Source organism: Salarias fasciatus, chromosome 15 (genome assembly GCF_902148845.1).
Source record: "Salarias fasciatus chromosome 15, fSalaFa1.1, whole genome shotgun sequence".
Taxonomy (NCBI): domain Eukaryota; kingdom Metazoa; phylum Chordata; class Actinopteri; order Blenniiformes; family Blenniidae; genus Salarias; species Salarias fasciatus.
Window position 1 is genome coordinate 12,446,667 of NC_043759.1, and position 58,505 is coordinate 12,505,171.

General features: G+C 42.1%; 4 protein-coding genes across 8 annotated transcripts in view; 2 read left to right on the plus strand and 2 right to left on the minus strand.

The window, feature by feature from the left end:
- The window catches only part of dtnba (dystrobrevin, beta a), a 30,319-nt gene extending 21,342 nt beyond the window's left edge, over positions 1-8,977 (minus strand). For 2 of the 5 annotated variants that reach the window (XM_030110091.1, XM_030110087.1), the window contains exons 1-2: positions 8,678-8,976; positions 1,220-1,272 (exon numbers count right to left, since the gene is read on the minus strand). The gene's annotated coding sequence lies outside the window, so the exon portion shown is untranslated. Of the gene's footprint in view, positions 1-1,219; positions 1,273-5,375; positions 5,462-8,677 lie in introns of those variants that run through there. The other 3 variants (XM_030110090.1, XM_030110088.1, XM_030110089.1) reach the window with 3 other exon arrangements.
- A 2,393-nt stretch (positions 8,978-11,370) lies between these two features.
- On the plus strand, positions 11,371-13,392 carry LOC115402297 (toll-like receptor 5). The gene is made up of 2 exons (XM_030110809.1): positions 11,371-11,432; positions 11,518-13,392. The coding sequence occupies exons 1-2, from the start codon at positions 11,388-11,390 to the stop codon at positions 13,390-13,392; spliced, it is 1,920 nt and encodes a 639-aa protein (XP_029966669.1). The 5' UTR covers positions 11,371-11,387.
- Positions 13,393-20,352: 6,960 nt separating this feature from the next.
- Positions 20,353-37,678, minus strand: kif3ca (kinesin family member 3Ca). Its single transcript, XM_030110078.1, has 8 exons — positions 36,052-37,678; positions 24,903-25,004; positions 24,667-24,789; positions 23,097-23,215; positions 22,881-22,997; positions 22,610-22,718; positions 21,431-21,579; positions 20,353-21,028 (listed from the first exon to the last, which is right to left on the minus strand). The coding sequence occupies exons 1-8, from the start codon at positions 37,447-37,449 to the stop codon at positions 20,938-20,940; spliced, it is 2,208 nt and encodes a 735-aa protein (XP_029965938.1). The 5' UTR covers positions 37,450-37,678; the 3' UTR covers positions 20,353-20,937.
- Positions 37,679-42,723: 5,045 nt separating this feature from the next.
- On the plus strand, positions 42,724-57,707 carry rab10 (RAB10, member RAS oncogene family). The gene is made up of 6 exons (XM_030109549.1): positions 42,724-43,439; positions 50,776-50,836; positions 53,498-53,636; positions 55,241-55,330; positions 56,300-56,401; positions 56,495-57,707. The coding sequence occupies exons 1-6, from the start codon at positions 43,313-43,315 to the stop codon at positions 56,579-56,581; spliced, it is 606 nt and encodes a 201-aa protein (XP_029965409.1). The 5' UTR covers positions 42,724-43,312; the 3' UTR covers positions 56,582-57,707.
- The last annotated feature ends 798 nt before the right edge of the window (positions 57,708-58,505 follow it).

Sequence of the window (58,505 nt, forward strand, 5' to 3'; positions counted from 1 at the left end):
AAACTCAAGTTTTTAAAAACCCACATCACAAGCAGCCAACTACGTTTGAGAGCAGGGGGCATCCTGGGAGGGTTGCTTATCCATCACAGAACTAACAATCACACAAACACATGAGTAATTAAGAATCTCTTTTTTAAGACTGTGGAAGGAAACTGTGAATACCTGAATGAATCCACACCCGAGAAAACATACATGAGCCACACAAAAGGGTCCGATAGTCCAAATTTTAATTTGTGTTGTTACACCACTTGTCACTTTTTATATCTGCACTGCTTGCGCATATTGCACTGCTGCAGAATTGGCATGTAATCAACTATTGTCAGGAAGACAACACACTCAACATCTTTTTTTTCCTCTTGTACATCAAATCTGAAGCAACGTTCAAATCATTCCTTCTTGTCCAGCAGCTGTGAACCTTACAGAAATGTTCTTTCCATGTTGGAATGAAGTCTTACAAGCAAACAATGGACACGCATCAATGATGTGAAGATTACACAAGTTAATTAGAAAGTGAGGAAAGTTAAGTGGGAACAAAGTTGCGCTATGTGATACTTTGTGATAACATCAAAGCATTCCTTTGTTACAAGTGAAGCAGAAACTTTATAAAGATAAACCAAACAAAAGCTCATTTTCAGGAGGATCATTGAGAAACCTCCACCTCTTACAGGTAACTGTTGTGAAAACATGAAGTCATCACAATGTTTGCTGAGGTAAAACTAATGATCTTCACTCTGCCGCACACAGTCAATCAGCCGCGGTGCTGAGAAAACAAATGCGAAAAGAAAACACACAATGGATTGTTGCTGAAGAGCTCAAACTTGTTTGCAAAATAAAGACAGGAGATTACAGCAAATACCCGCGTTACTGAACTGTAAGCAGAGAACATGCAGTGGAGAGAGCGAAGTTTGTGGAGAGGCACTGTTTTTCCAGCTGACTGAACGTGCGCTGTTCTCTCCCTGCAGTTGTGTGGGTGGCGATGCACACTCGTGCTTGCACCATGGTGTTTGATTGTGGCTGGCATTTGCTGAGCTTCACGGAAACAAACAACACTCACTCATCTGAATACACACTCTCTGGACCGGAGGGCACGCACACACTCGCGCTTCAAATGAACTCTGGCTTAAGGTGGGGTCTGGGAAAGGTAGCTGAATGCTGCACTTTTATTGATACTCATATAGGCGGTGTGTGAGTGTGTGTTTGTGTGTGTGCGGCATCATACCTCTCAGTATCTGGGGGGGTCACACAGCACAGAGGAGCTTCAATAAAGGGCGTCTAGCAGAGAGACATGAAAAGAGGAGAGAGGCTGTTTGAAAAGATGATCCAGCCAACAAACAATACTGTTAAAGGTTTTTGTTTTTTTGTTTTTTTGTGGAGGCCTGCTAAGATCACATGAAATACATAAAAACACAACCTGCAGGTTACATACTGCTACATCTATGTACACTATTTAGAGCAGCACGTGCTCAACATGCAAAATCTGCTCTGAAAGCCTCCACGGCACAATCTGAGCTTGAAATGGGAACATTTTCACTATGAAGCAACAACTATACAACTAAACATTAAACACAAAAAAAAATGCATATTCTTCAAAGTTTTGTTAGTTCATACACTACTTGTCATTATAAAACTGCAAATCCAAGACGGTCAAAAGTAGCTTCAGAAATGTACATATTTCTACCACAACTCAGTAAAAGTAAGAAAATAAACATTGCCTGCACCTTATTCAATGACCTTCAGACCATTGTGAAGCACTGCTGGTCATACTGGACGTATGTGTGTATTATATATTACAGCTTTTACTGCAAATGCAAGAGAACATGCAATCATTTATCAACCAAACTAATGATGCTTTTCTTATGACTACACTTGGTGAAAACTAATCACTTTTCCCAACTTGACACCACGGATTAATAATATGCATATTATTGCATATGAAAGTTTTGTTCATCACAAGAATTTAACATGCGCACTGTGAACCAGAATTTAAGCAATTTCTATTTAGTTTGGTACTAAATAAAGAAGTGAGAATGAAGTTTCCCACCTGATACTGTTAGACACTTCGATATAGCATGTATTTTCACATATATTTCCTTTTTTTTTTTTTAATTTATGCTCTGTCGAGCTTGTTTCTACACAGGCACGTGCCTTCCGAGTCCGCCCCTTCATTTATTGATTCCTACAGGTCCGTCTAATGGCCGTGTGAGCTCCAGACGTCGCTCAGTTGTGAGTCACGTAAGGCAGCCTACAGGAAAAATTAGCAGGATTCTACTTCCCAATATAGCTCCTTCCACTGTGCAAATCTATTTTAAAATAACCGTAACAGAGCCTCACTGCCAAGAACGATTTAATTTCTGAGCTGACAAAAACTACCATAATGGGTGGCAAATAATAGTGAAACGTTGAGTCTAATTAATGCTTCTTGCTGACAGGAAAGTTCATGAAAGTGTTTTGTTTTTGTTCTTTTTTTTGTGGATGTGAGATCAGTGCGGACCACACACCCACTGCACCTGTTCATTGTCAGCCACACACACTGAACCGAGTGTCTGATCAGAGCAGCGGTGACACACATGCAAGCCCAACACCTGATCGAGACAAATGGTCCTGAAAACAAACACACATCATCTTCAGACAAACATCACACACACACAGAAACATACACTCCCTCTCTCCCTCTCTCTCTCTCATACACACCTGCCTGAAACTTAACAACACACACCGGCTACAGGTCTGAATCCGCAGCTAAAGATGCTCCTGGACTGGACTCACCTCCGCTGTGAGGGTGAATCCGCCGACTAAAACTGGTTGAGCTTGACAGAAGAAGCAGCAGGACGACACAGATACAGAAACAGGCGTCAGGCAGGCGAAGGGGGCACTAAAGAGGGGTAAGAGGGTGTTTACCACCCCTCGAACACCACACACGCACACCATACATGCCACATGACCACATTACTGGTTGCAGCTGTTCGCTATTCTCACTGACTGCCCTGACAGGACCTGAACTGTGTGTGTGTGTGTGAGTGTGAGTGTGTGTGTGTGTGTGTGTGTGTGTGTGTGTGTGTGTGTGTGTGTGTGTGTGTGTGTGTTACATGATAAATTTACAGTAGTGTGTGGTGAGTGTTGCAACTTTAGACACTGACGTAGCTGAAATACACACAAGCTCCATTTATCCTTCCAAAGTCCCTTTACTGTAACACCCAAACAGGTGAGGCTAAAAACCCCTCTGAGGGCACTGCAGTAATTCTCTAAATGCACTTTAAAACCTCTCAGGAGACTGTGGGGCATTATTCATGACGGTAAAACAACATTTTTCATTAAAAAAAAAAAAAAAATTTCATGAAATATTCAGAGAGCTTATCTGGGAAATTGCAATTAGCTCTTAAAAATGTGTCACATTAGTCATAATTGTTTGCTCGAAAGATGGTCTAAAAAAGTGGACCTGGGATTTGATGGCCGCTTGTTCGATTCCTACAGCCGACATGTCACTGCTGTGATTGCGGTGGTCCCCTGAGCACCGCCCCCTCACCTCACCTGCTCCCCGAAGGCCGTCATGGCAGCTCACCACTTTCAGTCTCTAGTACGGGGAAATTTGGGGAAGTAAGGAATCCTCCTCTGGGATCAATGAAGTATTTATATTCCTCTTGCTTCTTTGTTTCAGTTCTATTCAAATGACCTTCTTACATGGGACCTAATCATGGAGAAAAAAAAAAATGTTTCTCTAGAAAATGCTGTGTTAATGAGAGCATGTAGTGCATCAGGACAGGAATTCTGCTTGTGTTTCACTACATTATTGGAACTAATTTCAAATAGATTCCCTCCACTCTGTTGAGTTTAACACAATCTGCTGCAATGTAATATTTTTTTAAGAATAATGCTTGCAGTCACGTTGATGGATTAACGCTAGAAAAATGTTAGACATCTAGAAAAATTACAAGCACTCAAAAACATTACATTAGTTTCCTTTGTTTTACTTTGTTTTTTTTATTTGAGGTATTTATTATTATGCAGCTACAATATTGTATGAGTATAACTGCACAAGTAAAAGAGACAATGTTTCATATGACTGAAATTGTATCTTCAAAATGAGGAAAAACAGGTAAAGATGTTTAATCAAACCAAGATATAAACATACAAAAACATTTAAAAATATTTTGTATGAAAACTGAAACAAAAGTAAAATGTAGGATTGACTCATTTCATGAGAAAAATACAAACTGGACTCCCATTTTTTGGTTATGCTATAAAAACATAAAAAAAAAAAAAAGAAATTCAGCTGCACCAAATACAAGCAGGTCAGATTGAAAGCAAATCTGCCTCCTGCCTCTCTTTGGCTGCTGACCTTCGATCCCTGCACTACAGAGACACCCCGCCTGACCCGGCACAACCCCAGAGTTCTCACCAAGCAGGTAAAAACAGAAGCATATCTGATTACACATTTAAAGATGGACCATTTGGAGGCCACAACTGCGCCTACAAAACCCATGAAACTTAAAACACGCATTAAAAGCGTGAGTCTTTAGCAAAAATATGCACTACCCATGCAAAAAAAAAAAAAAAAAAAAAAGCTGACACAGTGTCTACCAGGCATGCTGCACAGGCGCAGTGTAATAATTTTACAGAGCAGTAAATCTTTTCTTGTCAAATTTAAACCACTTTGATGCTGCATGGCGCCTCAGAAGCCCGAAACCTTGAAGCTCTGCTCCTCAGACTGACCTCCATGGATCATATTTCATTTTCTCTCTCGTACCTGGAGCAGCACGTCCACACTTGCATTGACTCCCCTGCACTGCACCACACCGCTGAATGTATTCATGACACATGAATACACTGCATGCCTCCTGATGTCGGAGTTACACTCAAGTCACCGTACACGTGAACAATAAGAAGGTGCAATCTGTGAGGGAAGTCAAGCCCAGAAATACAGACCGAAATCTGAAATGTAATCTGTCTTATTGGTTGGCACGCCTACAAAGCTGCAGGGTGGTCCAACAGTGAGAGAAAAAGAAACACCAAGAGGAAGAAGAAGACATGAAGACAAGGCAAACAATCAGGGAAAAAAAGCACATATCAGGTCTGCAAAAAGAGCTGATATTTACGACCCCCGGCCGTCCATCAGTCAGTACTGTCTGATTTTATGCTGAGAAGAAAAAAATGACCAGAACTGCTCAAATGTAAACTAAATCTAAAATTAAAAGTAACCACTGCCAACCTGTTTCAGATATAACAATTAAAAAGTAAAGATGTCTGTATTCTTACTTCCTGCATTAAAAATAAATGAATACAAAAACCCATCCAGAACAAGTAGTGAAATAACAATCAAGTACACATGTGTAAAAACACTACCTAGGTAAAGAAACAAAGTATATTTTACTTCTTACCTTGAGTCAGAATAAGAAGAAACAAGTGAAGTGGAGATGTAGAAGAAGCGCACGGAAGCAAGCCAAGATGGTAAAGTCAGTCGGAAGGCAAGAGAAAAGAAAAGCAAGAAGAAACAGGAAGTGAAATTTGTGTCAGATACTGTGATGACACCAGAATGCAGCGTTGTGTTCACGCGACTGAAAGGCAAAAGCTCCAGTTTTCAGTGTTTCCACAACTCGAAATTGTGAGAGAAAAGAAGACATAGAATCTCCACACATACATATGTGATCAATAGCAAGTAAATGCAAGAAATACAGAGAGGAATGCGTCACAATTTTAGAAGAATCTTGAATTTAAAACATTTAAAAAGTGTTAGTTGAGGGTAAATTTTTGAAAGAATAATGTCTAATGAAGCTTCAGCTTTATGCAGCAGTGATGGTCTGACAGAGGATGAAGTATTTATATAATGAACACAATTGAAAAAGAAAGAAACAAACAAAACTGAGAAGTTGGTGTCGAGTGAACCTCTGTAAAGCAGCAACTGATCAGATAGTTTCGCTTTGACACACTTCCACTGATCAACAGGCAGGACCAAATCATTGTCAGATGGATGGAAGGGGGAATAATCTTTGTGTGTGTGTTTTCATCAAAAGTGCTTTCAGTTTCTAATATCAAATCGTTTTAAAGAGTTTCCCATCATGCAGCTGAACTGCACAGCAGAACAGAGAGACACTGACTGGCAAACATACTGAGGTGTCAATGACCTGAGACTCACCTTTCCAGGAATTCACAACAAGCTCTTGCACAAATTTACTCTCAAGCAACAGGCAGAAACTGGTGATTCCATGCTGAAAACAAGCCTGTCATTACACCGCGTTTGAGCGAATCGTGCGTGAACTCAGACGCATCGAATGCACCAAAACAGTAAGAGTTCAGAGAGCTGCGGACCCCTCGAGTGTCAGATCCAACCGCTCCTGCATGCAAAATGAGCAACGCTTGGATTTCACTGTAATTCAATTCCTGAGAAATTATATAAACCAGAGATGGGTAATCACAGGTTTCACCCTCATTGCTATTATCCTCCCCACCCACAGTGGAGGCAGATCAACACCGCTGTAAATCAACAGCAACTCAGATCTTTCCACGAGGAGACAAACTTGAGGCCAAACGCTACAAAGGAGGAGCTGAAAGAGACCCTCTGTGAACAGGCCAGGTGAAATACGGAGCATGTTAAAACTACGACATCCTGTAAATATGGTTATCATCTGCAGGCTAATGAATGCCAGGAAAAGTGGGCTGGCTCGTATCCTTTTTCATTTTGTCCTGTTGGAGGTGTAAACAAAACACCCACTGCTCAATTAAACTGCAAAACACACACCTACAAGTCAAAAAGGTGGCCTCAGGGGGCCGTTTGTTCCCCAGTTTGAAAGTCACCTCTCTTTTTGTTCCCCTTTTCTTTAAAGTTAAGCTGTCTGGAGGTCTTTTTTGGATCTACATCTTTAATTTTGACATTTTATGTTTCGATTACAGCTGATACTAACAATTAATGGGTAATAAATTGTGTTTGTTAATATCTTGTGGTATTATGAATAGTAAATGGCACTTTTGCCTCACAGCAAGAATACAGTAGCTTGATCCTGGGTTCGGGAGAAGGTTGTGGGTCCAAATCCAGGAAATTCTGTCTGGAAAATTATGTTTTCATGTCCGACTCCTTCTGCACTTTTGTCTTGGCACAAGTTTCACGGATGCCTTTCCTCACACAACCCAGGGGCCCTGCTCAGGAACCTACGGTGGCAAACTGTCTGCAGAGGGAATTAAACCAGTGAGCTTCTGGTTACAAGCTCACTTTACAAACAGTGAGGCCTCCCACTGCCCTGCTTTAGCATCACGATAATGAGTGGCTAATTCATTTTTTCCTCTCAGATGATTAGCGAGTCAGGAAGCATCACCTTATCAACTTTATCTAAAGCTTGATAAACATAGTTGTGAAGTGACATGACCAGAGCCGTCCTGCATCTATCCATCCATCTTCAGGATCAGCTTTATCCAGACTAAGGGTCAGGAGGTCGGACGGGTACATTTTTCATTCTCTAAAATGGTGATAGTGGAGAATAAAACTACCAGTTATTCTATTAAAAACACATTTATTGAACTAGTGTTATTTAATATCACTGCACTATTTATATGAAAAAATATAAAATAACCATGAGTGAAAAAAAACATAAGCGTAACAGTTTATGACAGTTGCTGATTGTATTTTAAGGCTTAATGATGTTTCAGCAGGAGCAGTTTTTATGCTTTTTATTGCCTGTGCCTCCTTCCAACAGTCATTAACAATGACATCTCGTAATATGAAGAACATTAGGAAGCCTGGCATTCAACCAAAAAATATTATTAAGAAATAAGCGCCCATGATCCTTGGTGGGAATGAGTTTGAACCCCCTCCTCCTCCTCCTCCTCCTCCTCCTCCTCTAGGGCCTGGAAATAGGTGCAGTCATTTTCCCCTGGGCCCATCTCAGATAACATCTTTTGACAGGCTGTGGTGTGATAAATCAGTTATTGTGAGCCCTCGTGTCAAATGAAATGAGTTATTAGGCTATCATTTAAAGGCTATAATGATTTATTGAAAGATTTCCTTTAGCTCAGGATTGATACAGCAACTCCAACAAGAGCATCCTCAACTCCAACACTGTTACTAAACATCTGTTTCCATTCAGCCGGTTTCATTGTAATTGGGCATAATACACTTTATACGAGCCGCCACGCTTTAATCACGTCCTTGATGTGAGCCGAATTTTATAATGGACATTTAGAGTTGCAGTGAAGTGAAAAGTTGTACCACATGAAGCCTGTGCGCTTGGCGAAACGCCCAGTACCGTAAAAATTGCCAGATTTTTGAATGGAGTCCGGTTCCTCCCACAGCGGCGGATACCAATAGCAGTTTTGATTTTGAAAAGTGGGCTTGACCTAAACCTGCTGCCTCACACAGGACAGCCAGAGAGACACACGCCGTTGTAGAAACACACAAAGGGCGAAGCATTTCAGCATATTTCACTGGGAACTTTCGGTTTTGGGGTAGTTTCGGAATGCTGGGTCCAGGGTTCTGTTACAGTTCTGCCTACTTCTGGGAAGCTGAGTGACATCTGAGCGGCCATGTTGCAGAAAAGTTTAACTCCCTGTTCACCTTGTTCCCCTGAATGAAAGCGCTTCTCGAACCTCCCGGGAACAAACTTCTCCAACTATTCACATTAAAACCCCACCCGGAACGCGACCCTCATCCGTATTAGTCGGAGTTCGGAGAGTTTCGGCGGGCTGGACTCACCGGGACTGTTCTCGGCAGGTATTCGTGTCCAAAATATCGACATCAACACAGAAACGTGTGGCTCCGGCTTCAGCTGAAACTCCAGGTTTATCTCCTCCTCGGATTAAAATAACACAGTCCCCCCCTCCCCTCCCGTCGGGTCTGTCTGTTTATTTCCGTAACAGAGGCATGTTCCTCAGCCTTCGGACCCGCCGCCGTCCTCCGGGCTCCTGCCGCTCCTGGGATGAACTCTTTCTGAAAGAAAGTCACTCCTCTCCGGGTCCGTCCAGCCCCCCTCCTCCCCTCACACTCCCAGACCAGACCTCCTCGCTCGGCACAGCACGGCCGCTGTCTCTCACACTGCAGAAAATAACTTATTCCGCACAGAAGACAATGCAAAAACCAGAATAGGTCCTTCAATGAAGGAGATAACAGTTCCCGCTGAGAGCACGGGCGGACCCACCTGTTGAGGGGCCCCGGGGCAAAGCGCTGCTGCTGGGCACCTTCTCAGACTCACTTGAAGAGGCGTCTTTCTTGTATTTTTGTTCCACAAACGTTTTATGTGTGAGAAGATTTGAGAACTGACCTAAATAAATGGAAGAAAAAAAAAGTATATTGAATCATTGTGAAATAAACTCCGAATTAAAAAAAAGAAAAATGGATTTGTAAACAGGTAATGTGCTGAAAATGAAAGTCATCAGTATGAAATTATATCAAGAGGTATAATTAAACGGAACTATAGTTTACATTTAGAGCTATAGAGTTATAATTTTATTTCAGAACTGGTACGAATAACGGTTATTCATTGTTAGTATTGTTAGTATTAGAGAAACTGGAACATGATTGGATCACTGTCAGACAACTTCCTTCTTTGTCTCTGTTTTGCATTTAACCTTTATTCTCCAGAAGTTGTGAAATTCACCAGTGCAGCGTGATTACACTGCACACACACACACACACACACACACACACACACACACACACACACACACACACACACACACACACACACAGATAAGATTCACCCTTTTTCACTTGTTTTGCCATGAAATAATAAATTCTTCGGATAGTTTTGGGTAAACACAAAAACAGATTTATTTATTTCACTCAATACTACAATTATTCAAATCAAAACAAGATGAAATCTGTATTCTTGCCTGTTTTGTACGTCGCTTTGGACAAAAGGGTATGCTAAATGAAATTGTAGAATTGTAGAATTGTAGGAGCAAATCAAAGTCCAAAGGGAAAGACCCTAATTTAGAAAAGTAAAAAAAAAAAGTACACCTTGAAAAAGAACAAGTGCTATCTATCTATCCAAATGAAACAAAAACAATTGCAATTGCTGAATTTTTTTGGGGGAAAAACATCCAGTTGAACAACTTTTATTCAGCTGAACAAACAAAGTTCAACTGAAAACCTTTAGCAACAGGATTGTAAGCATGCAGAGGTACTTCCCTTCCTCATGCAAATGTGGACTGTACACTGAAAAAAAAAAAAGGAAATCCCTCTGAATGTTATGTTCACCACAGTGGCCTCATGAACTGTCAACAGCCAGTGACGCAAACACTAGTAGATAAAGAGGATGGTCCCGGGAAGCTCTTCAGAGATTCAGATTTGCAGTTTGAGTGGTCTGGATCCATTATTTCATCTATAAAAGAAGATTTCATGTGGATTTCTTCAATCAGCCTGAAGATGTGGCTGGTTCACCTTCAACTTGTTGCCGTCTGTGTGGTCCTACAGGTGTGTGAATAAATAATCTATGAGTTTTCAATGTATTCATCTAATGGAATGTGATTTGATAAACGATAAGAAGAGGGGGTTTTTCATGCGATGAACAAAAGTTTATTTTCATTTTTCATCCTTATTGTTATAGTTATTTCAATCAATTGAAGGTCTTAAATTTCTTGACCCAGCTGTACTTGTATTTTTTTCAAAGTGAGGTTCATTTGTATAGAGGTGAAATGCCAAAGCTTTTATATTTCACTTCTTATTTTTACAAAAATATTCCAAGTAGACCTCAGCACTGGAGTACATTTTAAAGCTGTTTCTCTTCTTTTGAAATTTCATAATCATAACATGAAAACGCTCATAGATGAACTGTAACAAACAACTGCTTGATAAGTAAATAGTCATCATTGCTGCATTACTTTTCTCAATAGCACATTAGTTACTGATTACTGATTTGTTTTTTTAAGCAATGTTTGGCCTTGGAGCCCAAAGAGAGAGCAAGCTTTTCAGTTTCTATGTAATTTAACAGGTTATTCAAGTGGGGACAAGGTCACAAAAAAGCACAGACTGGGACAAAGTATAACCGACATTGTCTTGTTTTCCACCTTTCTCTTGTTTTATTTGGTTTTTTAATTTATTTTTTGTTTTTGCCTGCTCTGATAGACAGTTTTGCTATAGTTTTCAACCTGTTTCAGATTATTAACACCAGTCTCTGTGACAGCAAGTCATCATTAGGGCGAATCGTGGCATGTCATTGTTGCCGACAGTGACTAAATAACGTGGTTACATCATATAGCCATTGGTTTGGACCAATATTGGCCCTCTTGGAGGCTGTTGCCTCTCTTGCATACCCTGTTGCAACATCTCTGAATGCATTGCCGATTTCTTCTTTTCTCACTAGCCCATCATCAGCATCTGCATTATCTGAAGCTGTCGTTTCGGTTTATAATCCAGTCCTGCCGAGAGCAAGATGAAATGAGCATGAACTTATGTAGTCATCTGAATGTCATTCAGTATAAACGTGACGCCTTTAATTTATAAACTAGAGGTAAGAAATTAATCAAGTAATGAATGGATGTACCTTAACCTGCAGTTGAACTGATTATCTGCACGGTTTATTTTTCCACATGCAGATCCCTGGCTGTTTCCCATCTTGTCTCATAACGGGCCCCGTGGCCAGCTGTGCGAGCAAGAAGCTCCGCTCAGTCCCTCCTCTCCCCCGTAACATCACCCACCTGTACCTGGAGATGAACTACATCAGCGAGATCAACTCCACCTCCCTGACAGGCCTGGAGGAGCTGCAGGAGTTGGACCTGGGGAGACAGCGGGTGCCGCTCGTGATCAGGAACGAGGCCTTCAGCGGACAAAGACGTCTGAAGAGGTTGATACTCGGCTTCAACGTTGGCCTTCAGCTGGAGCCGCTGGCTTTTGAGGGCCTGTCTGGTCTGTGCGACCTCCACCTGGATTACTGCTCACTCAATGACTCCATACTGAGTGGCCCTTATCTGGAGCCTCTGTCGGCTTTAGAGACTCTCGACCTGTTTGGAAACCAGATTATGAAACTACAGCCATCGCTGTTCTTTGCTAACATGACTGAGTTGAAGGTCTTGAACCTCAAGCTGAACAAAATTGGTAAAATATGTGAGTCAGATCTTATTGGCTTCCGGGGTAAACGCTTCACAGTTCTGAACATGAACTCAGTCCGACTCAAAAAAATGTCAAATTATAGCTTTGACTGGCAAAAATGTGGCAATCCTTTCAGAGGGATGTCTTTTGAGACGCTTGACTTGTCCTACACTGGACTAAGCGTTGGTCAAATACAGCACTTCTTCACCGCCATCAAGGGAACGAACATCACCCACCTTAAACTCTCCGGACACATCGGCAAAGGGTTTTCATTTAATAATCTCCCTGATCCGGACCACAGAACCTTTGAGGGTCTGAAGAGCAGTTCTGTCTTCTCTTTGGACCTGTCTCAAAACAGGATATTTGCTTTGCAGCAAGGGGTTTTCAGTCCTCTGAGAGATGCCGTAACCATTGATGTTTCCCAAAACAGGCTGAATCAGATCCACAGAGGTGCCTTCAACGGTCTTCACGGTCATTTGAAAATGCTCAACCTGTCACACAACCTGCTTGGGGAAGTCTATTCTCACACATTTGTTTCTCTAGCAAACCTGCGCGTGTTAGATCTGTCTCACAATCACATTGGCGTTTTGGGTTTTGGCTCATTCAGTGGACTCTCTCACCTGGAGGCGTTAAATCTGGCCGGGAACTCTCTGAGAGATTTAGGCTTCCCTGCAACCCTGCCGAGTTTAAACTATATCACGCTGAACGACAATAAACTGACATCCGTGAGAACATTTGCTTGGTTTGCAGTAAACATTGTGCATCTGGATATTCGAGGCAACAGGCTAACAAACCTGGAGGATGTTTACAGCTTGGTGACGCAAATGAAACCTCTCCAGCGTCTCCTCTATGGGGGAAACTCGATCAGGTGGTGCACACCCGGCGGGCAAGTCGGACTGAACAAGCTTGAACTTCTGGACCTTCACAGCAGCTCTCTGCAGACTGTCTGGGCACTGGGCACATGTCTGGATCTTTTCGACAACCTTGGGAATGTTACCAAGATGAACTTGAGCTCGAATGGCCTGCGGTCTCTTCCTCAGGGAGTTTTTAAAGGTCTGACCTCCTTGGTAGAGCTGGACCTCTCATCCAACACGCTGACCCACCTCCAGTCTGACGTGTTCCCCCAAAGCGTGAAAGTTCTCCACCTCGCCAGCAACTTCATAGCCTCTCCTGACCCCGCGTCCTTCGGCTCGCTGCGCTTCCTCGACCTCGGAATGAATCGCTTCCACTGTGACTCCAACCTGAGGAGCTTCCTGACGTGGCTGAACAGGACCGAGGTGACACTCTCAAGTCCGGCTCAGGAGCTCAGGTGTGAGTTTCCCCTCCGTTTTCAGAACGTACCTCTGTTAGACTATCAGGCTTCCTGGCTGAGAAAAGAATAGACAAAAAAATGTTTGAAACACTGAAGTACACTGCATATACACATGCTTTACAATATGTTTTATGTGGTCAGGGTATTATTCTATTATTCTATTTTTTTTTTATTAATAATCATTGTGTCGTATTGTTGCTGTTCTTAGACCTCCCACGAATAAGAAAACTTTGTTCTCATAATGACAAATGGGTAAATAAAAGAAAAAGTTTGATAAGCTAAGTGAATTAATGAATGTTTATTATATTTGAATATAAAACTATGAAATCATAGTAAGTTAATGAGCACTGATGAGCATCTGTACAGACAATATCTACCTCTTATCAGGACTTTGTAATACTGCAGATGGATACGTTTCTTTTTCAGCTGAATTTATGCTTCATGACTCATGAGCTGTTACTCCTGCTTTGTTTTTCAGATGTTAATACTGCCCAGCTACATATATTCATCAGTCTGACTTGAATTTGAACTAAATGTCAGACAATAGTAAAGTAAATCATCATGCAATAATCATGACTTTCAAATGAGTCCTCACGCTCACCCTGATAGTAGCTCTTATGTAGAACTTGACGGGTCATTTGTCTTTGTTGATTAGTTTTATCATGTTTTACAGATGATCTTTATAAGTGTTCCTTCAAACCTGACAAGAATCAAGAGTCAATCTAGAATCAATCCTGAGCTACTGTTGTCATGTCCTGAGACATGTTTTAAAAGATGAATGGGGAAAGTGGGGCTGTAACTCCATCCTGCCACCAGCAGGTAGCGCTCTACAGCAATCCATAGGTTCATTTACCTGAGTAGAGCACTGCATTTAACACAGAGCAGGTGCATGAGGTTAAGACAATAGATTGCACACTGACTATGGGTAGATTTATGGTGGGAAAAATCTTCTGGAAACTTCCGGAGTATATTTCTAGACTTTCATCAAGAGCACCAGTCTTTCTCCCCTCAGGTGAATAACGCTGGAAGAAGAATAGCTTTGAGTCCTACACACTGAAGGAAACAAAAGATTTGTCCTTGGAGACATGCCAGCACATGTGCATTCCTTAATACTCGATACCTGTACCTGAATCCGGTCAAAGACTGAGAAGAGGAAAGCTGCCGCACATTTAAAAGTGTGATTTTTTCCCCAAATAGCGTTTCTTTTTCACATTTCCGAAAAAACAAAAATTGTGGTGAGAGAAACAGGAAATGTTAGGTGAAGAATCTGAGTGGTAACACACACACACACACACACACACACACACACACACACACACACACACACACACACACACACACAAAATGAAAGTCACTAATTAACATATTTTTTGCGTGTGGGAAGATACTGGAGAATCCTGAGAAACACTTCCACGCGTGCTCACAACATGCTGGACCACAAGCAAGATAGTCTCACTGAGAAGCAACTACACCACAGAGCAGTCAAAAAAGGAAAAAGTAAAAGTAAAAAAGAAATCTAAAAATTGATCATAGGCCTCCTCTAAAACCAAGAAAATTAACTTTTCCAGAAGAAGAAAGACAGAAGAAACTCTTCTAAGTGTTTGTTTAAGCTGCTCGGTGAGAAGATTTCACTTTGAATAGTCTTCATCCCAGGGTCCCAGGGTCATGACCTTTCCTCATCTGGACGTGCAGACCAGGACAGCAGCCGAGGTGCCGGACTGAACACACCAGACACCCCGGTTCACCACTGCTCTCCTTGGTGTGTGACGAGCATTTGCTATGTTTCAGAGAAGAATTTTAGTGACCTGGCATAGGTTTAACCTATGTAATCCATCTCAGCAACTCATTAGAATCTGTTGATTTTAATACACACACTTGTTCATTTACTTCCTTTGAGAATGGTGAAAATCAGGAATGTCCACAATCCAGCACTTTAACTGCATGATGATGAACTTTATTAATGCTTTGGGGAGGCCACAGGCAAGCAGCTATTATTGAGCAGAATAATATATGATGCATTGCTTGAGCAAATCAAACATATATGAATAAATTGTTGTTGATTCCAACTAAAGCATCTGGACTTTGAGATAAAACTGTTTCCTAACCTGGTTTTGCAGCAAGGTTTGTGCAACTTGGCAACTTAAAGAGAGATTTGATGACTACCATCCCTCAAAATTCAGGACATCTTCTAAATCATAAGTGGAGAATATCAAAAAATACTAACATGAGAGAAAATGGAATAGAATAAATCTGGAGAAGAAATAAAAGATGATGAAAAAAAGTCAAAAAATGATAAAGAGGAAGGAAAAAGAAATGATCGTAAAAATGGAGAAAACCAAAAATGAAAATCCAAATGAGTGAAATGGAAAAAGAATAACAACATCCAGGATTGCAAATAAAATCAAAGTCAATATCCACATGAAACCCAAATCCCCAATGTCAAAGTTGAAAATTATTACCACTATTATCAGAAAAACAGAACAATCCAATTGAAAAGAAAAAAAAGGTAAAATTCTCGTTGTCTCTCAATCTTCTTGTGAAGACTGCTGGTAGCTCGATGCTCCATGCCGGGGTTCCTTGTTTGCAAATTCATCCTGGGAGCTGGGGATTACTGGGAGTGAAACAGGAAGGTTTTGCTGGGAGCAGAGCAGGGAGGTTTCTGAGCTGCTCCTCCATCCACTCTGTTTTAGGGATACTGGTAGGTACTCCTTCTTCTACCTCCAAAAGACCCTTGACTGATAGATAGTGTTCAAACAAGCACCTTCCATCCAATGCTAGATGTGTGAGAATAACCTACATCCAGCAACGATGATACTTTTTAGCAATAATAATAATAATTTTGATTACTAGGTTTCTCTAGATGCAATCACCCATGTTTAATGAAAGCATCCACTCTGATAATGTTTCAAGGAGCATCACAGACAAAAAAGAAAAAAACAAATGTTTTTACCCCCTGTGCAGTACATCAATGTTTTCTGCCCCAATTAATATGCAGGCAGGGTTAATACTCCACTCAGGTAATTGAGAGGAAAAAATGAGGGCAATCACAAACAGATGAACAGGCTCAGACATAAACAGATGGATTGTTAATGTGGTCAAAATGTTGTATTCAAGTTCTGCCTTTGATTCAATCAACAACCACACTTTATCTAAACAACACCGTCCAACAACCAGAATGAAATGTTTTTCCATTACAGCTTCAATTTGAAGTTATTATCTGCTAGTTTGGTTTTAAAGTTAAAGTTAACACAGCCCTGAGAGGGATAAAGTGATAAAGAAGATGCAACTGATGAAAACAATTTAATGCAATTTAAATACAATACAATAAAATACTTAAATAAAACACTATTTTGACTGCTTATTAAAAATAAATTGATAAAAAATACCTCAATTGATTGCCCTGGTCTGTGACACACATTGGTCCAATACGTATATTCACATTTAGTAGACAGATAGATGGAGAGTATTGTAATTGTGAAAGAGGAGTAGTTCAGTGGAGGGAAACCTGTTTTCTTCTCATCTCACAGTAGAGGGCAGCCTCAGCTCAGTTATTATTTTAAACACAGGCCTCTGTGGTGGTTTTCAGTGGAGTGTGTGTAAAGCAGCACAAGCCTCTCTTTCCTCTGCTCAGATCAGCATGTAGCAATGCAAAGGTGAGTTGTATGATGTTAAATCAATTCATATGAGCAGTTTCTCTCTTATCTATCAGTATAGATGGTAAATCCACAAATTAATCCCTATAACTGTGGAAGGATTTGAGTGTGTGGGTGATAAGATAGGGGTAGATGTATCTATGAAGTAGTGAGAGCAGATAAGTAGGAAATAAGGTCATCATTTAATAGTAAGGATAATTTCTTTTGCTCCTCATCAGTAGAAAACCTCCCAAGAGTCAAAACAAAGCAACATATATACAGTGAGACACGCTGCTGTGTAGTGTTCACCATCTTTCTGTGTGCAGTCTGCTTGTTTTCCCTGGGTGTGCATATTTTTTGTCCACTTTACTTAAAAACGTGCAGTTCAGGCTCATTGTTGACCTGAAACGGTGACTGTCTGTCTCTCTGTATTCGTCCTGTGATTGAATTAAATGTCCAGTCAGCTGGAGTTTTTCCAGCACCACGTTACCCTTGTTGAGATGTGCAGTATTTATTTACTATATTATCTTTTCAATAAGACTTCCACTTACATTTCACATGGCTCTGTTTCAGTGTGTTTTTTTGTTTTCTCAGGCGGGGTTCTATAAGTTCTGGTTTAAGTTATTAAATTAAATTTCAAAACCATATGTTCTGCAGGCCAATAAATCCTTGGTAGTCTTTAAGCCTAATGAACAAAATTAAATTAAGCTTAACCAGTCACTCATACCCATGCTAAGCATTCACAAATAAAAACCAAATCAATACTTGATGTTTTGATCAGAGACAATAAATCTTTATTGGATTTCGTTGTCTGGCTTTAATCAAGCCAGACATGAGCTCAGGCCGGCTACCCCGCCGTGTTACATGCATATCAACACACAAACCCCCATCAACCCCGTCAACTCCATCCCAGCAAGCCTCTGCAGGCTGGTTACCATGGAAACAGTATCCACATACTCCTCCTCCACAGCGACTCCTCACTTCCTGATTGTCTTTGGAGGCCTGCATCCAGCCCGTCCCTCCCCCATCCCTTCCTCCTCCGTCCTCCACAACCCTCATGTTCACGTTTGTACAATATTTTACAGATCAGACACACGAGACAACAAACACGAGGAGAAACATGACCAACGTATTGGTCTCCAAATTAGGAGAGTCAAAAGGCAAATGTTCGTCATACCTTTTGTTGCTGAATTATTCAAACCAGTCACGTCCTTCCTCACATCACTGCCTGCGATACGATTTAGATCAGAATTCATGAATAGTTCGAAGCAGTAGAGACAACTGATGCAGAAACATTACACGCCACATGGAGCACATGGTTTAAAGGGTTTGTTTTCCGCATCGTGCAGAGCATTCATCATGGTTTATGCTTAAAAATATCAAAATATGTACATGTTAGCACCTTTAAATGTAATGATAGGAAAACCCATGCTTTAAAAATGAACGGATAACATAATCAACAAGAATTTTCATAGAATTAAAGCTATGAGAAATCACAGAGAACTGAGTGAGATCTGAAAATTTGAGAGAAGCCTTTGTATTGCTTCTGCTTACCGAAAAATGGGTCGAATTATGATCCCAAATGCTGATGAGTGAAAATACAAACCTCTCAGTGTGCCTCTGCACACTGGCCGAGACGCAGAGAGAGGAGCATAAGTTAGCACAGATTTACTGGAAACACCATCTGGGGTTAGTTTGTTTCAGCGAATGAGCTTCACTTTGTCATTTCTCAGTATTACAGACATAAATTGGGGACTCTGAGTTGTCCAAGAATTGTGTAAAAAGATGAAAAAAAACATTTTCAAAGGCAAATACTGTAAAAATTGCATTGATTTTATTACCTACAGTCAAGAATTGGAAAGATTTTCAAGGATGGGAATTAATTACGTGTAAAAAAAGCAAATTTTAGGAGCTTTCATATGTTTTAATGATTAAATCAAGTAAACACACAGGGTGGATATGCTGCAGATATAAAGTGTGTATGCCGTGGTTTCATGCTGGTTAATGGCTCTCTTACCATTAGCAGTCGGTTTAGCTGCAACTGGATCTCTTGCATCAATAATACAAGGACGATTAGTCAGCCCGACCCCCCGCGGTTTGCTCCTTTTAACCTCTACATGCAAAGAACCCAGTGACACCAAACCGTGCGCACCTGACTGCACACTGCTGTCTCAACAACACACTCCAACAGGAACCAGGTGGTTTAGCTTTAATCAGTTCCATGCAGATTTCTGGGACATTTTTCATTGGCTGTGACATTTGTATGTATTTTATATCATGTAGCGATATCTTCTATCTCTTGGTCTGAAACATTCAATAATAGGATCTCTTGGAAAATTATGATGGGGACCAATGTTGTTAAAATCACGCAATGAACTAATCAGCAACTGTAACACCATCAGTTTTCACAGTGACGTGATGGTAAGTGATTATCTTTGTAAAATTAATAGTGCAGGTACAAATGAGCTGAACTGAGCTGCTGTCTCCCTTTACTGCCAGTTTAGAATGAGCACTGGCGGCTCTTTTGTCAGCTCTGTTGCTTTTCACTGAACTCTTGTTGACTGTAACGCTGAAGCGATTCCTCCAGGCCCGACAGCAACATGTTCTCCGCAGCATCTCTGCACATCTGCGGTCCTAATTAACGTCAGCTTACCTTTAAAACAGCTGTTTCCTGCCTTCTTCTTCTGTGTGTGTTTAATGAGACAGATAAATGAAAAAAAAAAAACACAGTAAGATGAAGTCTGTGCTTTGTTTTTCAGATATCTGAAACTGGATGCTGCTGTCACTCAATACACTAATAAAAACAAATATTGAATCTTACATTCAGTCGTACTGCACCCATAAGTAATGAGTGGATTTACATGCTCTTTAAGTTCTGGGGAAAACAGAACTGTGGTCAGGAAGCAAGGCATCTTCACTATCAGGACATCTGGTTAATCTTTAGAATATTAGGGAAAAAGTGGGCAAACAAGACTGATTTTATTTGCAAAGAGACAAATAACTCACTGCATTTCTTTCATTAGAATCAAACTACTGTTTCCATGCTCAAGAATAAAGGGATAAAAATCTGATCAACTTCAAATATGTGATTTTTTTCCCCCCTGGATTTCCATTTGAAGGCTTGTTTTTCAGAAAGTTCAGGCTCATACTTGTTTTCCATTTCCACAGTATAAATGAAAATCCCAGTGAAATGCCTCACATTCTTCATTTTTAATTAGATTATTATCATCATGAGACATTTTGTTGAAGATGGACACTGTAAAGGGACAGAGGAACGATGGGAGACAACAGAGAGACATGATAAAGGTCATCATTCAGGTTTCAAACCACCTCATCTGACCATCAACACACATTATTTCATTTTATATATATATATCTTTTGTGTGTGTGTGTGTGTGTGTGCCCATTTTAAAAAGCCAACACCGAAATAAACTTTCTGACTACGAAGTTTTCACACAGAAACCAGAAAGAAAATCCCCACACACACACGAAATATTTACAGCAAATCCTTACAGCAGATTCCAACATCCTGTGAGCTGTCAGATCTGTGGTGGTCACAACTACACACACACATACATACACACACACACACCCACACACAGTCCAGTCAATTCCGTCTCTGCTTCAAGGAGATGATCCACAGCTCTCAGTGTCAAACATGCAGGAGGACAGAAGTGGAGACATCTCGGTCTTTACAATCGTGGAACAGGAGAAAGTTGAGCGTTCCAGAGTTTCTGAGGTTCACTGGGTTGTGTTTTTTTTTTTTTTTTTTTTCATTTCCACGGGCGAGTCTTCGATGGCCTCTCGCTCGAGACTCCGCGGAGGTGTTGGAGAGTGTTCGAGTCCCAGCTGCCGCAGTCAGACCTCTCAGAGAGGATCACTGGCCGAAGAGAAGGATGAGGAAGTGCAGAAATGAAATAAATAAACATGTAAAAAAACAAAACAAAAAAACAAAAAGAAAACAAACTATCTTTGCTAAAGCTTTACTGTGCAGCTGCTGTGGGCGTGGCAGCATGACATCCTGTCAGTGAAGCATTAGAAGAAGAGGATGTGAGGGATTTGGGGGTCTGACACCTGCAAACATAAAAGAACAAAGTCACGGAATTAAAATAGAAGGTAGAATCCAGGTTTTTACTTATTAATACGATTAGTCGGCGGCAGCGCTGAGATTACAGGCATTGGACAAAATGAGAGATAAACCACCAGATTAGGCCTGGAGAGGGTGTGGTTAATCCTCGGTAATCCCATTTAGAGATGCATTGACTCTAAACCGATAAGAGTTCAAACAGCCTCAGCGACAAAAGCAGGTTTCAGTGGAAGTAAGAGCAAGACTTTTTCACTCAGACGAAAGGTCAAATCATTATTAATGAAGTTATAAACTAAAATCAGTACAAACAACATCAGGAACCTGACAGAGATTAAACATTCATAGCAGGTACTTTCGAGATGTCTGTTAATGGAGGGTTGGGGCCTCACCAGGAGCGAGACTTGCGGACTCCTTTGTTGTCCTTCGTCGGGGAACTGTCATCGGACGGACTTTGGTTTGCGTCTGACTCCATGGAGCGGTCCAGGGACGCCGTGTTGGGAGGGGTCATGTCCAGCTCCAGAAACATGACGTTCTCAGCCTGAACACAGGATTGTGACGAAATGTGAGCGCCGGAGAAGGCCTCATGCAGGAAAAACACCTCGAACATTTTCTGTAGCAGAAGCCTTCTGTATGACCGAGAGGGATCTTTAGGAACAGCAATTAAACACAAAGGAGCTTTTAAAATACTGATATCAGCAGTCAAGTTTAACTCTTCAGCTGAATTTTCTGTAATCATGATCTGATCGTCAGATGTTGTCAGATATGGAACTATGACTGTACTATGCAGTCAACCTACTGTATCTCTCTAAAGGCATGCGACTGCCAAGCCAATAAAGCTTTCAAAGCCTCTTGCATATTTGATTCAATTATCTGAATTTGTGCAAGTGAAAAAAATCTAAAGGACCTCCTGTTGTTTTTAAATTGTTGTACGAGTGTCCATAAGATGACTGCAATATTTCAGACCCATTTCCCAGGAGAAAATAAAACACTTTTGTGTTCCATTCGGAACAAGACAGTAGTAGTGAAGACAAGATGTAATTAGCAGCAGGAACTCCAGGATGGAATAAAAGCAGTTGAGCAATAAAAACGACACGATACAGTAAATGAGTAGATATATTTAGGGCGGTTTTATTGCATCAGCAGTCTCAAGGCACTTTGCATGATTAGTCACATTCAACCATCCACACACACACACACACGCACACACACACACACACACACAGTATAATATATAATGACCGCCATGCAGCATGTCTTCCCCATCTAAGAATTAAGCTGTTTCAGCTGATAACAAATAGACCATAGATCCTAAATCCAATTAAAACCGTAACTGGTGAAACACCTATAGGCTTGAATTTGGTTTAAAAAGTTGGCAGATTAATCTAATCCTGAAATCCCCCCCCTAAAACTCAAAATGCCCCGTGTTTTTTTTTTATCCTTTGAATCATTTTGTTAAGGCATAAAGTGAGAAAAACATGTTAATGTATTTAATGCCGTACATGCGTTGATTCTCCACTGAGGTTTTTCTAAGTTAATTTTAATTTGAAAAAGTAAAAAAATACCCTTACCCTGTATCTGGAATGAGCTCCCATGGCGATGGCAACCCTGGCATACTGGGTGATGGGTCGCTTGTACCCGACTGCAGACGCTGGCCTTTTCTTCATCTGCGTGGATTTACTGAGACGCAAAGGAAGTTAATAGAAATCAGTCTGGAGCTCAGTCCGACCAAAGAGACGCTAATGCAGGGAGAAAGCCCAGCGGTTTGAAGCACAACAACGAAAAAGAGGCGGAGGACGATGATTAAAGGTCAGAGAGAGAAATAAAGCAAATGTCACTGACCTCTCCGCAGGAACCAGAGGCTGGAACTTCCACTGATCCTCCTCGGGGTCAAAGGTCAGCCTGTTCATGATTTTATTCTTCTCCTCCGGAGGGATGAAGTTCTCGATGATCAGATACCTGCATGTTCGCCACACGCACAAACCGCAGGTTATTTTCGGTGGATGTTCCGGCAGGTGTCGGCTCTCGGCGCTTCGTGCCGGCGCTCATCCGACTCACTTGAACTTGAGCTCTCTTGTGAGCTCGTTCTGCGTCTGCTCCAGCTCCTGCCGGCTCTTCACGTGCTCGTCGTTCACGTCCTGGATCTCTGCCTTGATGCACTGCAGCTTAGCATACAGCTAAGGGGAAAAGGAAGGAGAGAGCGGGTGAGGAGAGGAGCGAGCGGCGGGGCTGATAAACCGCTCTCCGGTTGCCCGTGGCAGCAGCACCGGAGGCGCTGGTGTCTGGAGGAGCGGCCAGCCAATGAGATGGCCGGCCAACATGGCAGCAGGCCTCCCTCTCCTTCTGTCTCATTCCTCCTCTTTCCTCCATCACTCCCGAGCATTAGCGCTGCTCATTCTTCGATTTCATCCACAGCTCGGACCAAACGGAGCCGGTAAAGACTGCAGACCTGAATCATGACGTAGCTGCAGTCTCTGGGTGTAAAGCTTTAAATAAAAAATGTGATCAATAACAGGCAGCTGGCCAGAAAAACCCAGAAGAAGATGGTTTAGAAAAAGGTCAATAAACTGCTGCTTAAAATAGTTAAACTGGCTGGTATTACACACACACACACACATTTGAGAAGATGCACAAATGTTCTGTTGCTCCACTAGTATCATAATAATACAAACACACAATTATAACCATCTAGACATTGTCTTTGCTTCAAATGATAGAACCCAAAAAATATAACCACGGGTGTAAACTGATGAATTATCCTCAAAGTCAAATACTCTTGGATGCATCTCCACATATGATTCCCACAATGCAAAATGTTTTTGAAGTAATAAAAAAAATGGATATAATTAAATCAGCATGCATATTAATCCAGCAGTGTGAAACCAAAACAGTGTAATCATGACAAGCCACATGAAGCCCTGTGAAATATCTGTAAAACAGAGAGAAATTAAGGGTTTGATGCAACAAGATTTACAGAAATTGTCCATGCTTTTATTTTTAATTGACCCGACGACTGTGACTCAGTGTCCAGAGGCCCTGATCAAAGAGCCGTTAGACTTCTTCCCCTCGGACTTCTGAGTGCACGGTGTGGACGGCGCATGTTTGGAGTCGGCCGATGATCATTAGTCATGTGGTGATCATTCGCATGGCGGGCAGTTCGGTGTTAGGGGAACCAGAGAGGGAGGAAGGGACTGCTGTGCACCGTGAAGGGGGTTTTTAGTGGGTTACGGGGGGACCTTGTGCAGTCGGACTGGGAGGGGGGTTTAAGAAAGGTTAGTGTGGAACCGAATGAGGAGGCCCGATGCAGCGTGGAGGCGGTGAGAGACCGGGCCGGGAACGACACGGGGACGGCAGGACAAACCTTCAGGTACTGAGATTTAAGTGTGTGTCCGAGCGGAGCGTGTGTCCGGGGCGGGTACGAGAAGGGGGGGCCCATTGGGGTCCAAGTCAGGGTCACAGGGGTCAAAGGGACAGAAGGGGAACAAAAAAAAAAACAAAAAAACAAATGTGTACAGTATGTCTGTAGGTGTGCATGTAAAAACACATCGGCATCTCTTCACAGTGAGAATGAGCTGCTGTCTCTGCACTGTCACGTGTGAACGTACATAAATCCAGGAAGACGTTTTACCTTCTTGAGTTTCTTGGTTTTGGCCTCGACTTCCTGCTGCAGAGAGGTAAAAGTCTCCCTCAGCTCCACAGTTTCTTCATCTTGAACCAACATCTGCTGCTGCATCTCTCTTTCACTACGAGTCTGAAAACATCAAGGAACAGAAACATCAGAGATATTGCACGCGTTGGCAGCATCTTCGCTTTTGTATATCCTTATATCCTTCTCTGCATATTTAATTCCTTCCTGGTCGTTACCTGCTCAGCGATCTCCTGCCGTTTCACCTCCAGCATCTTCTGCTGCTCGTTGGTGTGATCGATGATATTCTTTCCTCCCACCAGCAGCTTGCTCTCCATCGCCTGAGCAAAACAAACAAAAGAAGGTTTGAGTTCTGAGTGTCATCGATGTTTGTTCATGCAAAGATCTGTGCTCGGTTAAATATTGCTGCTGCTGTATGAGTCAAATATGTAAAATCCCACTTGATGTGATGTGATGTGATGTGATATGTGCAGCACAGCAGCAACCAGCACCAACCGTGTCTCTGATAAAACACATCTGGTGCAACCATGCAAAAAATACAATATTTCAATTAATATGTTGTAATTTTACTGGACTGGAAAAGCCCGTTTGCCTTTGAAACTCCTGGAGGTGAAACTGAGTTCATCTGGACATTGAACAGTTGCGTCTTTGTGAGCGTTTGTGCTGCCGTCTGTGCACACTTTGTGCTCGCGGGGCGGGAGGACAGACGACGGAGGCTGGCGGAACGCCGCTGTAATGATGAGCTCAGGGTAAAGTTTGCATTGTTCCGGACATGAAGCACCGAGCGACACAAAATCACACAGACGCCTTTGTCGAATGAAAATGAGGAGATTCTGTAATCCTTGAATGCGTCATATAATTTATGTTGAAAAAGCCTGCAGGAGTTTTATGATACAAAAAACCTCAAGAGTTCACTTTCTCTACTTGCTTTCTAGTTGTCAGCGTTGCTCTTATTACCTCCTCATGTTAACTCAGTGACTTCAGGACGCCAATTACAGGAAGATTAAACGCCTGAAGGTCAAAGTGACGCAACCGCCAAGTCTTGCAAGTGAAATACACGCGGACACACATGCGCACACACACAAGCCATCCTTATTCTGATCCTCACCCTGAGGGCGCAAGTCTCTTAAAGAAAGGAAATGCAAGGAAGAAGAGAAGCAGGGAGGAGAAAAAAACTGCAGGGAAAAGTGTAAAAAGGCAAAAGCTAGACAGAAAAGAGGGGGGGCCCTAAAAGACGGGAGCACTGGGGCCACGGGCATTTTGTATGGACCGCATTCCAGAACTTTATACAAAAAGAGGGACAGAGTGTGTGTATGTGAGTGTGTGTGTGTGTGTGTAATCAGCGTATGCATCCTCCAGCATTTGCACATACCACACTGTCCACTTGATTATACGAGCACACACAAAAACACACACTTTAACTCATGCCGAGTACAGTGGAGTCCTTCAGAGGGGGACGCGTCTGCAGCAGGTCTGCACAGAAAGCCTCTTTGTCTAGAGCGCTCTTTTGTGTTCAGTGTGTGTGTTCGGGTACATGTATGTGTGTGTGTGTGTGTGTGTGTGTGTGTGTGTGTGTGTGTGTGCGTGTGTGAGCGTGTCTGTGTGTGTGCGAGACTGCTTGCTTTGCTGCTCTTTGTATTCTGTCGTATTCTTTCAGCTTCATTGAAGGGCCGATTCATGTGGGAGGATTTTCCATTTCATGCGTCCCATGTCCCTTCCCTCATGGTCTGGTTACATACGTGCACATTCCTCGTGCACGGGCTTTCATAGCGCGAATTATGAATGGATTGTCTTCTGATAGTCAGCACTATCCACTGCACCATCTATGAGAAAGTCTGCACTTTCTCTAAATTTGTTGTGTGAAAACATTTGCATCACGCGCAGTTATTGCAGTTGTTGTAATTGCCAGTTTCCCCACTTGTAATTAGAATCCGTCACTGTAATCACGGAGACGTTCAGATGAGCTGACACTGCCTCATGGTCGCTCCTGCATTCTCAAAATTAGGTCGCATTGTTCTATGGCCACCACACTTTTTAACACAAAAGCGTTTGTTTCAAATGTGAAGTAATTTCCTGTGGAGTACGACAACAAATTGTGTGAATATGAACAAATTATAGACAGTTTCACTGCCGGATGCAACTCTCCAACTATGGAAGTGAATATGGAGCAAAAATCAAATTGCAGTGTATTTACATTTCTTGACTCATAAATAAAATTATCATTCACACTCCAAAAGCATGCTCTTGAGGTTATGACGGAACAGCTCAACATTTCAAAAAGCATGCTCACTGAAAGAGGACACGAACCCTGACTTATGTGAACTTGCTTTGTCAAAACTGCTAAAATGCGAACCTCAATATATTATCAACAAGTCAATGTTTCACCATCGTGCTGTCATCAAAACGGAGTCTTTGTAATGCATATTAGATGGAAATCTAGCGTTAGTCAATGATTTTAAATTAGAATTTAACAAGAGCTCACTGGAATTAAGCGCAGAGGCAGAGCCGTGAGTTTCCCAAGGCCAAAGTAAGAAAAAAAGAAATAGCAGGATAAAAAAACGAAACCCGTCCCAGACATGAAAGAAAAGTCAGCCTGGATTAAACAGAAGAAAAAATACTTTTACATGCTTTAGATTCATCTGAAGAAAACGACATGAAAGAAGGAGGAGGAAGAAAGAAGGGAGGAGAAACTCTCTGAAAGGACTGAACGATCTTCAATCACGAGACATGACTTGTCGTCACTGGAGCCGCAACTTTGTTTCCAAACAAGTGGATAAAGGTTTCGGCCAGACACCGCCACAGCTTTGTTTTCCTCATTCTACGTGACTTTACAAAGAATCAAAGCTTTCATCACTACTTCATTTAACCTGAAGAAGAGTTTTCTCCTTTAAAGGTTTTCCATGTGAGTTGCCCAGTCAGACGATGTCAAAATCTGAGGCTTTTAAAAATGCATTTCTCCTTCAGGAGGAGGCATGTGTGTCAGTGCCAGGAAGCATATTTCTTTGAGGACATTTAATCTGTGCATAAGTGCGTGCTCAGATTCTTTTGGCTGTGACTGATCTCTCTCCTGAAGGGGAAGCGAGGGAAACGGGAAGTGTTGCATATTGAGTCAGTTCATCTACATCAGGCAACCAATGGCGGCGAGGCCGCAGCCTGCGGAGAGCGACCGGGCTATAAATACAATATGACGACAACAGGTCCCGAGTGTGTGTGTGTGTGTGCGTGTGTGTGTGTGTGTGCATGAAGAGAGAGATAGAAGAAGAGAGGATTTAGAGAAAGAAGTCAAAGTAAGTATGACATGAGAGGCCAAGCATGAAAAAAAAACAGAGGTAGAAAGACAAAAGGCGACGTCTGTGAGAATCACTTTCATTTTAGTCGCCACTGATGACGAACACTTGAAACTACTCACACACAGAAAGCTAATACAGATTTTAGCTGTAACCGATGGTATAAAGTGAGAGCTCTAACCTCTATAATAGTGTCTCCGAAAAGTCGGAAAAGCGGTTTATTTAAATCATGAGAGGATTTCAGTCCGAATGAACTCTGGATGATCAACTAAAGCTGGAGCCTGTAGCTAATTATCTTAGCACAGTGACACACATTGGAAGAAAGGAAGCCTTTCATAGCAGAGGACCCAGGATTATTAGCTCTGTGTAATGTTAAGCTACAATTATGGATGCATGTATAAAATATTTGCTTTCTGGAATGTTGGCCTCTGCCCTGAATGAGAGGAGATGTTTTCATTGAAAATGTCTGCACTGTTATGCGCCCGTCCATCTGCTCACTTCATTATATCAATTTCTTCTGAAGCTCCTACTGAAAAATGGTCTCCCTATGAGTCGAACCGTGCTCCGCCATCTTGGAATATTGCGTTATCGCGATGGGGAAGAGAACGACCAGAATAAAGTCATACCTAATTCAATATGATTCCACTGCTGATTGAGAATAAATTAAATACATTTTTCCTATCGATTTGTTCTGAAGAAAACTGTAATTGCTAGACTAAATCAGAAAGCTTAGAAACAATTTTAAAATACAGGAAATTCAAAGGAGGACAGCAGGAAATGCCTGTAAAATAGAATTTCTCTCTGAAAGCTTCATGATGTGTCACGATATGATGTACAGGATTGGATGAATATTCTGTAATTTTAGTCAATGAAAACTCAACTTGTCTCTGAGTAATTTATACTAAAAACCTGTGAGTAAACAATTTAAAAATGAACCAACATTTTGTTCAGAAATGTTTGCAGGTTGTAAACTGATGACATGAAATGAATTTACTCACATTAACGTGCAGCAGCTTCCTCAAAGTGTTAACATAGTTCTTTAAAACTCATGCAGCGCCTGACAAAGCCTTTAATAAAAAACCGACATAATTGTTTAAAATGTTTCATGAAATATTCAATAACTTTATTGCATCCTTAAACCTTTTTCTATTCCTGGGCTATGAGACACTTATGTACAGATGTTCCTCCATGCCTTCCATTTTCCTGAAGTTATTGTACCAAATGTTTTCCTAACTGCTTAAAGTGAGCACACACACACACACACACACACACATACAGACTTTATCTAGACGCACACATGAAAACACACGGACACACGCAGAGCCGATTCATCAATATTTCAGTGAAGTGGCTCTCCATGCTGAAAGATGGAGAGCAGCGATGAGCTCTTTCTGTTTATCTGCATCTGCTACCTGCAGCGCACACACACACACACACACACACACACACACACACACACACACACACACACGCACAGCTGTTCACTCCTTGTTCCACCTATATTTTAACAGGAAGGCAGCTACATAAACAGGAAAGCCTGTGGTCCTGCCCATAAGCCATATGTGTGGCTTTTGTGTGTGTGTGTGTGTGTGTGTGTGTGTGTGTGTGTGTGTGTGTGTGGTATTATAGTAATCACAGTGTATTGCACTTGTGGGGTCCAAACTAGTTTTGTGGGCTGAAATGTTCATGTTTGGTGTGAAAGTGTGAAGGTTAAAGTCTGTGTAAAGGAAGGCTGCAGGCTTTTAGGGTTATGGTGACAAAAATCAAGTCCCCATAAAGATTGGTATTTTAGGTGAAAACGTGTTAAGGCTCGTCTAACGTTTGCATTAGGTTAAGATTAAGATGAGCAGGAACTTAAAGCAAATTCATAGGAAGTTAATTTAAAAAGTACATCGTACATAAAACGGCAAAATGGATGAAAAAAGTGCGTGTGCGTGTGTGTGTCATCCACACATTACACGGATGATACATCCCGTGGGATTTCGGGCATTGTTGTCAACCACGCGCTCTGATTGGCTGACCTTCAGCTGGCAGGATGCGGGAAAACCCTGATGTGTGGTCAATGTCGATTTCTTCTGGCAACAAAGGAGAATAGAAGCTAAAACGAGCTGACGCCGAGTTGATTAATCATTTTGTGGCGATGTGGAGTCTGGACGCATGTGGTGTTTATTTGTTTTTCAGCTCAGAGCTTCAATTATTCTCCTGCTTCGGGCCAAGTTGATCTACTCTGTCGGGCCGCCTGACGAGGCTACGTCTATTTTAGGGTTCCTCCAAAAAGAAAAGGACGGATCAGAAAAGCCGCAGAGAAAGAGCCCAGTGTTTCCCCACACAGACGTGATCTGGGCAGTTTGCCATGAAGGACTTTTAACTCTTATTAGAGTCACACTCACTGCAGCGCATTGTGTTTTTATATTCCTGCTAACTCAAAGCAAAATGCAACAGTTAAATGGATTTGGCTTCACTGAGAGGATGTGTCCTTCAGTTATCATTGTGATGGTTTGAATCAAGTCACATATTGTGATGTACCGAATCATTTTTGATCAAATAATTAAATAACTCAGAATGAATATCAGTGTGATTCTTATCATGATGAAAATAAAACAATATTGTGGTCATAATACTACAACCGCAGGTAATATGGATGGATGTGTTTAACTTACTATCACTAAAAAGGAAAATAAAGAGTGGAGAAATCAGGGTTGCACTTCTAGTTGGAGACTTTTTACTTCGGCAAACCTGGATAAACTAAAGCATCTAAACTAAAAATCATCTGCTCAAAGTTTCTGTGACATTTTGATGTCTTATATGAAACAACCAGAAATTAAGTTAAAAAAATGTCAGAAAACGAAAATGGAGTGACGGTTTCATTAAAAATAAATCAATAAATAAATGTTTGTTCTACAACACATCAACTTATGACTGCTAGGAAAGGAGGCTAACGAAATGAGTGAGAGCCGGAATGTGAGCCGCAGACAGGAGGAGGCAGTAGTTCCAGTTCTGACCCAGAAAAGTAGGTCTAAGAATAGTCCAGAGGAAGGTCGCTCAGCAGCCTCCTGATGAGAAGCTGCAGCTGAACGAGAAGCTCCGAGCTGCTCGACTGCTTCCTGGCACCACACAGGAGCTCTGAGCGGGTTTAAATATGAGTTTTTAGGTGAGAAAACATCAATCTATCTATCTGTTAAAGGCAGGTTTCGGGCTGTCATGTCAGCGGTGATGTTTGAGCATTTATTCAGATCCAAACAGCTGTTGGGTTTTTCCAGAGGTTTACGGCGCCACACAAAGCATCTTTCCTGCTCTCTTCATGTTGGATGTGTCACACAGCGGCTGCTGACACATCAAAGCTCACGTCAGCGTCTGCTGCACAGAGTCAGACACAACTCCGCTGATAAGGCTTGACAGCACGTGACGAATCTGCCGGGGTTTGAAAGACGCGACGTCTGAGTGACGTCCAGCAGCTTCTCACAAAACAAAATCATTTCATATCCAGAAAACCTGCTTCTGTGTTTGGGAATAACATTAAATAATGCTATATGGAATAAATCACAGCTTTATGAATACAAAATGCTAAATAAAAAGGTTAAAAAGTATGAAAAGAAAGAGGAAAGAAGGGAAAAACAGATTTTAATTTTTCAATCAACAGCTGTTGGCGATAGAGAAAAAGATGAAAGCCAATGTACAATTCAGTTGTAGACGTAAACAATGCTGGCATGTTTAATTCTCAATGCAAATGCAAGTATCGGCTCATCAGACTCAGATCTAACATTATAATCATGACACTTTTTAGCTCTGAGTCTGAACTGTTAACAAGACCGGATGATGAAACTACTTTTCCGTGTGATTTAGTTACATTTCAAAGGCTCACAGATTTTTTTGTAAACTCGGACATCACTTGAGAGCAAAGACTAACCATCTTCTGTGGAAATATGACGTTTAGAATCCAACGAGATGGATGTCCCTGCTGTGATGTGTAGGAAGGAAGGACCTACTTGAGTGACGTTGATAGATTTTGATGTGGGTTTGCTGATTTTGGTGCAATTCTAAAATCTCTGGCAGTTTTTCAAGTCTGGTTTGGAGACATTTCTGCTCGAATTCCTCTCACTTGAGGTGAATTGTTGGGTTCATTGACTCTGGGGCAAGCTTAAGTTGGATGACGTTATAGAAGATGGACGGACAAATGGTGGATTTTTTTGTGTACATTTTTCACTGCATCTTGATGAGTTACGTTACCCTCCGTGGGCAGACTTCAGCTTTTTCACGCATTCGAGGCGAGAGAGTCAGTCTTGAATCTGTGATGCCGCGTGTGAAGACGCCTGCGCTCGCATCTTCACCCGCAGAACCAACAGGAAGTCGCACGTGGCGCCGTGTGAACGCAAGCTGTCGGCACGTCGTCAGCGGGTCAGCGGCAGTTGCGCCGAACGTCGCGGCTCGACCCACTCAGGTGTAGCGCAGGCCGGACGAGAGCAGGTATAGCTCCCTACTTCTGTGTGGACGAACGTGGGACGGAGACAGGGAGACGGAAACAGGGAGACTCATTTCCTCCACCATGTGATGTTATCTATAATTGGTTATTACTGAGCTCGCTCCCACCGATCCCTCTCTTCCTCTCTCTCTGTCTGTCAAGTATGAGTCTCTGCCTGGCAACCTTTCTGTGATTGGTCTGGAGCGCGAAGAGAAAAATGGGTGCTTCGGGCAAAGCACTGGGATTGGTGGGTTAATGTCAGCCTCGGCCAATGGCATGAAAGATGGGACAGTCACAGGGCAAAAAAGGATTCAGTAGAAATAAGGCAATTACATTCATTTGCCTTTCATCTGAGGATGTTTTTTTAAAGAAGAAATCTCCCGCTAATCTTCATCGCAGACAAATAATAACCTCCATCCCGTCTGAGATGAAAGCACCATCAACAGATTGATGCATGAAAGGCAGGAAATGCTTCTTCTCCTTAATCATCTTCCTCCTCACAGCAAGAGGCCCTGATTCCCACCGCGCAGCGCCCAGCCAGTCCTCCTCAAACATCCAGACGCAGCTAAAGTGCAGTAAAAGCAAAGCAAACAGTGGAAAGGGATGAAATACGAGGAGCCTAATGCAGAAATGTACATTAAAGCTCTTCAGTGTGGAGGGCGCAGTGCCGTGACGTGCATCGGCTCCCGGTCTCGCGGGACGTTTCCAGAGATCAACTCCTCCGCTCGGTACGATTTCTGATTTGCAGAGCGGCATCAGCACCTCGGGCCTCTTCATTTCAGCCCTTTTGTTTCAAACTCATGCAGCTGAGTCAGAGGAACAAATTGGAAAACCTTTCTGGCTCATGTTGTCCTTCAGTTCAAGACTGATAAGCCTTGATTTTTTTTTTTTTCCATCTAACAGATCTTTCCAACATTGGACTAGTAAGTGGCTCTGACTGTGCTGCCAGCTTAACAACCTCAAGATGCTCAATATGATTTTAAAAGGCAGGCAGTACATTTAACTGAGGCTTTAAAACTGCATCGATGCGTAAAAAAATTCAGGTCAAAATGCAAAATAAATATTCTCTTTGTCATTTTTCTCTTAATATGACCCAAACTCACATCTCTAAAACTTTAATAAAACCCTATGTTAAAGCTGCTTTAAGTCAGTCAGAGGACTGATATTCTGCCTGTTCTGACGATTACAGCAGTGTATTAAAGCCACATTAAAGCATTAATGGACTTTAGCTGGATTAACTCCCCAGTTTCCATCTCAAAGTGTTTCATACGGGCACTTACGTTCACCCTCTCGTGCACGCACTCAGACGTTAATGGTAGAGCTACTTCAAGCCGTGGCACATTTCAACACATGTATACAGAAACACAGAAGCACCAAACCTACAACTGAGGGATTGGAAATTAAACCAATTTACTAAATGAGCCACCACTGATAGAAACATTACTGAAACTGTTTCAGTCACAGGAAAACCATATCGCTCTTCTCTCAAGTGAATCATATCAGAGCTGTTGGTACATGTTGCTGAAATCATTAAACAAAACCATATCTTAAGGTTGAATGTCACATTGGGGACATTTGGAACCAAAGAAGAGAGGTTAAAGGTCAGCGCTCATCTCGACTCCATGTCACTCACAATAAATCAACACAGAAATGTGGGTGTAATTATGAACCAGGCCTGAAATTCAACGACCACATAACACAGTGACAGAATCGGCTTACTACCATCTGAGAAATATTGCAAAAATTAAGGGATTTCTGTTCAAACAAGACTGAGAAGAAACCTGCTCAGACATTTATTGTCAGCAGACTGGATTATTGTATCGGTGGATTAACATGCCTCAGGAAAAAAAGAAATCTGTCAGGCAGCTGCGGCTCACCCAGAACGCTGCAGCCAGAGGATGGAGCACATCACACCTGAGCCTCAGTCTCTGCACTGGCTTCAAATTTTTATTTCTTGTCTTAAAAGTCTCAGGGATAAATACAACTCAGATTTACTTATAGAAAATGAACAATCCAGACCCCCGAGGTCCTCAGGAAGAGGTTTATTAAGTGCTCCCAGAGTCAAACAAGGTGAAGCAGATTTTAGTTCCTGTGCTTCTCATCTGTGGAACTAACTTCCTGAACTCCTGAGGACTGCTGAAACACTCACTTATTTAAATCACTATTATTTGTTATAAGCCTTGCTCGGGCTTTCCATTTAAAAATTAGATTTTACTTATTTTAGCACCTTTATCTCAATAAAACCTTGACCTTATTTATCCTCCTTTTTCATGCCTTTCTTAATCACCTTGTTTTAATGTATTTCCTTTATTACCTTGTAAAGCTCTGTGAATGTGAGTACATTTCCCTCGCCTTGCTCTTGCCTCTCAGCCCCGGGCTGCTCAGTAAGCTGATACAGCAGCGTCTCTCTCTCTGCGCTGGAGGACGCAGCTCCACTGGTAAAGAGTGCAGCCATTCTGCACGAGTTACTTATCGACTGGCTGTGCCCATGAATCACAGGAAATAATTAATGCAGCTCTGACTCTGCCTTTGATTGCTCCCAGTGCGTGTGATGGTCCGAGTGACTAGTCACGGTTTTCTATCACTTTATATCTGAGAAATACTGCAGAATCCAAAATATACTGATGGAATTGTAGGATTCATTCTAAACAGTTTATTTTTTTAACCTACTCATTGATATTGATTAATCTAATGTTTTCATATCCAGGTTCAGCTGTACGGCAGTCCTGCATGTTTTAATCTTTCAATGCCTCATCACATCAGATCTAATAAACGTGTTAATAAAGACCTCTGACAATGAAGTTAAAACTGGGCTGTTGGAGCACCGCAACTCACGAAACAAGCAGCACAGCAGCCCTCCAAGGCCCAGACAACAGCAGATCAATTATCAATTGCTTTTTAAAATGGCCATGAGTAATATCCAATGTCAGTAACAGACATTCAGGGCTGCGACAGATGATTATTTACGGTATATTCTCAATAATTCTGCTGCTACTTTTCAGGTGATTGAGAGACAGCTCAGCATCCAAAGAACATACATTTGAGAAGTAGGTATCAAACATTGTTGAGCTCTAAAACTGACTTGAGAATGACTATTTACCAAATAAAATGTTAAAATGATTAATTTTCTGTTGATCAATGGGAGGCTTGCAGTGTCACTGTCCATAAGGTTCTTGGCTAACAGGTCATCAGATTTTGTGTGTGTGTGTGTGTGTGTGTGTGTGTGTGTGTGTGTGTGTGTGTGTGTTTTCATCTCTAATTGTCAGAATTAATCTGAGACATTTTAATGTTTTGATCTTTGATTTGATCCTCAGGCCAGTGTTTGAGAAAGCTGCAAATTAATCAGCCATCTCACAACAGGACTGCTTTTGCCAGAACCGGCTGACTCACACAGGCTGTTCTTTGCTGGATTTGCATGTTCTCCCTGTGGCTGTGTGGGTTTTAGCTGGTGCACTCAGGTTCTGTCCCACAATCCAAAGACATGCATGTTGTGTAATGAGTAACTATAAAGGAGATGAACATGTGAATGTCTAATATCAGTCTTGATTGTAAACAAAAGAATTATTGTGATATTTCTTGTGTTTTAAGCTCATTTTGGTCCAACCACTGGTGTGAACTCACCTTATACTTGGCAGTGAGCTGTTCTGTGGCCTCCTGCTCTTTCCTCAGATCTCCCATCATCCTCTCCTTCTCTCCCAGAAGCTTCTGCTTCTCCTCGGCCAGCATGAACTGATCCTCTCGGATGGCCTCCTTTTCCCTCTCCAGCCGCTGCTCCTCCAACTTCACGTAGTCCTCTCCCTCCTTTTCCACCTCCTCTTCTTCCTCGCCATCGATATCTTCATCCCAGCTCTCGCCGTCCACCTGCTCCTTCTTCTGTTTGCTCCTCCACTTCCTGTGGTTGAGCTGAGCCCTGAGGCGAGCGATTTCCCTCTGGAACTCGCGCAGCAGAGCATCTTTAGGGTCCTCGTTGACTCGCGGCTGGTTCTGGATGTTCTTGGCCCTGTTGGCGTACCGGAGGGTGGTGAGGGTCTCGTCGTAATGCAGGGAGGACGGGCCGAGCGTGGCGACCATGACAGTCTTCGCATTCCCACCTAAGGAGTCCTGCAACAGCCGTGTCAGCTTGGAATCCCGGTACGGCACGTGGCCGCTGCGCCCATCTGCCAGTGCCGAGATCACATTCCCAAGGGCTGACAGGGAAAGGTTGATCTTGGCAGCTTCTTTCAAGCGCTCCCCTTGGACGCCAGTCTTGGCCTGGCGTTCGCTGCCAGCCAGGTCCACGAGGTTGAGACGCCCAACCCGGATATGTTTCCTTCCATCTGGTCCTGGCTGGCTGCATTCGACTGTGATCAGGAACAAGGCGTGGGACCTGGAAGAGTGCTCGTTCATGTCCGTTGCGCCAACCGCCCTGGCCTGGTTGCCCACGTTCATCACCTCCTCGATCTCCTTGATGCTCTTGCAGACGCATGACGTCAGATCTCGGACGTACACCCCGGTCTCCGGGCTCTCTCTGAGCTCCAGGGCTCTGGCGCTGCCGTGGTTGGGGTCGAGAAGGTCCCGAATCTCCTCTCGATAGATCTCCAGGTAGGACGCCCGCACCAGATACTGCCTGTCAGACTGGGACCGGGAAATGTGTGTGAAGATATGGTCGAAGGCATTGGGGATGACGCCTCGTTTCTCCGGGTCCATCCAGGCCCCCTGCATGGTGTATGTCTTTCCGGTTCCGGTCTGCCCGTAGGCAAAGATGGTGCCGTTAAATCCCGCCAGCACCGAATCTATCAAGGGACGGACGCTTTCGTCGTACAGATCTCTCTGCTTGGAGTTTGAATCATACACCGCATCAAATGTGAAGGTTTTCTGGGGCTCACTGACCGGTGCCCGAGGGTTCCTGAGGATCACCTGTCCAAGGCGCAGGTCCATCTGGACGATTCCCCCCGAGGGCCCGTTGCTCTCCTCTTTTCGGTTCAAAGGCCGGCATCGAACTACCACCTTCACTGACTCACTGCTTTTGCTCTTTGACATGATGACTGGCTTTTGTTTCTTTTGTAAACAGCAAAATGGTTATTATATCACATAAAAATTAAAGAGCTGTGCAGCTTTAAGAAGCCTTCAGTGAGCCTTTCCTTCGCTATTGGTGAGTTGAGATTTTTTTTTTCTCAATGATCATCAATATCAAATTCAGTATGGCTCCATCATTTAATCACAATGAAAAAAAAATAGCGACGGTGGCAAAAAAAGAAACATCAATCCAGATGAGGAATGGACGGGATGTCAGGATGTCCTGATATCTGCTCCTCTCCGCTTATTGTCCGTGAAATCAGCTCACAGACCGACGGACGCTCCGGATCGACGCTCCATTGCAGTCCCGACACACGTCCACGCGCACACGAAGGAAGAAGAAAAAAAAACCTCCACAATGCCGGTGATGACACGAAGCGGTTCCAGCATCACGCGCTCCGGTCGTCCTGTCTGTCAGCAGCCGGCAGCCTCACCGCGCACTGCCGTCCAACATCCTCCCGTCCTCCGCTCAGACCGAGATGCTCCGCTGAGGGGCGGGCTGGCAGTCCCCGGGAATGAGCGCACACACACTCACACACACACACACTGAACCACCACACCCCACATCACTGCGGAGTGGAACTGAGGAACATGGGAAACTGAGTCCTCTCCCACCGAAATTTGGATTCTTGTCCAAGGCTGCCACCAGCTCGTCAAAAGGTCTCAACACTCGTCCAGCTGATGATCAATACTCAGTCTGTCACCATTGTCTGAATTTTTTTATTTAATTTGTAATTAAAATGTGTTTAATATTCACACATATTGAGCATTTTTCCACATGTGGTTTGGACTGACTTTCACCACATTTAGGGGACCTCATTTAAGGATTTGGTGTAATCTAGTTTAAATATTCAGTAAAACCTTCATAATATGCAATATCAAAAGGCTTTTTTTTGTTTGTCCTTTTCTTCATCCACTAACTCCTTTCTCTTACATAAAATAACTACATGGGCACCGGAGGCCGTATCACACTTAACCTCAAATGCATGTGTGTGAAAAGCACCTGGAGAACACCAGGTTACCCACAAGGCCATTGTCCTCAGCTCTATTTTTGGTGCATAAAATTCAACAAGCTGATATATATAAAAAAATTAACCAAAATGCCTTGTTAATGATCTTGAAAACATTTATGTACAGTATAACTAAACAGAAATTTAAAACAGGACTCTCATATCACTGAGAGGCCTTCATGGCTTTTTTTTCCCAATGTGTAAAGACAGGTTTGGATTATGTTTACCTAACAATCGAACCATATACAACTGAGAATAAGGAAAACCTAACCTAAAGGAATGAAAAATCATGAGTTACCAGAAAACCACCCTCCAAAAGTCAAGAAAAAAGAATATTTCCTCTGAACTATATTGCGAATAACGAAGACCACAGATTAACGTGTAGTTTTAAGTCAGGCTTTATGTGAATGAAGTTGTATTAATACAATTATCAATGCTATAATCCTTAACAAGCCATTGTAGTTTGTATGGAAGAAACATACTGTATATTTTGATACGACTTTGCATTTATTCCTTATTTTTATGTGTTAAAATAGAACATTTCCTCATTTCCCTATAAAATATTAAATGTTACTTCCCTGCTCTTAGATGAGTGTCCTCCAAACGCAGCACAAATTAAGGACAGAGGTTGGGCAAATGCAATATTAATCATTACAGGATTTAGTTAACCTTTACCTTCATTGACTTACGCTGCAACTGCGCCCCCTGCTGGTGGAACTGTACTTCACACTCTGACCTACAGTCAAAGTCACCAAAGCAGGTCAGGAGAGTCATGTGAGCAGAAAGGAAAAATACCAGGTGTACTGCTGAAGGTGACATGTCAGAGACAGTGTGTGTGTGTGTGTGTGTGTGTGTGTGTGTGTGTGTGTGTGTGTGTGTGTGTCCATTTTAGAGGGCGGTGACATTTAACTCATTCCTCGATTATTCTCTCTTCTGAAAGGCGCAGCAGTTTTGACTGAGGGGAAAGTAAGAAGCCACAAGGGGAATTTAACACATTCCACGTCGACAGTCAAGACAAACCATACCCTCTCTTAGATGTATATATCCTACAACTAACTGAATGCATTTGCAAGCTTGAAGAGTATTTGCTGAAGTATGATCAAACTGGAAAACTGCCAATAAGTGCAGAGAGAAATCCTCCTGGCTTAGATGTTCAGATGTCACATTATTCTCTGTTAAAGGCACAGTGTCAGTGCTGTGACTCAGGATAATAGCTCCAAGCATGCATAGATATGTATTTTGACAATATCTAAGAGAAAAGATACTTGTAACAATTATTAAAACTAAAAGATCCATTCAGCCTGGACGTTTATTGTTGACCTATAAAATCAATCGACCGTAACAGTAAATGTCTGTGCTTGAGGTTTTTTGGGGCTTTTTTTGACCGACGTCACACAGTTCCCTTCCTGAAGATGAAGTCGTCTGTTGGGAGTGGCACTTGGCATTTCCAGTTTGAAACCAACAAAAAAAGTAGAAAACTCATAAAATACAAGTCATAACACAACAATGTTGGCTTTTTCATTTTAGATAATCTGTTGAATGAAGAAGTTAAGAAAAGCTGATTTTCTAAGGCTAAACATTGCGGGCATCAAGCATGAATACCACACCCTGTTGCTCAGTTACTTATGCTTTTTTCTCATCCCTTGTTCTCGTCATTTCCGAGCTGTTGAACAAATAGCCCAAATATCCCTAAAATACCTAAAAAATGTCTCATATTTGCTTGACAAACAGGTACGTGTACAAACACACTCCTGTTCACATCACTGCCACAACAGAGGAGAAATCTGAGAGACAGTTGGAGGCGGTTTGAGGGTGCGTGAGACAGACCTCGAGGCCCCTCGCAGCAAAATCCAGGAATGCACTCTGATCTGGAAAGATTTCTGCACCAACACATGATTTATTAGTGTGACAAAAAATGCATAACTGTGAAGAAGCATTGCAACGATGCACATAAGAATATGAACTGAGCTTCATGCTGACACGTGACGAAAAACGTAACGAACGTAATGTGGTCTGTTAGCTGTGCACCGTTTACGTTTGAAAATATATTTATTTATTCCATTTTTATTTTCCTTTGAGGGCTGGTCTTTGGTCATAAAAGATGGTTGTGTTGACATGGTAATGAATGGTTCCAGTAAGATAAATGTGTTATTTATCTGTCAGACAGACTGTGTGTTTACTCCAGGAAGAGAGAAATGAACTGGCCTCCCACACTAAAAAATCTCAGAAAGGCCTCAAAGTTAAATACACTCACACAAAGAGATATATAATTACCGGCAAGTGATGCAAAAGTAGTTGGACTTGGGAGGGCTTTCCTGTGTGGAGTTTGCATGTTCTCTCAGTCGATGTGGGAGCTTTCTCCGTTCATGTGTTTTACATTTATTGATAACTCTGGAATTGCTCGTAGGCATGATTGTGAGTGTGTGTTAATGTTTTTCTCTTTTCTGTTTGCCCTGTGAAGTGTGGGATAGAATGTTATAGAAAACTGACCACAGCAACAGGACTACAAAGATCATAAAAACAGTTCAAAGAGTTACAGACTCATCAAAAAACATATACAGAAACAATAAACTGATGTAAAATCATGGTGACACAAAACTTAATTACAACCACAATTAGAAACAAACAATGACAGAGATACTATAAATGAAGATACATAGACATAAAGACAAAAACTGCAAAGACTCATGGAAATCTTTTACAGTGGCATTAAAGACTACAAAGACACACAAAGTAAAAACAGAGTAAGACAAAGATACGAACGGACACAACACAACAATGAAAATAAACAAAAACAACCCGAGAAATTTCCATAATTATGCACAAAGATTCAAAACCACCCTAGATTAATACAATTTAACAACCCACTTGTACACTGAACAGTCAAATGACACAAAAACTCACTGCAGTGGCGATATAAAGCGCTTCAGGATATGGTCTGCCAATTGCGCTTTGCAAATAATGTATCTGTTATGTCGGTGGGCATTGAAGTTGGTCGGTGGAAGGTGGATCCATTGTTTCGGTAGATCGCGTCAATCACCAAAAAGTGTCTGAACGAGACATGAAACTAACCCAAAGATGAAGAAATTACGTCTGCATCTTTGAGATGGGTGGGTGAACTTTCGTACAGCGCCCAGAGGCCTGTTCTTTTGTGACCCACCCATGGTTAATACAGTCATGATTCCACATTATCACCTAAATGAATCACATTGTGTGACTGAGCCACTGCAGGTTTGTGCAAGTATTTTATGATTTTATGCGGATGGCACTTTAGTTTCATGCATCATATCCTTCCTGTGGATGTTTTCCAGAGGAAGACCAGTGTTGAGGTGTGTGATTTCCTCCAAAGGTTGACCTTTTTGGCTACAGTGATGATCTGATGTTTTTTCCCCGGTATGGATAGCCAGCAATTGCTTCAACCATCTAATTCAGGAAAAAATGTTATCTTCTGGTTGGGCATTTTAATATCACTGCAAGATCACATTTGTTTTTAAAATTTTGTTTAGTTGTATTTTCCTGTCAGGAAATCTTTCAATGTGTTTTTTCCCTTCCTTTGCTTGACTTCTTTGTGTGTCTCTCACTCTTTCTTCATATCTTTCTTCCTGAGTTTGAGTCAAGTCTGTACTTGGCAGTGGAAAGCAGGGCATACTCAGCATTCCTAAGGAGTGTCTGAGAGTCAAACTACTCTGACAGGCGGAAGAAGGGCCGAGTCTCTCTCAGAAACACGCACAAAAGAAACTCGAAGAAGCTCCAACTGAGTAATGGCGTGCCCGTGCAGAGTTTGCATAGTCATTAAAAAACTTCAGGGGATAAATGATATTGCAGTTCACAGGGCAGAGGATGTGGGAAACGCCCGTAACAAGCACAGAAGTACTTATTTATGACATCACTTTGCCTGACTCACAGCTGGGATAGTCTCCGCACCAAATGCCAGCTTGCCATGAAACACTGAAACACACCCCGGCTGATGGAGATCCGCATGAAACTGGCCGCCATGTTGGATCCCCATATACGTTCAGCAAATGAGAAGCGAGTTGACTCTTGAGCCAGAATGTCCGAGCCACTCGCGCAGTAACATTTACCCTTTCTGTCACTCTAAGCCACGCCCCCTTTACCTCGCAGCGTTTGGAGTGGTAGCCAATCACGTTGCGGTGCAGCTTGGAGTGAAAGCTGAACAGTCCAGTCAGAGACGATAGGGGGCGTGCCAATGAGGTCTAGGGTGTCGCCGCGGTGGCTCCCATTCGAACTTAGACGACGGCGGTCGTCTCTATTTCGGTTCTAATCTCCCCAGTAAAAAAGCCAATTTACTCCGAGCCGGACAGTGAATTTGGCACACTTTCCCGTCAAGATTTTTATCAGCTTTTTCTCGGTCGAGCTTGTGGCGGAGCTCTGGGAATGACGGGGTGTGCCGAGAATTTGAATTAGCTCGCCGTTAGTTTGAAGAAAAGAGTGAGTCGGGGTAGTGAGAGAGAGAGGAGCCATTTTGTCCCGACTGTGTGGGAGAAAAGAAAGAGTGGAAAAGAGGAATCACTCGGGAGGAGGAGATCCTGATCTTTTTTTGCTTTCTGCTCTCATGTTGTAAGGGGGAGTACAGTCGGACTTGGGGTATATAACTTCTCGGGCGCGTTATTCGGATGGTATTTAGCCAGCTAGCTCTGCCAAAGCTAGTCAACAAATCCCAGATTGTTAACAGTAAAGAGGACCGGGGTTAGGTGGTCAGTTTGGCCAAGGAGCTGGCTTTTAGACTTCACATAGGCGTGCGAGGGTTGTATCGAGTTTTTGTATCTTATCCTGGGTGAACACAAACTGTTTTTTCAATGGCGAAGAAGACGTACGACTTGCTGTTCAAGCTGCTTCTGATCGGAGACTCGGGCGTGGGGAAGACCTGTGTGCTGTTCCGCTTCTCTGACGACGCCTTCAACACAACCTTCATCTCCACCATAGGTAAGACCCGCAGGACAGCCGCTCTTACAGCTGGCTCCACTCCGCTGGAGGTAGTTTGACAGCTGGAGAGACTCGCCTGGCACTACCCTGCAGCTGGAAATGGTAGGCAGGACATATTGCGTTAGCATGCTATCAGTAGAGACACCGAAGTCAGCCTCTGGTTGGTGGCTTCCCATATTGAGACCAAGGGGAAAGTTTAAAGGGGGAAACTGAACTTATGAGTATTAAAGTACCAAATCGTAAACAAATATACCACAATCTGTCTTATCTGTATGTTTTCTTAACATAGAAAAGTTAAAGATTGACTAAAACGTGATCTCATTTTGTCTTTGTAACGTAAACGTAGTGACGACTCTTGGTCGGTATCACATATAAAGATCCGAGAGGTCAAAAAGTCTTTTAAACACAGCCCATGTTTCTTGAAATTCAACAGAATCATTGCATGTTTTCCACGTGTCAGCCAGTCTTATCAGATCATTATCAAACAGAGTGATCTTCACTGTTGGTGGTTTGTTATTCCTAAGCTCGTTTGGTAACCGCTGTCAAATTTTACACATATAACACCTTTTACCAGATCGAAGATAAAATAAACACGGCTTATTTCATTTATCATCCAACGTTTATAAGCTATTTCAGAACTGTTACGTAGCTACTTTAACAGTAGAAAATGTATGAAGAGGAGAGTTTATGATTTGCTTAGTTAATCGGGAAATCCCTCTTTACAGTGTCAACTCAAATCCTTTTGCTTTTATTTTCATTTTCTTTATAGTACTACTGCAGGTCAGTCATAAAAACCTTTGGACTGGAAACTACCGAGAGTTTTCTGCTTGGTAAAACTTTTATGCTGTTGGACATGTAACTGATTTTTAAATGTAAACACTCGCATACTGATGGATTTTTTTCAGCTGGAATAAATGTCAGTGGGCAGCTTCTGAATTGTGAAAAATATCTTACCGGTAACTGCTGAAATAGATATTTAGCTGCCTTAAATTTAAAAACTAGACACCCTAAGCCAGCGTTCACATTTAAATGAACCATTATTCAACAACTCATGTATGTCTGTCTCCTACATGGATGGATAAACATTTTCCATAATGAGGTCTTACACCAGTACTCTTTCTTGGGTGACTCCTGTGAAAGACGAGCCAAATAGACGGTTTTCAAGAAAATGTGAATTGGGGACAATGAAGTATGACAAGAGATTCCATTAAACACGTATTGAGGCAACAGTCACTTCCAAAAGTACATCAAATCATCCAAAAGAAATATAATCAAAAGTGGAAAAAGTAATGGGAAATGGAAGTTACTGGAACAACTAGAGTTGCCACATAGGAAAGAGAGGTTGTTTTGAAAACAATACCAATGTAAATGTTTAAATGTAGTCGTCTTAGTTACCCTTAACACAATTAAAGACACAGGTTGTTCTCTTCTTGGATGTGCATTTCATCAGATATATTTAGGACGGCAGTTTTTAAATGACATGTCATTCAGAGGAGAACCCAAAGTTTTCCCTTAACTTTCCTCTGAGCTGTGGACTGAGGAGCCTCGAAGCGGAGGCTAACTTCACACTCGCCTGTCAGCATGCAGGCTCTCCGGCCTGCTGTTAGCCTGTGCTGCTAGCTGTGTAGCTTTGTGCGCTCTTGTCCAAACCTTCTTCTAACCTCTCTTTTGCTTGGACAGCCCGTTGATATTTGTGCTCTTTACTTCTAACTCGGCAGCTTTGGGAATTAAAACCGCTGTAAGTGTCGAAGGGGTAGCTGTCATGACAGTCGAGCCAGAAGCTAATAAGCTAAGTGGGGTAGCAGCACTCCAGGGCCTTGCTGTTTTTACACACTAAATAACCAGAGAGTAGGGGCCTGTAGGTTTGTCACTGCCATGAAAAGCTTACTTAAACTAAAAATTCTATAGTTTTTGCCTAATCGGGAAGCCTTTTAAAGCAAACCAGAAATACACTATTTAACACCAAGATATACTAAGTTATTTAAAATAATATATTTTCAATAACTCGTCAGTACTGTTGCATTATGTTTATTTGTTTGTATAGCAGCATATTAATGCTATTAGTGAAATTAGATTTGATTAAACTGACAACTTTTTGCTTGTTAGCAGTAACTGAATGTGTGTTGTAACAGTGGCATGCTTATGCTTTACTTGTTGTAAAAGTACAGGTTGTTCTCTGATATAAGTATCAGCTGGAAAATGCTCATGTGAAGTACACCAGTAGGAATTTTAGTACTGGTATGTAACTACTCTGTGGCTTTCCATAGTGCAGGAAACTATTAATTTTGCTTGCTGTTTTTCCCCCCTCTCCCTCCTTTTGCACAAGTATCCAAACATCACGCTCACATGAGTCAAGTGTCAAACCATGTCAAATCCCTGTGAAGCCCAAGTGAGGGATCCATTTACTCCTGTTGCTTAAGATCAGTGCTGAGTAATAATGTAACATTAGACTGTGCTTAGATGAACCACGTGAAGGTAACTGTGTGCTATGTGCCTGGCATTACATCCCTTATTCCTGGGCTAAGGTTTTATTTCAGGCCGAGGTCTTTTTTCTTAACCCATTCGTTGTCAAATTGTCCTGCCTTTATGTCCATGAACCCGCCGTCATAATGGGGGCAGCTTTAGCAGTTGACATTCAGTGTTGACTAAAGTGTTTGACATTTGAACAAGCACTGCTGCTCTGTTGCAAAACTTACCGTCACTCGTCTGACTATATGAGGATTTTCTTTGCTTGGATTTGCAATAGTATTGTTTACATGCAGTCTTGTTTCTGTAGTAAGGCGTTCCTGTTTTCGGAAACAAGATTAAAGTGCCAGTATGCTTGATCCCTTTAAAAGACGCCGTATCAGATCTCGGCCAGTTCAGGGGAAATTTGGGTCTGATGCAGGACCAGCAGTCCAGACGAACAGGTTCTCCAACAAACAACTGATCTCGACCTTTGCTTCTTTCAAGGGAGCTTTCCCGTCAGATCTGTGTTGCAAGTCGGTGCATGAATGACTCTGTGGCAACTTGAACAAATATTAAAATATGAATGTTAAGTTTTAGTAAAAACCGTGATTGCCTAGTGGCACCTGTTTCATATGAAGAAAGTGAGTCTCTAAAGCGAATATATGAATATTCATATGACGTAATTAATACAAATACTTTAAAGGTGCATTAAGCAGTTTGCTTGTTTTATGCGAAACAACGGCCCCTGCAGGCCTTGGGCATAACTGCAGCTTAGTGAAACGCTCGTGTCTGTGGCTTGCGCCCATGTATGTGCACAGAAGAGGGGAACTCCTTCCTCGCTCTTTTAGCAGCGCTCGAGTAAAATTTAAGTTTCTTTTGCCTGATGGGGTCTCTGCTGGAGTTGTGGCAGTGCTAGAAGCCGGTCTTTTCTTACGTTATGGAAGCTCCATCCTCAGTACTGCTCAGTTGTTGCTGCTAAGCATCTGGCGGAGTAATGGTGGACAAAATGAAACTTAAGGATATCAGGCCAGCGGGAGGAACGCGCATTACGTCAAGCTCAGAGCGATTCGTACCCGAATCACTCGTATTGCTGTGCCTTCAGTGCCCTGCACAGGAAAATAGGAGCAATTGCGATCTTGCAGAAATAGCTCTTGCTGCCCATCAGGCAAAGGTGAAAACGTGTGTGGGTGTGAATAATTGATAATTTAATATTTAAAACCGCGCTATTCTCCTTTAATAAAATGAAGGAAATTGAACTAAGGATTGTCTTTAGGAAATATACAGTCTCACATGTCACAAAGAAATGTGTGGATGAATTTCTAGGTTGTTGGAATTCTAATAAAGTTTAAAAGAAAAGGAAAAGTTTTAGAGTGACAGGAGAGCTGGATACAACAGTTGGAGTTTTTCTCTCCAACTATCCACATTTAAAAGACACTCAATTTGTTATGAAGGATTGGGAAAAAAAACAAGTTAATTGCATTTTGATCATATGCAAGTTTTTTTTCTAGTTATTAGGATTTTTTTTTTAAGACGAATATAAAAATTGCTGAAAGTTCTCCTACATTCATTTTGCATATTCAGCTTTGTTTAGGCTTTATTTCTAGCAGTTTTTCTAAAACTGTGGTGAGATTTGAGGCAAGGAAGACTTTCCTCTGTCAGGATCTTTGCTCAGAAGTTGGCGTTCGTGACCAAACCGAGCTTTCTGCTTCTGAACGTCACCGTAGTCATGTCAGCTACAAGCTGCCGCCTGATCTCGTCTCATGTCTGTATTCAAAACAAAACATTATGTTCAGGAGTAAATCTTCAAGAATATGTTGAGATAATGTTTCTTTTACTTCCTATCATCCAGAAGAGGGGCAGCATTTAATGAGGTCAACTTCATGTACCATTGTTGGACATTGCTGAACTCTGATAAAGAGCTTACAAGGGAAGCAATAATTCACTGCCTCTGTTTATAGACACTTTTGTAAAGTATGCATTGCCTTGTGGGTATTTATGCTGCAGTCAGTGATATTTTAATATCTCAGAATCATTTCTGTCTTCTAAGTTATTTTTGCAGGTTGCTGTTTGATCATAAATTCAAGTCAATGGAAGATTAATAAAACAGTATATTAAGCTATTTAAAACAGTTAATTTGACGCAATAAAACAAAACATTAAACTTTATTTGACCATATTGAGGTTGGAAAGGCAGACGGGGCTGGAGTCGGCTCTTATCACAGCGTTGCTACAACAGTGAAGATGAGTGAAAAAAGTCTTACCGTTTAGGAACTTTTTATGCAGACTGCTCAATCAAACCCTGCAGTTGACAGCACAAAGGTTTTCTTTTCCTTCTTTTGTCCTTATGTGAGGGACAATAGTAGATTAATATGCTGATTTAATGGCACAGGATGTTAGATAAGTTTTTAAAACAAATGGCACAGCCTTTCATAGAGCAGCTCTAATAATAATGATTACAATAACACGCCACGAGACAACGTCAGAAAGTTTTCACTTTCGCACACACAACAGGTTGACAGCTTCTTATGCGTGTTACCTTTATGTTTGAAACAAACGGAACCGGATATGTGAAACTACAGTGTGTATGTGTGCTTTTTCTGACACAGTACTCATACCTTTGGAGACACAGATGCACAGCTGCTTCTCAAAATACCCCCTCTGGAAAACCCCCCTCTCTCTCCCTCTCTCTTATCAGTCACTCATCCTCGTTTCCAGTCCTCTGTGTGTCCCTCTCTCAGTCCTTCCATATCAGAGGTTATGTACATCAAAACTGCTGTATTTGTATGAGTTTGCAAACGTGAAATAAATCATGAATAATGAGTGAAAGCCAGCAAATAGTTGGAGAAATCCATACGAGAAGACACTGTTCCCTTTGGGATTAAGAAGGGAGCTGGCTCATAAACCATTATACTCCCTATTCAAGACCTTTAGCTTCGCTATGGGTCTGTTTTGGAACATATCTTGCTTCTTTTTTTTTTTTTGTCCCACTGAAAATGTCTTTTTTCCCAGTGGTTGGCTGAATGTCTTGAAAATATGCGTATTGTGCAATCTTGGGTCAACGTTCTGGTGCACTTCTTAAGAAAAGAAAACTTGATTTGCTTAGTGTTTTCTAAAGAAACACATTATGAATCATTCCTGCAAAACCAGATTTTGAGAACTAAACTCTCCTTCTACCCCAATACAAACCACAGTATAGGAGTTTTTTTTTTCTTTGCCTCGTATCTTTTTCTTCATGTTCCTTTCCCTCTCTCTGGGGTGTGCATCATATTTAGTGACTCACAATTTGGCAGCCGGTTCCTTCATTATTCTGTGGCCCTGCCCCACCTAAACTACAGCTGCTTCTTGGACTTTTCATCCAACCACAGTTTCTGACTAGGGGAGAACCGACAGTTCAGCTTTTGGCTGGAAAGCACCGCCTGTGGCCGAACGTGAAACTGTGTTGGAGCGTCCATTCAGGCGCACTTCTCAGTGGGGTTTTGCCTCAGATGACGTTCTCACGGCCCCGATCTACTGTCTACAAATGCATTTCCATTCAGGCTCACTGCCGGCCTGATCCCGTCACGTCAGGATGCTGCTCATCGCCTGAAATGGTGGAGAAAATACCAAGAAAGTACTTTTTGTTTTAGTTTTCGATCAGGACACGAAGTTAGGTGTTAAAAGTCTTTCCAGGAATTCTGTCCCTAAAAGAACGAGTGAGTTGAAGAGTGTTGAATGAGCAGAGTGCTCTGCTGTGAGCTCTGCTGTGTCTATAAATTCAGTTTCAGCTGCTGTTGTAGCGATCACAAACCAAGCTTCTCATTTGCTGAATGAGCTTCTGCTATAATTGTCTGGTATCATGAAAGGGAAGATGCAGACTGGGGAACTTTGCGGTCCTCTCCATGTGCGGCGCGACGTGCGTCACTGCTAACTTACCTTTGACTCACGTGGCAGAAGGGATGTCATGAGGCAAATATGAACTTTCTCTTCTATAATATAGCTGGAGAATACATTGTCGGAGCACGCTGGAATTGTGCTGCATGAAGTTGGGAAATATATATTGACTGAATTGAAATGTTTCTAATAATGCATTTTAGTTGTGAAGAATAATTGCAACAGATAGCAATTCTAATCTGCATAACCACAGCTCTATTCACAGTCCAAGTTTAGTCTGTGTGAACTGTAACTCCATAACACAAATGACTCAGTTTAAGTTGACAATCCTTTGTCTTGTTGTTTCTCCAGAATTTTATTTTAATCTTAAAGCTCCCATACTTTCAGGTCCATTAGTATAGTTTCCATGAGTTAGCAGCTTTTTGCTTCAGAGCACAAGAACTTTTATTTGTAAAATTCAGAAACTGCACATTAAGGCATGCGCTCCCACAGCAGCCTGTCCCCACATTGCATTCATCAGTCTAATTCCTCCAAATAAAAACAAACGTTTTCTATAAACATTATCACCAGCACAGCAGTGTACACCACAATACCCACAGCCTCTTGACATCTTGTTTCAAACCAGCTGTGTTCAAACATGTTTTATAGTAATGAGGTTACTGCAGTGCAGATGAAAACATTCTTTCACCACTTTTCACTCCGTAACCTGGTTCGTTTGTGAGCCAGCAGTGTGCTCGAAGGCTGGAGGCCTGGGCATGACACTGCAGAATCAGGAAGAGATACTGTTATTGTCTCTGTGGTGCCAACCCTTCTCACTCACTCCTCGTTTCCGATCTCCCAAACATTTTTGTTTAGCACTTTCTGACTGCGCTCATCTTCTATTTATACTGTCGTAAGTTTTAGTGTCACTGAGTTTTTGTGTGTAAACTTTATTCATTCATTGTTTTCCGCATTTCTACAAGTGGTTACTCTATTTGTGATGGATTTTGCTGATGTGTTTTCGTTTTTCTGTTTTACAGGAATAGACTTCAAGATCAAAACTGTTGAATTACAAGGAAAGAAGATCAAACTACAGATCTGGTGAGTCTATAAAGTCACTTCACTCGGAAACAATTCTAGCTCAGAAATCCTGACTCAACATCTCGACTGAAGTAACGGCAAAGAGAAAAAGTGACTCTGGGATCTGCTCATTGTCAGAATAAAGCACAAGCTTTTTGAAGATTCCCACTGACTCCATCTCATATTGAAGCTCTCTCCTGCTGCATCCTCTGTATTGTTTCATCCACTGTTGCAAACATCACATTCAATAGTTGTTTTTCTCTCTGCTTTGCCTCTCCTTATAAAAGACTTTTTTGTGTGTGTTTATTTGCCACCATGGTGTCATTATGGGCCGCCCTAGATGTTTCACCGGGTGACGGTAGATGTGAGATTAGCAGGTAATTTATCAGGCACATGTTCAGTCGGTGATGAGGAGATGAGACGCCCACAGGTAGTTGTCATGACATTTGAAGGATCTTTTCTCTTATATCAATGGGAAGTTCGCCTGAGTTCTGACTATTGTGCGCACCTGAGTCATGTCCTCCAGTGGCTCCTTCTGTTTCCATTCAGATCTTTTGTATTGTTTTCATCTTTTTCCATCCCAAATGGAATTCTATCCAGCATGAAAACAAAGTGCACATGGTGCTCGGTGACTTCCAATCACTTCTCTTAAAGCCAGCAGTTGTTTACAGGGCTGCAAATTAACACCAAACTCTCGCTGTTCACGTCGTCCTCGAGCCGTATCACAGAGAAACATCTGGTTGACAAAGCCTCCCTCAAGCACAGAAGTATGTGAGAACAGGAAATGGTCATCTGTCAGTCAGGAGGTCTGCTACAGGGTTATTTATCATTGTAGTCCACAGCAGCTGGAGCTGACAGCGGAGCAGCTTCATCTGGCAAGAGTCAAGCTCTGAACCAACTTGATTATACAGAAGCCCGTGCCTGAGACCTGCTTTCATAATTCAAATGTTCAAACAATGAGAATTCTGTGAGTCAGCTGAAGATATGATTTAAAGAGATATGATTTAAAGAGAGGTTACAGCTGCCATCGCAGGATTTCATATGACTTGAAGTTTCACATAGTCAATTGTGGTTGGAACATTTTGAGTCAAATATACAAACAGTAATCAGGAGGGAGGTGTTTCTGCGCAACTGTAAACACATCTTCCTCCTCTTTCATTCAGGGCTAATCTTTCAGCATTATCTGGTCCACAGAGACACCTGTGCCTCCACTCCCTCTCTTATGTAAGGACGGGCTCACAATAGGAGAAGAAGAAGTGCTTTGCCGTGCTTTGGGCTGTTTGTCAAACTCAGTAATTTAAATACAGTGTGGCCGGCTGAGGGTCTGGGAAATTGTCACAGGTGATTTTACTGTTTGTAGTCAAACAATTAGGAAAATAACTCGTTAACTCTTAGAAGGGATAGATTTCATGTATTTAGGGCTTTGTCTTGTCTCGGTATTTTCTAATTTCCTGGGGCCAAAAGTGTCCAACAGAAGCACAAACAGGACATATTTGAGTCGTAGACAAACCTTTTCAATTTTGACATTCAGCTCAGGTTAGTCAGTAAAAACACAAAACTGAGCCCCACGCTGGAAGTGAAGGGTCTATTTTGGCACAGTTGACCTTAGAGAACCTTGTCACCTGCGTAGAATATTATAGTGACATGTTTGGCTTTTGATTGAGATGAATCTGTCAGTGTAAATGGAGACAAATATAAACAAACGACACAAGTAATCTCGTGCCTGATCGTATTTGATGTTATTTATCTCTTCTCCAGCTGTGTGACCTGCTTGTTTTTCCTCTCTTCCTCCACTGTGACTGGACTAAATCAAACCGACGTATCACCTGGCCGTGTGCTCTCGCTCACCAAAACAGTTTGAGTGAAACTTAACTTTCATTCAGCCTCTTCATATTTTGCGATTGCTCAGGAAACGCCAGCGTTTCCTTTGCTTGTGGAGCTCCTGGGCGTGCTCTCAGTATCGGCGCTGATGGATGGAAGTTGGCAGGGCTTCCCCAGATAGGGAAATGTCACAGTGGAGGTGCGTGCTAGTGCAGACGTGTGAGGGACATGGTTAGCCCGCGGTGGAATTGAATGTGTTTGTACGAGGTCCAACTTGACTTCTCTGGCTCAGCGGGCTTCTGCAAGCGGAGCTCAAGTTAAATTAAATGAATACTCTGAGTAACGCCGGCGCTCTGAGCACAAAACAAATCACTGTTCTGAGACCCCGTCTGAACTGCACTAATGTGGCATGAAGTTTTTAATCGGCATCTATTTGTGATCAAAATTCTAACACAAAACATTTCTGTCACACCTTACGATGGACTGTAGATAAAATTTGTCTGTTCGTTACAAAAAAAAATCGAGAGATCCTCGCAGCTCTGCCCCTGAGCTCCGTATTCCCTCCCCTGCCCCCGAAACAGAAGTGATCCATCGATCATTTCCTGCTTCATTTTTTGCATGTCATGCTTTTTGAAACATTGACGAGTCAGCCATTGGAGTATTGATTTTTTTTGATAAATAAAAGATGATTGTTTAAATTTGTTTTCCTATGTCAGGAGAGGTTTTTAAATCTTACACTTACGTATGGCTCAGCTGAGCTGATAAGACCTGCAGTCCTCATGAATAATTTGTTTCGAGTGTTTGAGAGCTGCGTTTGTACACGCAAAACGTTGTGTAAATGAGAACATTCGCTGTGTGCAGGGACACAGCAGGCCAGGAACGGTTCCACACCATCACCACCTCCTACTACAGAGGAGCCATGGGCATCATGCTGGTCTACGACATAACCAACGCCAAGAGCTTCGAAAACATCAGCAAATGGCTGCGCAACATCGACGAGGTAAAATCCCATCTTTTATTTTCCCATTAGGAGAGTCAAGTGTTTGCACGCCGCTCGCATCTTTTGTTTTTCTGCCCGGCACAATGGCCCAGTGATAAACGGTGCGCAGGAATGCAGCCAATGTGACTAACAGGCCGGCCACGATGTGCGCAGCTCGCTCCGGAGCAGGAGTGTGTGACTAAATCCCATCAGATGAGCCAGATGTCCATTTGCATCTGTATCAGCGTTAGGAGCACCGGAGGTGATTTTACTGTTGCACTTCCTGAATGTCACTACGAGTCGGCGTTCAATTCAGGGTCCTCCAGACATAACAAAGACACGAATCCGTGTTTTAAACAGCTTTTAGGTGAAATAGTGGAGAAGGACGCTGGTATAGTCCAGGTGAGACAGAGTCTTAAGAAAGTTAACGTCACTTTTGTGGCAAATAATAATAATAGAGATAAAAGATGTAAGGTTTACTATCATCAGGCTGCACTGATCCAGAGTTTTTTACATTGTTTGGTTATGACACAAGCTGTCGGTAAACTGTGGTTATCTTGTCTGCGTGTCTGGATCATCGTGTCTTCCTGGTGTTTTCTTTATTGTTGCCTCTCTGCCTCTATTTCCCGTCGCATTGTAAACTCGCTCCATCTCGGTCGTGATTCATATATTGTACGAGGAACATTCCTCTGGGGTGCAGTCAGGATCAAATGCACTGTGCTAGTAAATGTGACAGATAATAGATATTCCACAATATGTCTTCATTTATCCAACAAAACACCGTAGTATTACGACACACTCTGCGTCAGAGAAGGCTGGGTCAGATCAGGCCGGACTCACAGCCTTTCTTCTGATTGATCTCTTCTTTCTCACCCTCGCTCGTAAAGATCTTTGAATCTGGTTGAGGAAGATAAACAGAATGAATTCTCTGAGTTCAGCTTTCCTCATGTTGCTTTTTCACTCTATGAAAAAGTTATTAACCAAAACCCTTTTGGCTTCACCGAAACCAGAGTAATACACGTTATTTAAAATGAGAAGTCGTCCTTGTGGAGTTTGTACATTCTGCTTTTGCATTGATGGATTTTCACCTGCAGGTGCTCGGTTCCTTCCCACAGTCTAAAAACATGCATTTTAAGTTATTTATTGCTGTTTTGTTAGTGAAGATCAGCTCCAGCACCCTGCGACCTAACTTTGATAAAGAGGGAAAATACCGTTTTATTGGTTTTGTTAGATTGTTTTTTTTTTTTCCACTTTACCAAGCTGGACTCTGGGTCCGCCGGGTGGAGTTTCCTTACTTGACTCCGTGGTCCACAAAATGTTTTGCATGTATTTAAAGAAACATTTTCTTTATTTTGGAGCAGATCTGGAATTACTAATACCAGGCGCTGTAGTTTCAAACGCCTCCACCTTGTTTGCGTTCATTCGGTGGGTGTGTCCTTGAGTGTTGACTCCACCGTAGTTCAGCCCTGATCTCTCCTGGTCTGACAGCTGCTGAAAGCAGTGGTTGACTTAACTTTTAAATGAAATGCTGCACGTGTGACAAATCTCTCTAAAAATCTGCTCTTTATTCTGCTTTTTTTTTTTTTTTTTTTTTTTTTTTTTTTTTTTTTTTTTGTCCTTTCCAGCATGCAAATGAGGACGTGGAGAGAATGCTGCTAGGCAACAAGTGTGACATGGAGGACAAGAGGGTTGTACCAAAAGCCAAGGGGGAGCAGGTGAGGCGGCGCCGGCGGACAGCAGATCCTGCAGGACTGCAGAAACGTGACGCTTTAAGTTGTCTGCTGATTAATTAAAAACTGGCCTGTGTTTACAACCTGGAAGTTAGCTTGTGTTTGTCTCGGCGTGCCGTGAAAGTTTGTGTTTATCTGCTGGAATGTGAAAGTCTCCTCACGCTGTCCTGTGTTTATATCTGGAGCGATTCATACCGAGACCTGGGGAAACGTTTTATGTTTGAAAGTCAGACGTATGGGATGATTTGACTGGACTTTATAGAGGAAATGTTGGGAATAACGTCAGTATTTCCCAGCGTGTAGATTTTCAGCTCACTTGAACTCCTGCAGGAAGCATCTTCATCATTAATCTGCACTTCAATCACAGATTTTCCTGTCAATATTATTATGCCTTCTGAATTGTGGTCAGGGTGAAATCGAATTCCATTTATTTAGTTTTTATTTTCTGCTACTTTGTTGAAGTTTCTTGAAGTGCTTTTTTTTTTTTTTCATTGCAGTGGAAATATTTCCAAATCAATATTAAAGTGATGTAACTTGCAGTAAATTATTGATAAAATCAATCATAACAGGGGACGCTGTTAAAAAAACCTGCCTGACTGCAGGCAGCAGTGGGAAGCAAGAAGGTGTGATCTTCTGTTTTGATATTTAAATTTCCTGGTGCGTTCAGGCTGCAGGAGTTTCTCCGGCAAAAACACGAGGAGACGCGTTTCCACCTCGGCCTGATTTTTTTTTTTTTTTCATCATGAGCGCAGATTTAGTTCAAACGTCCATTCAGTCTGCAGATTGAGCAACATCAGATCTATTTACTCTCTCTCTCTCACACACAGCCCTACCTAGCCAACCTGAATGTATGAGTGATACCTGATCCCCGTCCTGCACAGCAGGGGGATCAGCAGCTTTATTTTTGGGCGTCTTCAGAGCCGTCCTGACTCGCTGTTCTTCCCCGTGTTGCAGATTGCGAGGGAGCACGGCATTAGGTTTTTTGAGACGAGCGCCAAGGCCAATATCAACATCGAGAAGGCTTTCCTCACGTTAGCAGAAGACATCCTCAGAAAGGTGAGCGACAGGAAGCAGAGCAGCAGGTTGTCCTCGTGTGTGTGTGTGTGGAACATGTCCACTGAGGTTGGCGTCGTGTGTTTTGTGTCCCAGACGCCTGTAAAAGAGCCCAACAGTGAAAACGTCGACATCAGCAGCGGAGGCGGAGTCACAGGCTGGAAGAGCAAGTGCTGCAGTTGAACACCTCCTGTTTCCACTCACTAACGCACTCACGCACACACACACACACACACGCACGCACACACACACCTACACGAACACACACACACTCACTCACTCTAACTGCTAACTCTCTCGCCCTCTAACCTGTCTCATGAGTTTTCTTGCACACTGACACTCTGTCTCTTTATCAGAATAAAACAATAAACCACCTCACTTCTTTAAATCCCCTCCTCTTCCTCCTCCTCTTCCTCACCATTCTTCCTCCACTCTGCATTTGATGATTGTGTTTATTTCTGATAAAAAGAGAAATCCAGTCACGTTTCTTGTCATTTGTTTTAAAGGTTGTTTAAAAAAAAAAAAGAGGAAAAAAGTGTGGAAAAACCAGCTCATATTTTTATTATTTCCTTTTTCCTGAGCACACCTGGTTGGTCACCCTCACCCTCCTCTCTCCTCCTCCTCCTCTTCCTCCTCCCCCCTGACCCCCACCCACCCACAGCACTCACTTTCAGTCAGAGGAAATCAAAGTGTTAAAAAAAATTAAATAAAAAGAGGAAAAAAAAAGGAAAATCAAACAAAAAAGACCAATGTAGGATTAACATTTTGTACACTTAGTGAGGTTTCTGTTGTCTAACCGTATTTGGTCATTTACAATTTGTTACCAAGTGACAGAGGCGTGGCTAGCCCCTTTTGTATGTGGGGGGTTTTAATTTTGTCCTGTGCCTTATATGGAAGACAGGGGCGGGGCTGTGTGGTGGGCGGAGCCACATCCACCCAATGAAATTACGATTTAATAATCTGTGCGTTCAGGCTTTCATCAGGAAGGAGCCGAACTGCAGCTAAAGAGTTTGAATTTCTCCTCCAGCCAAGAGAACGGCATTATACAGTATGTCCTGTTTATCAATGTTTTATTTTTATCTGTATGATTTATTTTACTTTCATCTTTTGTTTTGGTTCCCTATTTTGTTTTTTCTTTTGTTTTTTTTGTTTTTTGTTTTTGTTTCCTGCATGCAGATTTCTTTGGGTTGGAAACGTTTCTGTAACATTGTGTAACGTTTGCCACTGGGTAACTGTGGGCGGGAGGTACAGAAGTTCTCTTTGGAAATTCAAACAGTTTTGCAGATCCATTAAAAATAAGCTTGTTTAAGTTAAGTTGTTGTGTAGTTTGATGTCTCGACTCGTGTGTCCCCAACGGTTTGCAAGGTCCTGGTTCTTGAAATCGGACCCAACGGGCTCATTTATACATTTTGTGAAAATGAAACGCATTTTGAATTAAGTAAATTCTCTCGTTTCACCAGTAAAAACTATCGCAGCGTAGAGCTGCAGGCTGTAAATAAAGCAAAGACACCTACTCATATACTCACATTTAGCAAAGACTTTTTATTGACCCTAAGTGAAATATAAATGCTGCACCTTTAAATGTAATATACAAAAAAAAAAAAAAAACTGTTTTGAAGGGGAAATCAAAAATTTCCTTTCGAGTGTGTCTAAATCATGTTTTTATCAAAAGGAAGAATTTAAGCTGTCAAATTGGTAAAACTAATTATAAAATTGTGGTGTTTCATGGAAACTTTCATAAATGATCCTTCATGGATTCCAGCTGGGCAAAATTAACTTCAAAGAGACCAAATTTCATTCCATTTAAAAATAAAACCGCACAGACCAAAATCGCAAGTGTCCAAGCTGAGAATTTGAACTTTGTGTAGTTTTGAAAGGAGGGATGTTAGAATTAACCCCATAGATCTAATCTGACTGGTGGATTTTACTTGTTGGTGCAAAATATATTATCAAAGGGATCAACTCTTAAAATAGGATCATTGTCAGTCCTCAGACACGCAGGAAGTGTGCGGCGCCCTCTGGTGGCGACAGGATGCACCAACTTCAGAAAAATTAGAAGTACATTCAGAAAACACAACTCAAGACAGTTTTCTGAAGTGAAACTCTG

Bases quoted from the DNA above. Each gene is read 5' to 3' on its own strand.
- LOC115402297 (XM_030110809.1), top strand. From the start codon at position 11,388: ATGTCATTCAGTATAAACGTGACGCCTTTAATTTATAAACTAGAG. The intron at 11,433-11,517 runs GTAAGAAATTAA...TTCCACATGCAG, and splicing joins CTTTAATTTATAAACTAGAG to ATCCCTGGCTGTTTCCCATC.
- kif3ca (XM_030110078.1), bottom strand. From the start codon at position 37,449: ATGTCAAAGAGCAAAAGCAGTGAGTCAGTGAAGGTGGTAGTTCGATGC. The intron at 24,790-24,902 runs GTAACGACCAGG...TGATGTTTTCAG, and splicing joins GGCAGGAGATCGCTGAGCAG to ACTCGTAGTGAAAGAGAGAT. The intron at 22,719-22,880 runs GTCAGTGACATT...TTTGCGTCTCAG, and splicing joins CCTCTGGTTCCTGCGGAGAG to TAAATCCACGCAGATGAAGA.
- rab10 (XM_030109549.1), top strand. From the start codon at position 43,313: ATGGCGAAGAAGACGTACGACTTGCTGTTCAAGCTGCTTCTGATCGGA. The intron at 53,637-55,240 runs GTAAAATCCCAT...TGTCCTTTCCAG, and splicing joins GGCTGCGCAACATCGACGAG to CATGCAAATGAGGACGTGGA. The intron at 55,331-56,299 runs GTGAGGCGGCGC...CCCGTGTTGCAG, and splicing joins CAAAAGCCAAGGGGGAGCAG to ATTGCGAGGGAGCACGGCAT.